The 71753-nt window shown below is 39.9% G+C and overlaps 3 protein-coding genes and 1 pseudogene across 4 annotated transcripts; 1 reads left to right on the forward strand and 3 right to left on the reverse strand.

Annotated features, from left to right (window-relative positions):
* Positions 1–453: 453 nt before the first annotated feature.
* On the reverse strand, positions 454–11905 carry LOC142855959 (C-type lectin domain family 2 member D11-like). Of its 2 annotated transcripts, XM_075982643.1 has the most exons (6): positions 11767–11905; positions 8297–8428; positions 6639–6817; positions 5964–6070; positions 4952–5058; positions 454–795 (listed from the first exon to the last, which is right to left on the reverse strand). In XM_075982643.1, coding segments are annotated over exons 1-6 (603 nt in total). In that variant the 5' UTR covers positions 11843–11905; the 3' UTR covers positions 454–793. The 2 variants fall into 2 exon arrangements, with proteins under 2 accessions (XP_075838758.1, XP_075838757.1); XM_075982642.1 differs by lacking the exon at positions 454–795 and having other exon boundaries at positions 4627–5058; positions 11767–11904.
* A 6135-nt stretch (positions 11906–18040) lies between these two features.
* LOC142855965 (ATP synthase F(0) complex subunit k, mitochondrial pseudogene) lies at positions 18041–18404 on the forward strand (annotated as a pseudogene).
* A 9787-nt stretch (positions 18405–28191) lies between these two features.
* Positions 28192–34033, reverse strand: LOC142855692 (C-type lectin domain family 2 member D11-like). Its single transcript, XM_075982139.1, has 5 exons — positions 34030–34033; positions 32005–32136; positions 29914–30092; positions 29243–29349; positions 28192–28377 (listed from the first exon to the last, which is right to left on the reverse strand). Exons 1-5 carry the CDS (start codon positions 34031–34033, stop codon positions 28254–28256), a joined length of 546 nt encoding a protein of 181 aa, XP_075838254.1. The 3' UTR covers positions 28192–28253.
* A 19096-nt stretch (positions 34034–53129) lies between these two features.
* LOC142855958 (C-type lectin domain family 2 member D11-like) lies at positions 53130–60622 on the reverse strand. Its single transcript, XM_075982641.1, has 5 exons — positions 60489–60622; positions 57776–57907; positions 55757–55935; positions 55079–55185; positions 53130–54023 (listed from the first exon to the last, which is right to left on the reverse strand). The coding sequence occupies exons 1-5, from the start codon at positions 60562–60564 to the stop codon at positions 53879–53881; spliced, it is 639 nt and encodes a 212-aa protein (XP_075838756.1). The 5' UTR covers positions 60565–60622; the 3' UTR covers positions 53130–53878.
* Between the last annotated feature and the right edge of the window lie 11131 nt (positions 60623–71753).

The following is a 71753-nucleotide window of genomic DNA, read 5'->3' on the forward strand; positions in this document are numbered from 1 at the left end:
TTCATTTTTTTTCATGTTTTCCACAATTGTAACTTTTATTTTTCTATAGTTCCAGATGCACATGGGCCACAGTTCAGAAAAATTAAGAGCAGGGAAGCATTTTGAAGTTTCTGTAGTGGACAACAGATGTTGTCCTGAAACATTCGATATCATTGATTTTCCCCTGGACTCAAGGTGGTCAAGTTCCATAAAGAGGATTAATTTGCGGAAATATGAAGCTAAAACTCTTGCCTCAGTTACCTCTGTCTCCCTTCTCCTTACAGGGCCACACTGAGATTACAGATGTTGTCTTGCTGTCATTATCCAAATATCCATACCACTTCCACAAAAAAAAAATCTTGACCTGTCCAGCAGGTCCAGTTATTCAGGGTCTGAAGAGGTTCTACCTGAATGAATCATGAGCAAGAGAAAAGAAGGAGACAAAGCAAGATTTAGTTGTCAAGGTCTCCGTTTATTAGGGTAATGGTTGTGGCTTATATAGCCCTTGAATGAGGAACTTGGCTTGGGGTAGGGGGTAGGGGTAAGAAGGAACTTTGCTGAGGTAGCAAAGGTCACCAGTTAGCACACCCAGTGTTCTCTGTTCAAGCGGAAACATTCCTTTTGTGATTCCATCAACAAACAGTTCTCAAGATAGTTGGAATGTGGGGCAGGTTCCATTAACAAACAGTTCTCAAGACAGTTGGGATGTGGGCTCTCTGCAAACATCCTTAGGACAATGGTCCCTGCTATCATCTTTAGGACAATGGTCCCTGACAAAATCCAATGGGTCAGTAAAGAGACCAGAAATGAACGCCTCTGGAGACAGTTTCAGGAAACAGCCTTTGCTTTATTGTAGCTGAACAACAACTTATAGACTGGAAGCCTATGGGCTGTGATTTATTAAATCATTACTTTGGATTGCATCGTGAGTGATCATATCACTTAGGCCCTTATATGGGAGAAACACATAAATGAGACAACAGTGCAGACTCTTCAACAAGTCAGTTACAGGCTACTAGTGTTCCGACTTCTGAAAATACCCAGGAGCGTGGTGTGCCATGCTTCTTATTTAGAAGTGCAATGTTCCAGGTAGGCTGACCCTTCAGTCAAGACTGTATGTTCTCCTACAGCCTCCCCCCCTTCATAAGATTTTGCATTCCTGAGAGCAGAGCATCTAGAACAAAGAGCTGAATATGTCAACTAATACGTAACAAGAAAAGAGATAATAACATAAGTAAATAAGTTAGAAGCATTATGAAAACAAAGAGTGTCTCTGGGAATGGGAACTATGTCATCTCAAATTTTAGAATCTTCTCTTATAGGATCTCTATCAGGAAATAGGTAGGAAACATTAACAAATAACTAAGTACAAGGTCCTCTGACCTTCACTTAACAAGGGAAGTTTAGATACCAATGTCCAATAAATAGGTAGGTAAGAAAGCAAACTGTAGACAAGCAATACTTATCTGAGTTTATTTTGACCTGAGATGATGTTGGTAGATCTAAATTGACCTCTTGCAGCTTATAAGAACCTTTCTTAAGAGGCAAAAATGACAGATATTTCAGGTTATTATTATTTGGAATTAGGTAGAAAGGCAAATTATTTTTTTTGATGTGGCATCAACCTAAGGAAGTGAGGCCTGTGACTTGACTTTTACCTAATGATAAAAACGGAAAAGGCTCAAGATATGCTCAGTGTCTCAATTTACATTTGGTGTCCTGTTGTTCAAGATGTAGGGCTCTCAGCTCCAGCACAATGTCTGCCTGTATACCTACGTACCCCACCATGATGATAATGAACTAAACTCTGAAACAGTAAGCCACCACCTCAATTAAATGGTTTCCTTTATAGGAGTTGTCAGAGTCATGGTATATCTTCACAGCAGTAGAAACCCTTATTAAGATAATCAATACAATGACAGTTTCCAAGATCAATACAGTTGTAGTTGCCAGGATACAGTGAAGTTTGCAAATTATACAGGTTACTCAAGATTAATGTCAAATACCAATTGTCCTGTAAAGCCTCCATATTTTCTTGACTAGTAAGGGAACAAACAGAGAAACACAAAGCTGCCTGAACACTTCACTGCCTGAGGGAGCACATTGGTCTCTTTGGAATTAGAAGGCACATTGTGTTCCAGTGGCCAAGTACTCAGACTTGAAAAATCTATCACACATCCCTCTCAAGTCAGCTGGACCAAGCCAGCTCCATGATTCCCCCCATTTTGTTTACCATTGGTAAACAATTAGGTGTCAGGAAAGGGAAAATATTAATTGAATACTTCATGCTGATTGGGGGGCATCAAAGTTCTTGGGAAAAACTTGACCTTGACTATTAGGTATAGTCAGGATTCATAGCCAGGGGCTTATAATCCTGTAATAACAGCTGATTAAAAATCTGGTTAGAAATCTTTTGAATTTGCTATTGAAGAATCTCAACAAGAAGTTTATAAGTCAAGGTGAAATTAGGATTAAAAAAAAAAGAAGATAAGGGAGGTTAGGAAAGGCAGTGTCCAAATTTCATATTGGATTGTCAACCATTCATTTACCAGAAGCATTAGTCTTGTTCTTATATTTTTGGAGATCTGTCTGGAGTTGTTGGATCTTATCATAGGATCCACAAGGTTACTCAATATATGGTGTACCCTGTTATCTGGGTATCCTGTCTCTTTAAGAGACAAGCCCTGCTCTCCCACCCCACCTTCTGCCAGGGCAAGTAGATCTTCTACTTCCTCCAGCTTGTATGCTTTCTCTCTCTCTCTCTCTCTCTCTCTCTCTCTCTCTCTCTCTCTCTCTCTCTCTCTCTCCTTGTCCCTCTTCTGAAGAGATGGCTGCTGTCTTTCTCTCTCTGTCTATCTCTCTTCCTCCTATCTGTTTCTCTCTCCCCTGCCTCTCTCTCTCTGTCTCTGTCTCTCTCTGTCTCTCTCTCTCTCTCTCTCTCTCTCTCTCTCTCTCTCTCTTTCTCTCTCTCTCCTTGTCCCTCTTCTGAAGAGATGGCTGCTGTCTTTCTCTCTCTGTCTATCTCTCTTCCTCCTATCTATTTCTCTCTCCCCCTGCCTCTCTCTGTCTCTCTCTGTCTGTCTCTGTCTCTCTGTCTCTCTGTCTCTCTCTCTCTCTCTCTCTCTCTCTCTCTCTCTCTCTCTCTCTCTCTTTCTCTCTCTCTCTCCTTGTCCCTCTTCTGAAGAGATGGCTGCTGTCTTTCTCTCTCTGTCTATCTCTCTTCCTCTTATCTGTTTCTCTCTCCCCTGCCCCCCCCCTCTCTCTCTCCTTGTCCCTCTTCTGAAGAGATGGCTGCTGTCTTTCTCTCTCTGTCTATCTCTCTTCCTCCTATCTGTTTCTCTCTCCCCTGCCTCTCTCTGTCTCTCTCTTTCTCTATTTTTCTCTCTCTCTCCTTGTCCCTCTTCTGAAGAGATGGCTGCTGTCTTTCTCTCTCTGTCTATCTCTCTTCCTCCTATCTGTTTCTCTCTCCCCTGCCTCTCTCTGTCTCTCTCTCTGTCTCTGTCTCTCTCTCTCTCTCTCTCTCTTTCTCTCTCTCTCCTTGTCCCTCTTCTGAAGAGATGGCTGCTGTCTTTCTCTCTCTGTCTATCTCTCTTCCTCCTATCTATTTCTCTCTCCCCCTGCCTCTCTCTGTCTCTCTCTGTCTCTGTCTCTCTCTCTCTCTCTCTCTCTCTCTCTTTCTCTCTCTCTCTCCTTGTCCCTCTTCTGAAGAGATGGCTGCTGTCTTTCTCTCTCTGTCTATCTCTCTTCCTCCTATCTGTTTCTCTCTCCCCTGCCCCCCCCCTCTCTCTCTCCTTGTCCCTCTTCTGAAGAGATGGCTGCTGTCTTTCTCTCTCTGTCTATCTCTCTTCCTCCTATCTGTTTCTCTCTCCCCCTGCCTCTCTCTGTCTCTCTCTGTCTCTCTCTGTCTCTGTCTCTGTCTCTCTCTCTCTCTCTCTCTTTCTCTCTCTCTCTCCTTGTCCCTCTTCTGAAGAGATGGCTGCTGTCTTTCTCTCTCTGTCTATCTCTTCCTCCTATCTGTTTCTCTCTCCCCTGCCCCCCCCCTCTCTCTCCTTGTCCCTCTTCTGAAGAGATGGCTGCTGTCTTTCTCTCTCTGTCTATCTCTCTTCCTCCTATCTGTTTCTCTCTCCCCTGCCTCTCTCTGTCTCTCTCTTTCTCTATTTCTCTCTCTCTCTCCTTGTCCCTCTTCTGAAGAGATGGCTGCTGTCTTTCTCTCTCTGTCTATCTCTCTTCCTCCTATCTGTTTCTCTCTCCCCTGCCTCTCTCTCTCTCCCCCCTTCCCTTTTCCTTCCATAACTCACTAAATAAAGTCTATGCTCAAACTCTATCTGCATGACATATCTGTCTGTCACCTACAATGGTCTCCCACCAGCCGGGAACCCTCCTAGGCCTTGGGTGGTAAGACCCGCTACTCCTTGTGGCCAGCCCCTCAGGTAATCATACCAATGCTTTTAAGAACCATAACACACAGTATCTGGCACCAAAAAGTGAGAAAAGAAATTCTAAAAGCCCCTGGGATTAAATGGCCTTGCAGCCACTTCCACCACTGCCTGCCTCTTTTCATTATTAAAGTGCAAGGGTAAGTGAACATTGGAGAACTCATGTTCATGATCCAATATTCTCATAAGGAAGACGGTCTGCACCAAAACGTCATATCATAAAATTATATAAAAATTAAATAAAATAAATTACATAAACATAAAAATTTCATAAAAAATAAATACAAGTACATTAATTATACTGACGCTTGAGTCATGAGTGCCAGCACCCATTTTAGAAGCGTCAATGCTGTTCTAATCCCCTGTATGTGCCATTTTCCAAGATGATTTTCAGTTGTGATGCCAACAAATATTCAGTTTCTTTTGATAACAGTGTTGGAAGATAGCAGATAGAGCAGTAACTGTTGATACAGGTTACAAAACATCTCCTAAAAAAAACTAGAAAGAAGCAGAAGGAATTTGGCATTGGAGGATACAGTTGTTGGGCTTGCTACAGATCCATCTCTTCTCTGCATAGATCCTGGCGCTGCTGATCTTGTTGTTTTTCAGGTAGGCATGTTTTTCTGCTCCTCGAATGGGAACCCTGAAAATAAACCATAAACAGTAAATCTGTGGAGTCCAGAACTGCATTTGCTCCTCAGTAAAATCTTGTCAGACTCTAGTGCTTGTTTGTAGTATGAATCAAAAAAAAAAAAAAAAAAAAAGCAGAGTCCATGAAAATCATTAGCACTAGTTTTGTAACTATGGTCTTTTACATTCACGGGGCTTGACTTCAACACAGAACTTTGACATTCATCCATGTTCAGCCCTTTAATATATGCACAAAGCATTTGACTGGTGCTTGCTACTCTGTTCAGATGAACTACAGCCATGGGTGGCCTCACTGAGGTGATTTTCAATTCTGTTTTGAAGCATTTCACATATGGGGAAAGCCACTTCTTGGTAAACTGCTGAGTGGACTTTAATGATGGACAAGCCTAGGTCTGCTATCTACCATTCCATTATAAAGGCTCCATTCAAAACAGCTTTGCTCACCTACAAGTACTGTTTTAGGTGCACTCTGATTACAAGACTTTAGAGAAGGTTTCCAATGCCCTTGGAGTCTCTGCTTCTGTGAATGGGTGCAGTCACCCACACAGTGGACTGCTGGGTCTCAGGTTTGCTTTTCTACAGTGACTTCCTGAAATTTCAGATTCCTCATTGCCCGTCTGAGGTTCTGTCTACATTCTACACAGGGCATTTATCAACAACAACAACAACAACAACAAAACTTTAAATTGATGAAGAAGCAGACAATAGTAAACCCAGATGCCATCAGCATGCTAAGAATTTTGAGGAAAATCACACTAAAGGTTTGAAAATGATGGCCAATATACCTCCAAAGCAGTACAGCTGGATTCAAATGACACATCCATTCCTCTCTAATAGACACAACTCACACACTTAAAAAATGATCACAGTAGAAGGGAAAGTGGTTTGAAAACATACGAGCTGTTATATTCAGTGTCGTCCATCCACCTCCAAGGGTGCTCTGGTGACTCTCTGTGCAGGCCGATCCAGTAATCAAAGATCCCTGTGTATCTCCTCAGGAAATTCTGTCATAAAACACAGAAAGCAAATATATGTGTCTCTCTATTTCAAATGACCCTCGAGTGTTTCCAACCCACAGCTTCCTCTTTAGAAGATAAGAGGGTGTACCTGAGGGACACAGACTTTGGAGCCACAGACATCAGTTCTCAGTGGATCCAGTTGACAGACATAATTCTTAAGTACCTCATTTGAATTAAATTGCCAAGTTTTATGACATCTCTCTGTGGTTTGGATAGTTCCTGGTTAAGCCTCCCTTTGCAGTTATTAACAATTATAGCCCTTAGGAGGCATTTGCTCGCTTGGAGAAAAATGCTCAACACCAGTAGATATCTCAGTAAAACGGCATATCCAAACTTCCAGATTGACTGTGAGCACTACCTGAGAAAGTGTTGCTTGAATGTCTCTGGACTCCAAACAGAAGTTTTGCCATTAGCAAATGGACAAACTCATGTGTTCCCCATGTCTCCATCTGCAAGTTGTGGGATCTTTCCTTATGCTTCATCTTTCACCAGTATATCTCAAGGCAATACATATTCAACAGAAAAAACAAACCATTTCCTGATCCTTTCTTACCAGCTCCTCCATGTTGTCAAATCGAGCTAACTGGGCATTTTGTTCCAGGCAGAATTTCTGGCTTAATATCCAAGTACTTGAGTCTTCAGAAAAATAAAAACATTTATTCTGAACACCAATCCAGTTTTTTGGGCAAGCAGCAAATGTTTTTTTGATTGAGGCCTGTTGTTGGTTTCTTCCTAAAATTTGCACAATAAAATGAACAATTACAAATTATAAGAAAAATTACAAGAAAATTACAAGAATTGGCATACCCTACTCAGTTTAGGTATGAGGTGTGAATTTGACTATAATTAACCTAACTGATCTGTAGGAGTCATCTCCTTAGGATGATGGTCGTTTTATCTAAAGGCATCCCAACCCAGGCCTATGCCACAAACTCTCTCAGGTGTTCACTGACAATAGGGCGCCCAGGAAGTGAATTTATGTAATATAATCCTTTTCTGTGCTTTTGATTGTTCACTACAATAGGGGTCATTACACCAACAAGCACTCTGTATGGACACCTATTTTGACAGTCAGCCTGATAATTGAGATAACAGTGAGGACTATTGGGAAGGTAATATATACAGTGTGGACCTGTTGTACTACGGAATTGCTCATATGTAGGAATACATGCTGGCTCATTACAGGTCACAGCCTGCCATAGCCTAGCAGCTTTCTCTCTAAGATTAGCAATATGGAACTTCCTCCCTCCCCAACCAAGCTTCCTGCTCTCTGTATAACCATATATGAAGGATGTCCCTAGGCCTGGAGGACTAATCTTATCTAAAAGCTGTTTCTAAACCAGATGCCTGTCTTTAAAACCAGATGCTTGATTTATCTTTAGCTTGACACTTGATACAGAGCCCTGCTAAGAAGACTTATGCTAGGATCTCTGCTAAAGTACCCTACTGCTACATACCAGGTCTCGTGATAGGACCACACCATGGTTTGTCATTAGGCTCCTCAATCCTATCTATTCCTTATATTCTGGAATGAAGTTGAGCTGATTCAAATAAGTTTGTTTCATAGAAGCCCCTCTTCATCTGTGCTTATGTATGGTATATAAAACTTTCTGTCACCTCTTCTTTATTTTTCCCCTCTCAACTTGGTGGCCAACTAGCCAAAAGGGAAAGAGGACCACCCCCAACCCAGATGGCAACACTACAAGACTTTTATTATACTATTCTGAACAGTGTAGTTCTAAATTCTACAAATTGATCACCTCAAAAACCTTTCATTGAATACTTTTAAAAATACAGTTGAATATAGTAACTAACACGATGGGTAATGGGGGGTGCTGTGTTATCCTGGCCATATTCCTTTTCTCTGTCCTTGTATTTCCTTTAGCTTCCTCCTATGGGTATGTCTCCCCTTGTTCTCTACCTTGAGTAGTTTCCCAAGGTAGACATATATCTCCTGCATCTCTCTAGAGGTTACTATATGTCATTTTCCCAGAGATGCTAAGCCTGGTCTCCTGTGCATATTATAGCCCATGCTCTTCCTTCTCTGCATCTGTTGGCTAGACCCTAAGTTTCTAGAGAACAGGAATTTCTAGTGTGCTTTCACACAGTGCCTGACTCACACTGCTCAGTAATGTAATGTAATTGTAATGTAAGTGTAACTGACATTGTGGATGTGGACAGATGCTGCAAAGTCCGGAGAATGTCACTTACCTAAAACTGACAAAGCAACAGAAAGTACAATTATAGCTACAGTGAGGATGATGATCACTGCATAGGAGCAATAAATCTTAGCAGAACACATGGGAGAGATGATTCTGAGGTATTTTCTTTTGAACCTTTTACCTAAAAAATATAAATATAAGAATGTCAATCTCAAGAACCTTTTAGGGAAAAAGATAAATTTACTCAGAATAACCTGTTGATTTGGCTTGTACTCCTCCTTTGCAAACACCCTTCTCAGAAAGTCCTGGTCTGGAAATGATGTCTATGGCTCACAGAGAAGTAGAAGAAAGGGAAAGAGAAGTGTTTTCATGGAGTCTTCCAGTTTTTGCACTATGAACCAATAAAGGGGTATGAAACAGAAATAGTGAAAATCAGGAAAAAAAGAAATAATGGCAAAAAACCAACTGCGGAGTTAGTTCCTTAAGAATAGACTGATTAAGATTGAGGGAAACACCATGGGGGTTGGAGATCATAGGGATCAGCAAGATGCTGGAGATATAGGTAGCTGAGAGGTTAAAAAGAGTTGTTAATCTTCTAGAGGACTCAAGTTTGGCTCCCAGCTTCCACATGGTACAGCTCATGACTGTCTTTATAACTCCTGCTCCAGTGATTAAGGCAGATAAGTTAGTACACTTCTGCAGTTTAAGTGCTAGATAGGCAGAAGTTGGCAGGGGTGCAAGACCAGCCTTGGATACAATAGAGATTTGAGCCCAACGTGGCCTATAAGGATCAATTTCAAAGAACTTAGTAAGTAAACATTTAGTAAGCATACACAACACATAAATATAATAGACAGCATTGACTTAATTAATGGGTGAAATATGGGACCATTTCAACAAGTTTACAAAAATCATGCAAAAAATTAATATTACTCCAAAATAACAAAACTCTGAATAGGTTAGGAATTGAATGAACTCTTCCCAACACATTTATGGATATGGGGCATTTCAAAGAATCAATCAAGGTCTGTCAGTCTTCTTAACTTTAATTTTTATTTTTTGCATATAGTTAATTTGCCTCCATATATGTCTGTGTTGCAGAATATATGTACACTGTGAAAATGTGTCTCTGCCAAGGCCCTTTCTGATTGGCTTAATAAAGGCTGAATGGACAACTGCTATGTAGGAGGGATAAGTGGGATGACTACCAGATTGTAGGATCCATGGGAACAGCTTCTGGATAAACAAATGTCAGGTCACAGGAAAGAAGTCACTGGGAAGAATCTGCAATGTGCCTCAGAGGAATTTGAGTGGAGCTATAGGTCTATATTTCACTGTGATGGAGACGTGAGCATATGTCTGACATGAGTATATATCTCCAAGTCAGGAGAGAACTGAATCTTAAACTAACAAGAAAGACAATGCTTAGGATTAGAGGATTGTAAGCATTTTATACTGTCCTTTGGATTTTGACTACATACAAAACTCCCAAACTTCATTTCTATTTTTTCTTTCTACTAAGATGATACTCAAATTGTCCTTTAATCTCCCCAATAATGACCCCTTTGTTTCACTGGTCTCTGTTAAGTTGGGGGCATAGCCCCAGTCTTTGGTCTAGGAGTTGCTTTGCTCTGGACTCCAAATCCCAGCATGCAAATCCCAGTCCCATGGGGTATTTAAGGAGCCTCCTAGAGAAGGAACACTTGGTTTTGGGGTCTGCATTGCTCCTTGCTGACCTGTCTCCCTGTCATGCACTCAGCAACCCAAGAGCCCGTCATCCTTAATAAAACAATGGGGATTTTGATTTGGTTTGATTTGGCCTATTTGGATATCTTGCGCAGGTGGAGCTGCTCTTATTCTTATCAGGCTCCTGAAAGTTAGTCATCTTTAAGTCATCCCTCATGTTTTCTTCTCTTTTCTTCTATTTATCATTTTAAAACTAGTCACATACTTTTGGGAATTGCAAGCCTTTATAAAAATAAATAAAAATATGCTAAATTCTCATGTACTCACTACCCAGCTCCAACGCTGGTCTGCATGTGAGAAATCAATTTTCATCAATTTTCTATTCCTCTTGTCACCCCATCCCTAGATTTCTAAACACCTTCAAGATTGAAATGTCTATACTTACCGATGCATTCTGAGTTTAGCGTTGTGCTTAAGACCTCTGAATAGACAGTCCACAATATTAGGAATATTAGAAATGAGCCTCCAATAAACAAAGAAATGAAGCACTGCTCATCTGATCTTTAGCTTTTTTTTTTTTAAAGTGCCAGGTGATCCCAGCACTCAGGAGGCAGAGGTAGGCTGGCAGATCTCTGAGTCTGAGAGCTGCCTGGTCTACAAGAGTGAGATCAGTATAGCTAGGGCTACACAGGCAAACCCTGTCTAGAAAAACAAAAACAAAAACAAACAAACAAAAACCCTGCCTCATTTACAGAACCAACTATGGTTTCTAATGAGAGACAAATTACAAGTTACAGAATGCCTCCAATTACACAATATCTGCCCTTTGGACAGGAGCTCCACATTAGAAACAGCAAAGGGAGAAGAAGTTATCGGCCAGCTTGAAAAATACTATGAGACTGTCTCAAAGAATTAGTCAATCAGCAGCAGGCAGAAGTAGCAGCAACAACATCAATAAATAATAATGGTGATGATGATGATGATAATGTTTCAGTTAGGAGAATACTTGGTTTAAGTGATAAGCATTAATATATTGTCATGAATTTGGCATTTTGGTAAATATCAATCTAGTTTTCTCAAAATCCAGTATCTTTTCCTAATGAAAACAATTAAGGTGGAGGGACTGGGAAGAAGGAAAAAGGAAGATAAAACAGTGAAATATAATGATGCATAGACATGTTCAAAATGCAAGAAACACAATTTTACTTCCTTCCTGAAGACTAAAGTAGTTGTTTTTTCTATAAGTTACTAGGAGCTCAAAATACAGAGGATTTGGTTCTGGATGGGGTCAACCTGTACCCCAGGCCTCCTGCTTCCTCCTTACATCCTTTTCCATCTCAGTGGATCTGCAAAGCAAAAGCCCCAGCTTTTCCCAGGCACCTCCTGTCATTGTGCACTGCAGAGCTGTTATTGTTTGAATTTGCCTTTGCTGTTGGTCTTGTAGAGCAAGCCTGTTCCACAGGGACTTGGTGTGATTCACCGTTGTGTCATTTACCAGATCCCTTCGAAAAGCATAAACTAGCACACAAAAAAAGAAAAAGGGAAAAAAAGAAAGAAAAAAAAAAAGCTTTTGTATTGCAGTTCACTCTTCCTTTATCTTGCGTGAGAACTATTTAAATATTATATGCTGCAATAGAATAGCAATATAAAAATATAAAAACCTATTAGCTAACTAAACTCCTGTCTGCATTCTTTGGTTCTGCAGAAACCCACTGTGACAGGCCCACAAGTGTGAGTTTCAGCTCCTCTGCCCTCTGCTTCTATCCCCTTCCCTGGCAAGCACCTCTCTGCTCTTGTAGTTCATTCCAATTCGAATATGTATTAAATACATACCCAGCTTGCCTCTCTTCAGACTGTCTGTGGTATTGAGCATGCCCACAAAGGACTCTGCAGATCCTGCAGCTCTCATCTCAAAGCCGACAAGTTGAGTTTCAGTGACAACAAAAAAGAAACCTTAAACACTGAGAAGATGAAACACTGCTTTTGCTTCAGGGGCGGTTCTCTGCAGGCTACTTGTGTTTTATATCAGCAAACTCCTCCTCCCCTATTGCCAACCCTTTCTAATTTGAATAAAAAAAGCCAGTGAACCTCTGGAGGATGAATCCCAGGCTGCAACTCTGAGTTTTGAGGACATCACTGAAGAAAGGGGCACCAGAGCCAGGTCTCAGGATTCTGTGTGCTAAGGATCCAGAGACTGTCTAGGAGACAAGAGTGTCAGAATGGAGAGAGCTGGAGGCACATTGTCCACAGTCAGTGAACACATTTCTCTCCTCTCTGGGAATAAGAGATTGTTTATTCTGAAGACAATTATGACTGATTCAGGCTCTCTCATAACAACAGGTTCCAATATGAAAATGTTTGGTTAGTAGTATGGGGACAGAAAAACACATCCCATGGCCATCATCACTAGTCCAAGAAATGCCTCTAGATCAGTGGTTCTCAACTTTCTTGATGCTATGCACTTTTAAGACAGCTCGTTATGCTGTGGTGACCCAAACCATAAAATTATTGCATTGCTACTGTAGTTTGTTATTGTTCTGAATCAAAATGTAACTTGATATGCAGGATATCTGATATATGATCCCTGTAACATGGTCATTCAACTCCTATACCCGCAAAGAAGTCACAACCCACAGGTTAAGAATTATTTCTCTAGATTTCCAGGGTCCTTTGACTCAGGCCAAACCAAGGTTCACATAACCACAATATAAAATCAATATAGCAATATATCATATTAAATACAAATATATTATACATATTATAAAAATATGAGTTAATAGATATGGAGTTAGAGGGGTTTTGATTTCAGGTATTTGGGGTACTCAACTGTCATTGTAGTTGGAGACAAGTATCACCCAGATTTTTTGATGTCCAAGTATGTTATAGAATATTTTTTACACTACATGAAAATATGTTTATGTTTTGTCTCACCTCCTAAAGCACCTGATGGGTTTAATAAAAAGCTAAACAGCCAATAGCTAGGCAAGGCAGTATAGAAAGGATTTCTGGAGAAGGAGAGGAACTCTGGAATTAAGAAAAAAGGAGGTACAAGTGAGACAAAGAGGGAGTTGGACATACGGAATAGAGAAGAGGTAAAAGTTGCATAACAGAATGCAGTTTAATAAAAATAGATTAAGTTATAAGAGCTAGTATGGAATAAGTCTAAGCTAAAGGTCAAAGTTTGATAATTAATAATAAGTCTCCATATCATTATTGGGAACTGGCATCCCCCACCCCCCAAAAAGGCTGACAAACAAGTCTTGTTACAAAAATAGTTATTTCCTCGGATGTCAGCACAAGTTTGAGGTACAAAAGAAAAATATAAAAGTATATCTCCTGAGGTTTTACAGTGCAGGAGGTAGCTAAAGGTAACCCAACACCATCTTTTCTGCCCAAGCTGAAGGTAATCTTTCATCAGTGTCTTTCTTAACTAGTGATGTCACCTGGTTTTGGTCCTCATACATTTCTTCCTCATCATCTTGACCTAAGACAAAGCCTGGCAGCTTAAAACAAAGTCATGGAAGGCTTTTAATCCATCCAGTAGCATACCCTGTCTTCCATAAAATCACATAAAAACTTCAAATCCTGGTCGAGGAGTGGTGGCTCAGACCTTTAATCCCAGCACCCAGGAGGCAGAGGCAGGTGGATCTCTGTGAGTTTGAGCCCAGCCTGGTCTACAAGAGCTAGTTCCTGGACAGGCTTCATAGCTACAGAGGAGCCCTGTCTCAGAAAAAAGAAGAAAAAAACCCTTCAAATTCTGATCCCTCTCGCTGTCCCACTCTTTATCCTCTTCTGCCTCTCTCCCCTTCCAATCTATCTCCATTCTGTTTCTCCCCATCCCTCTCTCTTCCCCTCCTTATGCCTCTTTCTCTCCCTTTCACCCCTAGCCCCTGCTCTTAGGTCCCACTCTCAATATCCTTCATAAAATCTTGCTGGATCACTACAAGTGTCCATGTCAGCAATTGTGGTGGCACCTGGAGAGTGACTTCTCATTTACTGATTAACTTTGTATTTTCTTTCTCTTTACAGATGGACTTGAGGTGGAATTATTAACACAAGAGCTCTTACTAAGCCTCAAGGACTCTCAACCCTCCCCTAGCTGGAGTCCTTTTCCTTTAACCCCAGAACTCTGAGTCAGAGAGATAATAGACCTCTTCCAACAGCAGGGTGTAGCCTGGCCCAGTGATAAAGACAGTGAAACCTGGCACAGGTATGAAGACAGAGTGAACTCTGCCCAGTGATAAGGAACTGCAATCCTCTTCTTATCCCAGGCCTGTAGCAGTTCTTGGAGTGGCGGAGCCCAAGAGAGGCATAGGCAGAGCCAGACTACTAGTCTGAGTTGGGGAGTCATATTGGAAGCTCAGGAACTGTTGGACAGTGAGGCCACAGCGTGTAACAAAGTAGGGGTGAACACAAGTAAATGTCCATGATTCCAGACCCACAGAAGGCATGCTCCCAAGAACAGACTGACTCAGGGTCATAACAGAGTCAGTATTTATTCATACCCTGGGCATGTGCGCTTCTCACATTCTCATTGTAGGATGTTTACCTTAGGCAAATGGATCCAGGATCCAGGAAGGACAGCAAAAACAAAAATCTCCACACTTTCCACTCAGTTATCCTGTGATGTTGGAACTACTCTTAAAGTCTACTTTTTTCCCCCATGAAGGAAGACAGAGAGTTTTGTGTGACATTGTAATTTTTGGAATTGTAGATCTCCAGGCAGGTCAGAAGTTCTATTCTTGTCCAGGAGTTTTCCCTTAAAGGACCTTTACTACCGCTGTAACCATTTCAGAAGTAACTGCAGTTCATCTTCCCTGACTCTCAGGAACTATAGAAAAAGTAGTAATGGGCCAAGCCAACTTTCTTCCTTGAAAAACGTATTATACTGAACGATTATATCCACTAGCCATATTCACCTATTTGAAACATGGGAGTGTTACTCATTGATGACCACAAATTAGTTTACTTACTACTGAAGGCGGGCACACCCATTACACAGCATGTGTGAGAGGTCATGTGGTCACAGGAGCCAGTTCTCTTCTGCTTTCTGTTTTGCTCACAGATTTAGAAGAAAGCTGCCTACTCTTTATTTAATATATCCAAATATAGTAGTGAGTGCTTATTTATGACTTATTAGGAGTTTTTCAACTTCTGAGTCCAAATTACTTCTTCAGAACTAGGACTTCCTGGGTGGGAGAGATGATGAATAAGCAGTTAGGAGATTTTTGAGTTCTGTTCTGAGAACCCACACTGGACAGCTCATACTTCAAATAACATCAGTCCCAGAGAATCTTTTACCATACATACATATATATAATTCTTTAAGAAATAAAGGAGGAAGGAATGAAGGAAGGAACGAAGAAAGGAACGAAGGAACGAAGGAAGAAGGAAGAAGTTCCTTGAATATTCTTGGTTATTGCCCTCCCGGTTTACCACATTGCTGCCCAACTCCCCCAAACTTCCCATTCAGCCAGAGTCCTGGAATTTTGAGAGTTGAGGGTTGTTGGTTGGTTTTTTTTTTTTTTGAGGCTGACTTGGGATTTGAAGCAGACCAGTTGCTTCATCCACCCAAGTTCGTTTTGGGCTCTTTGAGTTTCATTTCTCCACTGAGCTTGTGGCAAAAGAGAAATGAAAGTATAAGCAATGCATTTCTTTCTGAAAGTAAGAGATCTGGATCTCTCACCAGCTCCAAATACCCTTTCAAAGAAGAGAAGGAATGATTCAGCCTGGGTGCAACACCAAGGGATCTTTTTCTGTTTTTTTTTTCTTCCTCTTTGAAATTCCAAAGGACAATAGTCAGCAGTTAGACTTCACAGCTTTATACTTTGACCTGCACTGAATGGCAATGAGGAAGACCCAGCCAGGCCCTGCCTATTATCTGTAATTAGGGAAGAAAAAAGGAAAGAAAGAAAAAGAAAAAGAGAAATCATAAAGTACCTAGCACAGGTTCACCCATCCTGGAACCGGGTTCAATATGTCCTCAGATGAAAGGCATCTTTGTCCTCTGTAGGTAAGGGTATAGACATTAACTTTCTTAATTACTATTTTGTTTTTGAAGACAGGTTCTCTCACTGAATCTGGATCTCACAGATTAAGCTAAGCTAACTGACCAGCAAGTCTGAAGGATCTGTCAGTCTCTACCCTCCTGGAACGGAGTTATGAGCTCATGTCACCAGACCCAACTGTCTTATGTCAGTTCTGAAGGATGGAATTCAGGTCCTCACACTTATGTGGCAAATACTTTAATGACTGGACCACCTGCCTAGGTCTTGTGGATGATCTGTAGGAAATCATATAGAATATATTCATTGCCTTCAGAATGAAATAGTTGTATGCAAAAGCTGTTTCAAGAACTGGGCCCATTCTTCATTCCTGATTGCCAACTTAGTGAACAGATCATAAAATTTATGTGAAAAGTGACACTTATGTGACGTGCTAGGTGGTAATGGGGTTGTGGTGATACAGGTCATTCAAGAATAAAAAGCCAGTAGGACACAGAAATACCACATCAATAATTCCAGCTCTGGAGAGGTAGAGGATGACTGAGGCTTTGTAAGACATTTTCTCAAAAGCCCAGGAAAACAAAATAATAAAAACCTCATTGGATTTTATTGATCTGTTTATAGCAACACATACAGTTGTTGTGGACACAGAGGTTCATGGTCTCACAGATTAGCACCAGAGAACCATAAATGTTAAACATACAAGTATAACTTACTCTCTACCCAGAAATCTGGAAATGGATGTGACCAATAACCTGGTGATCTCTGTGCTGTCTGTAGTGCCAGGCCACATCTGGTTTCCACAAATCCTTTCTCCTGAGACCCCCATCTTGAGCATGGCTTCTCAATCAAAAGAGCTCATCCTTATTGGAGATATCACATAGACTTTACAAAGGGGAGCAGATGTGGTTAATAGCCTAGGGACCCTCTAGGCCATCTGTAAGACCATGACCACACAAAATCCTCCCCACACCCTTAAGGTGTCATATGCAGTCAACATAGAACCCATCTTTAAGAAAGAAGTCACAGGTATTTACAGTTCAATGCAGTGATGCCTTAAGCTTTATTGTGCACATAGGACTGAGTACATTGTCACCAGGAAACTCAATTCTAAAATTTTGCTGTATTTAAATTCTATCAAACAATCTTCCTGGTGCTGCAGTCCAGACATCTGAACCCACACTGGCTGCTGAGGCGTGGTGAACTAGATCTTCTTGCCTCACATGGGTGGTTATTCTCACAGAGCCAACACTTAGTTTCCCTAGTAACCATGACCACAGCAATTACAATTTATTCACCTTCCTTAAAGTCCTCTTACCTGAGGTATACTTTTTGAACAATAGACCCAGAGATTATAAAGCTGATAAAACATTGAAAGCAAATATTTACATTTATATATTAAATGGCAAGCTGATATTTCTCTGAAAAACAAATCAGCATCCACATCACTGAACAGAAAACAGACCAGTAAATCAACAGCAGACTTAATGTTGTATCAACACAGGTTTGGCAGGGTGTGAGCCATGGGAAACGGGACACACCAAATTCTGTGACAAAATAAGGATATTTTCTCAGTGTCAGTCCATATATAAAAAGCTGAAATCCATTTGCATGATTTGTTTCAATTTAGTGAAAGTGAATCACATAAAATCATGACATTACCTGTTAGAAATGGGTATCAGTGAGAATTTTGAACATACAATTGAGCATGTCATCTTTTGTACCAATTTAATAACATTTAAAATAAAAACCTAACCTTGCTGAGAAATCTCACAATGTCTTTATTCGTTCTCTAGAGTGTTTGTCACTGAAACCAGCTGCTCTTATGAAAAACATTGAAATGAAGTGTAAGCTGGAGAGATGCCCTGCAGCTAAAGGCTAAGGTTCATAAGCAGAAGGACTGGGATTCAGTTCTCAGCAACCATGCTTGCCTCCTTAGCTTCTTTTATGGCAGGAATGATAGTAGATATCAAATAAACAATGATACTAATAAACAAAGAAATGAATCAGTAATTATTATGTAATGACACATATATGTAATTACATATATTATATTAGCATGTATATTAAAATGTATATTTAAGGTTATCATGGTCGCCGGTCGGTCCGTGCTGGTGGCTGGATTTGTTGAAGGACATCAGCTGCGGAATTTGTGATTTGGGCGAAGATTGAAGTCATGGCTGGTCCTGAAAGTGATGCCCAGTTCCAGTTCACTGGTATTAAAAAATATTTCAACTCTTATACTCTCACAGGTAGAATGAATTGTGTTCTGGCCACATATGGAGGCATTGCTTTGTTGGTCCTATACTTCAAGTTAAGGCCTAAAAAAACTCCAGCTGTGAAAGCATTATAACTGGTTCTTTCGATGTCTGACCTCATCTGTTAAGTTCCATGCCTGAAGAAGCTGATGTCAACTCATCATGTGATACTCAATTTGTACAATAAATTATGAACCTGGAAAAAAAAGATTATCATAGTCATATACATGTTAGATCAGGACTGAAACAGGTTATTCTTTAATCAGAAAAATGAGGGACACGATTTCTCTGTGGAGGTGGAGACCACGTACCCAGGAACTTCTGGAGAGGGAAGTTTTATCATAAGATGTATTCTTTACAGGCAAGGTTGAAAGATGCCAGCAAGCATTCTGTTAATGTTTTCTTATTAGGCAGGTATTCTTCCTTCCTTCCTTCCTTCCTTCCTTCCTTCCTTCCTTCCTTCCTTCCTTCCTTCCTTCCTTCCTTCTTCCCTCCCTCCCTCCCTCCCTCCCTCCCTCCCTCCCTCCCTCCCTCCCTTCCTTCCTTCCTTCCTTCCTTCCTTTATTTCTTTGATGTGGGAGGTCCTTCCGTCTATATATTGCTGTTATTTCTTCATGAATAAAGAAACTGGCTTGGCCTATAGCAAGGTAGAACTTAGTTGTGTGGGAGAAAACTAAGTTGAATGATGGAAGAAAGAAGGAAAAATTTGGAAGAAGGCATGTAGCCCCACCAGACACAGATGTCAAAATTTTGCTGGTAAGCCATGGCCGTAGAGAGATTAATGGAGATGGGTTAAATTAAGATGTCAGAGTTGGCAATTAAGAATCTAGAGCTAATGGGCCAAGCATTGTTTTAAATAATATAGTTTCTGTGTAATTATTTCTGGTTTGAGCTGCCAGGCAGCCGAGAAACAAACAAGCAGTCTCCTTTCTTTCTTTCTTTCTTTCTTTCTTTCTTTCTTTCTTTCTTTCTTTCTTTCTTTCTCTTTCTTTCTTTTGTAAGACCCTCATCCCTTATTCTCAAAGGAATGAGAAGGAATTTCCTAGCAGAGTGTTTTAAAATAAAAAAAAGCAACAACAACAGACTAGCTTCATGTTCCCAGAGAAGATAGTGCTCTCCCCGCCACCCCTGTTCTCGGGAAATTCCAAAACACAAGGATGCCTGACTACCTGGTCGAGACTGATAAAGATGTCCTGACTCAGGGACAGGGTGACCATGCTCTGAAAACAAAACAAAACAAACAAACAAACAAACAAAAACAAGCTGACAAAACAGGATGGGAAAGAGCAAAGAACTTGCACCTGTGCCAACCCCCCTTGAAGGCCCTGAAGAGCTTGTAGTTTTTACCTTTAAAAAATCTAACCCCACAGAGGGGCTCTAACTCCTCCCTACCTTGCTATAAGTAGTGTGAGTGCTGGCGACAAATTTTACACTTAAAATAACAATAAACTGTGTTTGTTGCAGTGTGGACTTCTGTGGTTTCTAGTGGTCTCTCTGGGGGTCATAATCTGGGCACAACACCTTCTTTCTTTCTTTCTTTCTTTCTTTCTTTCTTTCTTTCTTTCTTTCTTTCTTTCTTTCTTTCTTTTTCTTCCTTCCTTCCTTCCTTCCTTCCTTCCTTCCTTCCTTCCTTCCTTCCTTCCTTCCTTCCTACCTCCCTTCTTCCCTCTCTTCCTTCCTTCCCTTCGTTCTAAGAAATTTATTTACTTAATATCCCAATCACAGTTTCTCCACTTTCCTCTCCTTCCATTTGCTCCCCTCTGCTCTCCCTGTAAATCCAGTCCTCCCTTTTCTATTTGGAAAAGTGCAGACTTCCCACTAATATGAACAATACCTGACACATCAAGTTGGAATTATGACTAAGCACCTGGCCTTGTATTAAGGCTGGGTAAGGTGATCCAGTATAAGGACTAGCTAAGGACAAAAGCTAGTCAAAGAGTTAGAAACAGCCCCTGCTCCCACTGTTAGGAGTCCCTCAGGAAGGCCAAGGTACACATAGATTGGTGGTTATCTAAATAGTCATCAGGAGGCTGCATCCAGTTACTGATGGAAGCAGATGCAGACCCAGAGTCAAGCATAAGGCTGAGCTCAGGAAATCCTGCTGAAGAGAGGGAGGAAGGATTATTTGAGACAGAAGGGTCAAGGACATTATAAAAAAACCACAGAATCAAGTAAGCTCGGCTCATGAGAGCTCAAAATCTGGACCAACAATCAGGGAGCCTACATGGGACTGATCTAGACCCTCAACATGTATTTGACAGTTGTGTAGCTTGGCCTTCTTGAGAGATTTTTTATCCTTATTCTGTTTCAGGAGTTTTTTTGTTTTCTTTGGTTTGGTTTGGTTTGATTTTTTTGTGGTTTTTTTCTTTAGGACATCTGAGACTTCTTGTTTTAGGTTGACTCTCTTCTTAGGATTTTATATATATATATATGTGTGTGTGTGTGTGTGTGTGTGTGTGTGTGTGTGTGTGTGTGTATTACTAGCTGTGTGGGTCCTTGGCTGCTGTCTTGTGCTGCTAGAGAAATCTTGTAAACAACTAATTAGATGGGGGCTGTAGTTTATAAGATGAAACCAAAGGTTAGATGGCACAGTTGGACACTAGTTAGGTTAGCCAGTGTCCTAAGGTGTATGTGTACAGATGCTTTGCCAAAGGTAAATATATATAAAATTGTGTCAAAATATTTAATTTTATCTTTTTAGAAGAGCCAACTATCAGCCATGATCAGACAAGTCATTTTTAGAAATGGATATTGGGAAAAGTGCGGACAGATAGGCTCAAATACTGAGAAAATGTAACTGCTCAGCCTCAAAAAAGACATCTATGTCACCTCCTTCAATACCCAGAGAATAGTGTGAAATAGGGAGGGAGGGACTGACTTTAGGAGCTGAAGATGAGGAGGAGTGAGGTGGGATGCTGTTTTCTGGACATGGCAGGGCCATTGTGAACACTCAAGCTTTCAAGGGAACCAGAGGGCAGGGGAGAAGAAAGGAAACATGGAAAAGAAGGAAGGAAGGGAAGGGGAGATAAGGAAGAAGAGAAGGATGTAAGTTAATTCTGGTAGATAGAGGACAGGCTGAGAAGAGCAAGGGGTCAGAGGAAGTAGAATGGTATGAGAAAAGGGAGTAGAATGTGAATGTGACCACAGAACCTTTTATGCAGGCACACAGATATTTGGGTTGTCTAGTTTTATGTAGACCTGACACAGGCTAACTTCATCAGAGAAGAGGGAATCTCAATTAGGAAAATGCATCTATAAGATTGGCTGTAGGCTAGCCCGTAGGGTATTTTCTTAATTAGTGATTGATGGAAGAGGGTTCAGACCATTGTAGGTGTTTCCATGCTTAAACTTGTTCCTGGGTTCTACAAGAAAACAAGCCAATCAAACCACAAGGAACAAGTGGATAACTAGCACTCATCTGTGGCTTCTGTAACTTCTTCTGCCTCCAGGTTCCTGCCCTGTTTGACAATTACCCTTTTCATTGCTGTAACTTGGCTGACAGGAAAATCTTCATATTCAACATTTCAAATAGAGTCCTTTCTTTAGTCTTTCTTGTCTTTCAGTTCTCTGCTGACCACTAAGGATCATTTATTCCCTCCACCATTGTGTTTAGTATCTTAATTCAAGCTGCTATGTGTTTTCTTTTATTGATGTTGTCTCTAAGTTATGAGAGTATGAAGAGCTTTCCATATGAGTATATTTTATTTATTCTAAAATGTTTATTCTAATGTAAATTCCTCATCAACTTTCAGATTTGTTTTCCCCAGATTCTGATGTGGCTTATAAAATTTAAAGGAATGTCAGAATCATGTCTATGTAAAATCCCCAAGTAAGTTATTCTTGTAATTATGTTGTGTACATCATGTTTGGGAATGTCAGAGTCCAGCTGGTTGAGGGTTTTTTCCTCCATCTCTATATACATATTGCTGGCCTGGATGAGTCAGGATAGGTCATAAAGTTTAATATCATATATTTTCATAACTGTTCTAGTGAAGAACGATTTTAATCTTAAGTGTTTAAAGAATATTTATTAAATGTATTTGTTAAACAGATGGAATCAAGAGTTAATGGAAACATCCTAGGAAAAGTTATGAAGCAGAATCATAGAAACCCACAGTGCCCTCACTTCTTTTCTTATTTCCAGGGTGTGTTAGTTGGACTTTGTCATCGCCTATAAGGTCATCTCTTGTGACATGGAAAGATGTATTAATAACAGGTCAAATTTTTTATTACTTTATAAATAATTCCAATAAAATTTTTTCCCTTCCTCCCTTCCTCCCACTTTCCTCATGCTTCCCCACTCACCCTCTCCCCTTCCGTGTCCAGTACTAAGAGAGGGCAGGGTACCTTGCCCTGTGAGAATTCCAAGGCTCTCCCCTCTCTACCCAGGTTTAGGAAGGTATGCACCCAAATAGACTAGGATCCCAAAAAGCCAGTACATGCAGTAGAGACAAATCCCAGTGCCATTATCATTGGCTTCTCAGTCTGCCCCAATTGTCAGCCACATTCAGAGGGTCCAGTTTGATCCCATGCTTGTTCAGTCCCAGTTCAGCTGGATTTGGTGAGCTCCCATTTTCTCAGGCACACTGTCTCAGTGGGTAGACCATCCCCTCATGGTCCTAACTACCTTGCTCATATTTTCCTTCCTGTTATTCATCTGGACCTTGGGAGCCTAGTCCAGTGCTCTGATGTGGGTCTCTATCTCCATTCATGGGAGTGCAAACTTGTTAATGTTTCCAACCTATTTCCTGATATAAGTACTATAAGAGAAGATTCTTAAATAAGAAATTTCACAATTGCCATGCCCAGACACCTCTTTGCTTTCATAACCCTTCTAAGCTATTTACCTATGCTAGTATCTCTTTTCTTGTTAGGATAAGAGTTTTTTTTAGATTTAAATGAAAACTAGAGTTCAAACTTAAAAATCCAGAAGCAGCACCAGCAGTAGCAGCAGTAGCGGGACTGCTCAGGCTGGCTGGCCACCTGGAAAAGGAGAAAGGAGGGCAGGGGAAGTGCTGGAGAGGGGCAGGATGCCTAGATCAGAGTATGCTGGGACAGACAAGGAAGGAGCAAGGAGCAGGGGTTGGGTCAGAGACAAGGACAGTGGACTTTGGAGAGAGAAGATAGTTAGATGCAGAGAACAGGAATGCAAGGAGTATGAGCTTTGTAGAGCAGGGTTTCTGCAGTCTTCCCAGAACCTAGAAACCCAGTAGTATTTTTACAAACCCCAGTATGTTCATCCAGTCTCCAGGATTTGGTATGAGATGGGCTACCCTAAAGTTACTGTATGTGGCTATGTATTTTCAGTAAACAAACCAGGAGCAAGGTAGCCTCATCCATTTAGAGAGAAAGACTGCCAACATTAGGCTGATGTATAGGGTGGGAGGTTGGGGGAAATTTTGTAGGCTCAGTGATATCTTTGAAAAAAGAGGGGGGATGGATGGGATAATAGATTAGTTTGAGGAAGCTAATAGTGTGAGTAATAATAGTGATTAATAGAGTGAATACTTGTGAGCTATTATTTATAGGCAATTTACATTGGTATAGATTCTTGTATATTGATACAAAATTAAATATATCAAACATGTTCCTATTTTGTACACAATATTTGTATCTATAGGCAAAGGTATTTTTTCATATTGTATGCATGCATGCTTCTACCTCTGTTCAAAACATTTTTGTATATAGATACAATTTTAGGATATGTTTATCATATTGTAATGTACATTTCTGCCTCTGATCAAGATACTTATACTTTGTTTACATTTTGTGATAATTGTCCTCATTTATTGCACAGCTCTTTATTGTATAATATTCTAATATGAAGTCTTAGTCTTTAAGTTATACAGATATTAAGAATTATAGATCAATAATCTTCTATGTTTTCCATGCTTATAGTTAGACTAATCAGGTTCTTTAGATACAATCTATGTCAATTGTATTCTGCATAGATATGTAACCTTCAACCCCTTCAAAGAGCTGTATTGTATGACATTTAAATAACTTAGTGTTCTATTGAAGTGAAACGTGATTGCTCCTGGCAGCACTGATTTATTGTTGAGAGAATGTTGGGCACTAAAGACACTCCACTTGGAACTTGGTTTTTTTTTTTTTTTTCTTGGCAAAACTGGCCTTTGGGCAAGGAACTGCCCATACCTCAACCACTGACAAGGTACATGGTAACTAAAAATGGATAAGGAGAACTGTAATATATTGCTAAGACAGGGTAAGATGATTTTGAAAAATTTCCTGTCTCTGAGCATGGCCTTAGTCAATTACGGTAGGCCTTAGTCAAAGTTGGTTGCTTCAACTTTGCAAATGAGATTTCTGGTGATTTCTCAGGTAGACAGTTGCCTCTGTCATTTGTTGCACTTTTTGGAAGTTGCTTGATTGCACTTTCTGCTTACTCAAGTAATTTTATTGCCCTTCTTGGATCTTCGATGGGGTTGAAGACTAGATAGTTGTAGTTACTTTTCTCTCATGACTTGTCCAAGTTATTTATTATACAAGATTTAAACTCATTAGGATAGGAAAATTATTGAGTATATTTGTTCTTATTGTAAATAATTTTGTATTAGGCTTAGTACTTTCTTATTTAAACAAAAAGGAGAGGTGCTGTAGGAAATCATGCAGGCAATAGCCTTTAAGTTAACCGCCCACCAGGGCGTGGCCTATTATACTGTTTATGCTGAAGTAAAGCATGTGTCCAACCTCTTTTTTTTGGCTGCGGGACTCAGTTTCTGTTCTCCTTTCCAGCAGAGGATTCTGATTTGTGGATCTACCCCTAAATAAATAGCCATCTATTACTCTCAATTCTGAGATAGTGTGGGACTTCTTTTAAGTGTCCTTCTTCATGTAAAAATTTTTTTAAAAAAGTACGAAATGTCCTGCTAAATGCTTGGATTTAACACATTTATTAAAATTTATAATTTTTAAATTTTGATGTGGGAGAGTCTTCTGTTTTACGTTGATTGCATTGGTTAAATAAAGAAACTGCCTTGGCCCTTTGATAGGACAGAAAATTAGGTAGGCGGAGTAAGCAGAACAGAATGCTGGGAGACAGAAGCCGAGTCGGGCAGTCGCCATGATTCTCATCTCCAAGACAGACGCAGGTTAACATCCTTCCTGGTAAGCCACACCTCGTGGTGCTACACATATTACTAAATATGGGTTAAAGCAAGATGTGAGAGTTAGCCAATAAGAGAACAGAACTAATGGACCAGGCAGTGTTTAAAATAATACAGTTTCCGTGTAATTATTTCGGGGCAAAAGCTAGCCATGCGGGAGCCGGGCGGGAGGAAAAGCAGGCCTGCCCTCTGCTCCTTCTACAAAATTTAAAGTTGTTAATAATTTTATAAATTGTTAAGCGGTGCTCTAGACAAACTTAAAAAAATTCCCTACCCAGGTGATCCTCCTCTTCTATAATTAGGAGACTTTAGCCTTTAGGTTACTCATAGAACATTATAAACTCACTTGACAAAATGTTTATCTCCAAGACACAGGGAGATCTTTGAGTTTAGGGCCAACCTGCTCTGCATAGTGAGACTCTGTTTCACAAAAGCAAAATAAGAAAGAAAAAGATTGCTTTTCTATATGCTGTTTAAATGATTCATTTAAGTAGTGATACATTCCCTTGTCTATAAGAAACTGGTTTGAGCTGCTCCCTGGCAGCTTGTGGGGGAATTTCTTAGAAAGGCCAAAGCTCAGGAAAACCTACTATTTCTTTTAGAACTACTTCCACAGAGCAATGGAAGAAAACTTACCCTGCATTTATGTAAGTCAGATGGAGACATGAGTAAGATATTTCCCTGGGTTATCTCACCTGAATGTGAAGAGTTGGTATGAGTAGCCTATTTTTCAAGTCTACTGTCAACAAGATTCTTAGGTCAGATAAGGTCATTAACCTATCAAGTTTTTTTTTGTGGATAAAGTTCACACAGTTTAATGATATAAAATGAACTTATTGTAGAATTATAACCTTTTTTGGTAGGAACTTAGTTGAAAATAAATAGTTTCACAGTCATAATTATGACAACATGGCTCATTCCATGGGTCTGCTTTGAAAATTCCTGTATTGGACACCTTCTAGTCCCTGAGGATGTTTTCTGTTTTCCTATTAAGATAAAGAAAGTTAAAAAGATTGCAAGGAGTAATTTTTATTAGGGTTAAATGAAATGTATGTGTATGTGGGGGGGAACGTAATTTATCAGAATAAAATATACTTTCATTCATCAAATAAAATAATAAAATACAGCCATAAAAAAGCCTAATACATTACTCAAATCTACTTGCATTTTTTCTTAATAAAATTTATTGTTTTATATAATTTTCCCTCCCTTCCCTCCTCCCATTCCCACTCCTGCTCTTATTCTGTTCAGAAAGGGACAGGTACAAAGCATGGCATTTGTACTTTACAAAAACTTATCTTCTGCTAAGTTTTTCAAGAAGTGTCAATAAAAGAAACATCGAGGAAGGAGAGAAGGCTGGAGAGATAGTTCAGCAGTTAAGAGCACTTGTTCTTTCAAAAGACCTGGATTCCATTCCCAGTGCCAGCATGTGTTTATATGACCAGTTCCAGGGAACTGAGCCTTCTGATCTCTTACAGCTCAGGTGATATATATCAAAGAAATAGAAAAGTATTTTTTGAACACAGCAAGAGGGAGAGAAGGTAATGAAGAAATCATGCAATGGTTCGCAACCTGGTATTTCGTCCTCTTTGGGACTCATCAGTACAATGTAGCTGTTCTATAAAGATTTTAAATACTTTGATTTTAGGGCTCAATAGTATACACACTACTGAGAGATCAAGTATTGAATGCTTGAGAAGTTTAACTAACTGCCATTTGATGTGAAATAAACCCAAACCAATCATTAAACAAAATGGCATTTGTTTATAAGACGTACTTAGAATAGAATAATTGAAAAAAGGAACATTGAAAACTAAAGTAGAGAAGCATTTTGACAATGTCCCTAATGTTTTTAAACTGGAAAGTATAAAAGAAATCTTATTGGTAAATACTTTCTAAATTCTTCTGTATGTTGGAATGACTTTTGAAAAGAATATCTAGTGTGAGTCCCCAAATTACAGAATGGTACAAATGGAATCTCATCTTCTGTATCATTAGCATTCCAATACTTTCAGACCCCACGTGAGAATCTGTGATCCTCCTGCTTCAACCTTTAAGTACCTGGAATTATAGGTGTAATTACAGGTCTCAATCAAAAGTACCCATGCTGCTTTTCCATATAACTGGATTGAATTTGGGAGTAAATGTTTGTATTTTTCTGAAAAGAGAACCAATTTCCTGAAAACACCAGCACTTATGTCTTCTTTTCCTCTTTTGCTTTTTTCCCTTTTTTCATTGAAACAGGAAGTCTTGTATTGTTTTGGCTGCCCTAGAACTGACTTTGTAGACAAAGCTGTCCTCAAACTCACAGAGATCCTCTGGCTTCTGACTCCTGAGTTTTGTAATTAAAGGCTTTCGCTACCACCGCTGTCTGCTTTTCTTTGCTTCTTCTTTTTTTCAGTTTTTAGTTTTTAGATTTTCTGCTTTAGTTTTGGCACAGAATTTCTCTTGGTACCAGCCATATCTGTCCTGGAATTTAGCTTTGTAGACCAGGCTGGCCTCAAACTCATAGAGATCCACCTGCCTCTGACTCCTGAGTGCTCAGATTAATGGTATGCACCACCACTGCAGAAATCTTTTTAATTATTAAATTCCAACCACAATTGCACTTTGAAAAACTCATTCTGGTGATCTTATATATTCAAAAGGAGAACTGTGAGCCCAAAAACTTCATTTCATAAAAGTAGGGTTCATTAATAATAATTGTACTTTAGGTTTAAGGTATGAGTGCCAACACTTATTTTAGGCTAATCTATGTACTTCTAAACCTCTGTATGTGCAGTTCTCCAAGACAGTTTTCATTTGGATTTAAAAAAAATGTTCTCAATTCTTTTGGATAACAATGTTGGCAAATAGAGGATAGAATAACAACTGTAGATACCAGGTTGTAAAGCATCTCTAGACAGACACTAGAAAGAAGCAAAAGGAACTTAGCATTGGAGGATATAGCTGTTGGGTTTGCTACAGATCCATCTTTTGTCTGTATAGACCCTGGCACTGCTGATCCAGTTGTTGTTCAGGTAGGCATAGTCTTCCTCTCCTCGGATGGGAACTCTGAAAATAAACATAATAGATCTGCAGAGGCCATAACTGTATTTGCTCCTCAGTAAATTATTTCTTATCTCCATTGTTTATTTGTTATATGAATCAAAGGCAGAATCCAATACAATCATCTGCACTAGTTTTGTACCTACTGTCTTTTACATTCTCAGGGTTTGGTTTGAACACAGTAATTTAGACATTCATCCAAGTTGAACCAACCCTTCAATGTGTGTACAAAGGATTTAACTAGTGGTTGCTACTCAGTTCAAATTGACTACAGTCATAGGTAGCCTCACTGAGGGTTATTTACAATTCTGTTTTGAAGCATTTCACATATGGAAAAAAATCACTTCTTAGTAAATTGCTGAATGGACTTTAATGATGGACAAGACTGGATCCAATATAATGGCTCCATTCAAAACAACTATGCTCATAGTCAGAAATTGTCTTGGGTGCTCTCTAGTTAGATTTTAGAGGAAGTTTCCAAGGCCTTGAAGCCTCTGCTTCTGTGAACAGATGCAGCCATACATACACTGGACTGATGGGTCTCAGGCTGGCCCTTCTGCAGTGACTTCTTGAAGTCTCAGGGCTCTCATTTCCCATCTAATGTTATTTCCACATTCCACACAGAACATTTCTCAACAACAACGAAATTTAAATTAGTGATGGAGCAGACAATAGCTACCCCAGATGCCATCATCATGCTAAAGATTTTGAGGAAAATCACACTAAGTAAAGGTTTTGAAAATGATGACCAATATACCTCTGAGGCAGTACAGCTGGCTTCACATGACACAGCCATTCCTCTCTAATAGGCACAACTCACACACTTCACAACAAATGATCACAGTAGAAGGAAAGTGGTTTGAAAACATACGAGCTGTTATATTCCGTGTTGTCCATCCACCTCAAAGGGTGCTCTGGTGACTCTCTGTGCAGGCCGATCCAGTAGTGAAAGGTCCCTTTGTATCTGTTTATGAAATTCTGTAATAAAATATGGGAAGCATATATATGTGTCTCTTTGTTTCAGATGACCGTTCAGTGTCCCCATGAGACAGCTTCCTCATTAGATGACAAGAGGGTGTGCCTGAGAGTCACCAACTTTCGAGCCATAGTTCTCAGTGGATACAGTTGACAGTCATAATTAAGTACCTAATTTGAATTAAATTACCGAGTTTAATGATATATTCCTCTGTGGCTGGGATAGTTCCCGGTTAAGCCTCTCCTTGCAGTTATTAACAGTTGTCACCTTAGGATGTAGCATTTGCTAGCTTAGAGAAAATGCTCATCAACAGCAGGTATCTCAATAAAATGGCATATCCAAACTTCGGGATTGACTATGAGCACTACATGAGAAAATGATTCTTGAATGTCTCAGGGCTCCAATCAGAAGTGCTACCACAAGCAAATGGCACACACTCACAAGTTTTCCATGTCTCCATCTGCAAGGGGTGGGTTCCTTCCTCATATTTCAACTTTAACCAGCCTATCTCCAGGCAATACATGTTCAACTGAACAAAAACAAAACAATTCCTGATCCTTTCTTACCAGCTCCTCCATGTTGTCAAATCGAGCTAGCTGGGCCTCCAGTGCCATGCAGAAGTTCTGACTGAATGTCCAGTTACTTGTGTCTTCAGAAAAATAAAAACATCTACTTCCAAATTCAATCCAGCCTCTTGGGCAAGGAGCATGGGTATTTTTGATTGAGTCCTCTTCTCGCCTCCTTACTAAAATTTGGACAATAAAATGAATTATAACAAGAATTGGCATAGCCTACTAAGCTCAGATGTGAGGTGTGATTTTGACTGTAGTTTTCCTAACTGATCTGTAGGAGTCTTCTCCTTAGGATGATGGACCTTGCGCTAATGGTGTCCCAGCTCGGGCCTGTACCCCAATCTCTCTCAAGTGCTCACTGACAATAAGGCACACAGGAAATGAGTTTCTATAATACCATCACTTTTTGTACTTTATTCACTGCAATAGGGGTTGCTAAAGCAACAATTACTTTGTACAGACACCTACTTTGACAGTCAGCCTGATAACTGAGATATCAGTGAGGACTATTGGGAAGGCAGTGTATACAGTGTAGACCTGTTGCAATAAGGGATTGCTCATATGTTGGAATACATGCTGGCTCATTAGCGATCACAGTCTGCCATAGCCTAGCAGCTTTCTCTCTAAGCTTGACAATATGGAGCTTCCTCCTTCCTCAACAAAGCTTCCTGCTTTCTATCTATCCTTATCTGGAGAATGTCCCTGGGCCTGGAGAACTGACCTTATCTGAAAATCTCTAAACCAGAGGCCTGTCTTTAAAACCAGATGCTTGATTCATCTTTAGCTTGACCCTTGATACAGAGCCTTGCTAAGAAGACTTATGTTAGAAACTCTATTTGAAAGGACCCTACTGCCACATACCAAATCTTGTGATAGGACCACACCACGGTTTGTCTCTAGGTTCCTTAATCCTATATATTCCTTAGACATTGAATAAAGTAGAGCTAATTCACTTAAGTCTATCTCCCAGAGGCCTCCTTTCATCTGTGCTCATGGGCTGTATACAAAACATTCTGTTACCCCTTCTTTATATTTTCCCTCTCAACTTGGTGGCCAACAGGCCAAGAGGACCCCCCCACACACACACACACAGATGGCAACAACATAAGACTTCTATTACACTATTCTGAACAGTGTAATTCTAAAATCCTATAAAAGGATTACCTCAAAAACCTTTCATTGAATACTTTCCAAAATACAGTTGACCATGGGAAATGGCATGATAGGTAACTGGAGGGGGGAGGTGCTGTATCATCTCTGTTCTCACATTTCCTTGAACTTTCTTCTTTGGGAATTGCTTCCCTTGTTCTCTACGTTCAATAGTTCCCCAAGATAGACATATGTCTCCTGCATCTCTCTAGATGTTACTAAATGCCATTTTCCCAGGGAATGAATCATTTTCTTATGCAGTGCCTGGTCTCCTGTGCATATTATAGCCCATGCTCTTCCTTCTCTGCATCTTCTGGCTAGACCCTAATATCCCAGAGAACAGGAACATCCAGTCTGTTTTCTCTTCTGCCCTTCACACAGTGCCTGGCTCACAGTGCTCAGTAAGTGCTGGAAGCAAAGGCCTGTATTTTGAGATCTGCATTTTGGTTACAGCCATCTTAAGCTCACAATTTAAGAAAAATATTTACCACTATCCCCTCTGCAGGGTCTAGGAAATCAACCTGGTGTCTTATCTCCTAGCAGAGACCTGCAGGAACCAGGCTCCAGAACTCATTAGCATTTTCCTTGGTTAGTCAACAATTACAGACCCTCAGTATTTACTTATCAGCTAGGGATGTTTCCAGACCTGAATTCCAGCAGACCTGAGTTCCTGACACCCTTCCCTTCCCTCTAACACCTTTCCCTTCCCACCCTTTGCCCATTTGCTATTTAACAGCTTCTGAGAAAATAATAAACGGAATGGCTTGATCAGAAATCCTGTCTTGCCGTCATTCCTCGTGTCTCTTGTCTCCTTTCATTCCTCTCCACTAGGTTTATCAGGGACCCCCGTTCATATCCCACAGGTCAGGATAAGTAAGTGCAACTGACAGTGTGGATGTGGACAGAATGCTGCAGGATCTGGAGAATGTCACTCACCTGACAATGACAGAGCCACAGAAAGTGCAATTACAGCTCCAGTGAGGACAATGATCACTGCATAGCAGCAGTGAAGCCTAGTAGGACACACAGAGGGGATGATTCTGACACATTTTCTTTCAAGCTTTGTACCTGGAAAATATAAATATAAGATCAATTTCAAGAATCTTTCAGGGAAAAGCTGTATTTACTCAGAATTATCTGTAGATTTGACTTACAGCCCTCCTCTGAAAATACCCTTCTCAGAATGTTCAGGTCTGGAAATGATGTCTTTGAAAAGTAGAAAAAAGGGAGTAGAAGTGTTGCCATGGAGTCTTCTAGTTATTGAACTAAGAAACAATAAAGAGCTAAGAAACAGAAAGTGTGAAGATCAGGATGAAAAAGAAATAACAACAATAAAACACCTGTGGAGCTAGTTCCTAAAGAATAGACTGGTTAGAAATGAGGGAAACACTGTGGGAGTTGGAGGTGGCAGGGATCAGCAAGATGTTGGAGATCCAGAGAGCTGAGAGGTTAAAAGCAGTTGTTGTTCTTCTAGAATTTGGCTCCCAGCTTCCACATGGGACAGCTTATGAAGATTTGTATAACTCCTGTTCCAGTCAACAAGACAAATATGTTGGTACAGTTTTGCAATTCTAGTGCAAGAGAGGCAGAAATTGGACAGTCAGGAGTACAAGACCAGCCTTGCCTACAAAGGAGGTTTGAGGCCAACCTGGACTACATAAGGATCAGTTTCAAAGAACCTAGTGAGAAAAACTTAGTAAGCACACACATAAATATAATAGAAGACATTGACATAATTAATGGGTGAAATATGGGAGCATTTTAACAAGTTTACCACTGTGAGAAAAAAATTAATAGTACTCAAAATTAACAAAACTCTCAACAGGATAGGAATTGAAGGAACTCTTCCCAACACATTTATGGATATAGGGCATTTAAAAGAAATAAGCAAGGTCTGTCATTCTTCTTTTTTTAAAGAGTTTCTGTTTTTATAGATTTATTTATTTATTATGTATACAGTGTTCTGTCTGTATGTATGTCTGCAGGTCAGAAGAGGGCACCAGATCTAATTACAGATGGTTGTGAGCCACTATGTGGTTACTGGGAATTGAACTATGGGAGAGCAGCCAGTGCTCTTAGTCTCTGAGCCATCTCTCCAGCCCTCTGTCATTCTTCTTAACTTTATTTTTTATTTTATGCATAAGGTTGATTTGCCTCCATACATATATGTGTTGAAGAATATTTGTACACTGTGAAGATGTGTCTCTGCCAAGGCCCTTTCTGATTGGTTTAATAAAGAGCTGAATGGCCAATAACTATGTAGAAGAGTTAAGTGCGAAGACTACCAGACTTTAGGATCCATGGGAACAGCTTGGGGAAAAACAAATGTCAAGTTAGAGAAAAGAATCTGCAATGTGCGTCAGAGGAATTTGAGTGAAGTTATAGGTCTATATTTCACGGTGATGGAGACATGAGATTATGTCTGACATGAGTATACATCTCCACGTCAGGAGAGAACTGGTGCTAAAACTAAGAAGAAAGGTGATACTTAGGATTAGAGGATTGCAAGCATTTTATAATGTCCTGTGGATTTGACTACATACAACACTCTCAACCTTCATTTTTTTGTTTATATTAGACAAAAATGTCTTTATAAACTCAATTATCATAATTTCTATTTTTTTTCTTCGTACTAAGGTGATAGTAAAAGTGTCCTTTAGTCTCCCCAATAATGACCCGTTTGTTTCACTGGTCTCCTTAACATCAGTTAATCTGTAAGACATTTCTCACATTTTCTTCTCTTCTATTTTTTTTTTAACATTTTAAAACAAGGCATTTAAGTGGTGGGAATTGTAAGCTTATACAAAAATAAAGAAAAATATGCTAAATTCTCATGCAGTCACTACCCAGATCCAACAATGGTCTGCATGTGAGAATTGATTTTCATCAGTTTTCTATTCCTCTTGTCACTTCCATCACCAGATTTCTAAACACATTCAAACTTGGAATATCTAGACTTACCCATGATCTTCCAGTTTTGCACTGTGCTTAAAACCTTTTCCAAACTCTGAATGGACAATTCATACTCCTAGTTATTCGTTCTTCTGTCAAGCAGCATCAGGCTTTTCATGTCTGACTAATTTTTCTCAACATGTCATCCAGGTCTATCCACACTGGCACAAAAGATGTCACCTCATCCTCTCTTTTATATGTATCACAGTTTTCCTCATTTATTCAGTGATGGATGTAAATGGATGCAGGTGGGTTCCATGTGTTGGATATTGTGAACAGTGATGTAATACACACTAAGTTATAAATATCTCTTACTGGGCTTGGGAGAATAGAGAAGATGGAGGCAATATTTGCTATAAAGAGTTATCAGCTCTGGTATCAAAGGCACAGTAGGATAGAGTTTACAACAATGTATAATGTTCCTGAAAATAGCTGAGGGAGTTTCTAATGTAGTCACCTTAATGAGCCAATAAATGTGTGTGGTAACTGTAAAATGTCAATTGAAAAGAAAGGAAGACAGAATAGAAAAAAAGAAGCAAACTTTAAAATTTGGGATTGTGTTAAAGAACAATACCTTATATGTCTTCTAAAGGAGAATTTAGGCATGTAATCACCTGGGTTCCAGCAGGATTCCACACCAGACATTTCATATACATTATATGTATATCTATCTATCTCTATCTATCTATCTATCTATCTATCTATCTATCTATCTATCTATCTATCTATCTATCTATCTCTATCTATCATCTATCTATCTATCATCTATCTATCTATCTATCTATCTATCTATCTATCTATCTATCATCTATCTATATATATATTCATATACAGCAAGGTTTATTGATAGTCCTTCATATTTACAGTGTTATAAAATCTGATACTACCTTTTTATTTTTGATTCATAAATGGTGTAATTTTTTTCCTTCCACCAGGATACAGCAGGAGTCCACACCAGACAGTTCATTCATGTTATCAAAAGCAAGATTTACTGGTCACCCACTGTGGTATAAAATCTGATACTGTCTGCTTGATTTTGATACAAAACTGTAATTTTTGTCTACCTTTCTCATATTATATATACATGCATCTCCTTCTAAAGTCTAATGCCTTCCACAACACAGTGGGAAATAGCTTTGGTGTCCTTATTAGGAAACAATATTAGAAATGATCTCTCCATAAACAAAGAAAGGAAGCATTGCTGATTTTTAGCTTTATTTTTTTAAAAAATGTACCAGATGATCCCAGCACTCAGGAGGCAGGCAGGCAAGCAGATTTCTGGTTTTGAGGACAGCCTGGTCTATAAGAGTGAGTCCAGTACAGGCAGGGATACACAGGGAAACCCTGTCTTGAAAACAAACAAACAAAAACCTGCTTTAGGCACAGCTATGGTTTCAAATGAGAGACAAGTTACAAGTTGCACAATGCCTCCAGTTATACAACATCTGCCCTTTGGACAGGAGCTCCATATTTGTCAGGAGCTGTTTCCTCCTAAAATAATTACAGGAACCATCACCCTGGGGATTCTGCAGATCTGTCAGGAGCCATTTCCTCCTAGGATTATTGCAGGAACCATCGCCCTGGGGAGTCTGCAGAGAACTTCCCTAACTGTGTCCACACCCCTAATTGTGTTAGGAATTGTTCTATTGACAGAGCCTACCCCACACCCAAATTGGCTGTTAAGGGAGAGCTATCTGTTAGTGGAACCTGCCCCACATTCCAAACTATCTAGAGAACTAGGTGTGTCAACCTGTGAACTTCTGGCCTATGTGACTGACCGAAGGTAACCTCCTGGACCACATGACCAACGTGAACCATGCAGCAAGAGCCCAGGTGTCCACCCCCAACTCCTTACCCTATATAAGCTGTACCCCATCTCTAATAAACAGAGGCTCTGACAAACCTAACATGGCCTTCTTCTTCCCTCTCAGCCCATATCTTACAGATAGTGCCTCTCCGGGACCCTGGAATAACTGAACTGCCAGGCAGGTTACAAACCCTAGACTAAGTAACCCGCCAAGGCAATCAACACACATTCACAACCGATATGTTCCCATATAAGTATTTGGTTACAAAAGTAAACTCTTTTGGGGCAAAAAGATCAGGAGTTACCAGTCAGCTTGAAAAATAGTATGAGACTGCCTCAAAGTCAATCAGTAGCAGGCAGAAGCATCATCATCATCATCTATAGTTAATAATAATAATAATAACAGTGATAATGATAATAATAATGTTTCAGTTAGGAGAATACTTCGATTAAGTAATGAGCATTAATATGTTGTCATGAATTTGGTATTTTGGTAAATACCAGTCTTATATTCTCAAAATTTAGTATCTTTTCCTAAATGAAAACAATTAAGGTGGAGGGACAGGGAAGAAGAAAAAAATGATAAAAGAGTGGAATATGATGAAGCACAGACATTTTCAAAATGCAAAAAACATAATTACCCTTCCTTTTTGAGGACTATAGTAGAAAATCTATTATATTCTTTTTTCATAAATAACTAGGAGCTCAAAATGTAGATTATTTGGTCCTGGATGGAATTAGTGAGGACCCAGGCTAATTAGGAGTGATTCAGGCTGTCTCATACATCAGGTTCCAACATGGAAATGTTTGGTTAGTGGTGTGGGGACAGAAAGACACATACCACTGCCACCCTCAGTAGTCCTAGAAATGACTCTAGATCAGTAGTTCCCAACCTTCTTAGTGCTGTGTCCCTTTAAAACAGTTCGTTGTGCTATGGTGACCCCAACCATAATTTATTTCATTGCTGCTGTAGTTTTGCTATTCCTCTGAATCAGAATGTAAATATTGATAAGCTAGACATCTGATATGTGATATCTATGACATGGTCATTCAACTCCCCTTCCCCCAAAGAAGTCACAACCCACAGGTTGAGAAATGCTCAGATTTCCAGGGTTCTTTAACTCAGACCAAACCAAGGTTCATAGCTTTGATACAAAAAAGACTTTCAGGACTAGACAGTTTATAAAGCAGAGTTGGAATTTTTCTAAGATTATTTGCATTGGATTTAATTCTATGTATGTGGAGAGAGGAACACTAGGAAGAAAAAATGATGAAATGCCAGTGAGACACAAAAAAAGTTGGACATACAGAATGTAGAAGAGGTAAAAAGTCACATAGCAGAATGAAGTTTAATAGAAATGGGTTAAGTTATAATAGCTAGTTTGGAATAAGCCTAAGCTAAAGGCCAACATCTGATAATTAATAATAAGTCTCAGTGTCATTTTTGGAAGCTGGCAGTCTTTCAACAAAAAGACTGACAAAAATGTCTTGGTGCACAAATAGTTATTCCTCAGATGTCAGCACAGGTTTGAGGTTCAAAAGAATAATATAAGAGTGTATCTTCTGAGGTTTTATAGTGCAGGAGGTAGCTGAAAGTAACTCAACACCATCTTTTCTGTCTAAGCTGAAGGTAATCTGAAGGTCAGTGTCTTTCTTAACTAATGAAGTCTCCTGGTTTTGGTCCACATTCATTTCTTCCTCATCTTCTTGACCTAAGTAAGGCAAAGCCTGGCAGCTTAAAACAAATCTGTGTAAGGTTTTAATCTGACCAGTAGCATACCCCGTCTTCCATAAACCTGCAAAACAACTTCAATCCTGATCTCTCTCCCTGCCCTACTCACTATCCTCTTCTGCCTTTCTTTTCATTCTCCCTTTCCATTCTATTTCCATTCTGTTTCTCCCACTCTCTCTGTCTGACCCTCTCTATGTCTGTTTCTATTTCTCCTGCTGAAGAGAGGGAAGAAGAATTTTAGGAGCCAGAGAGATCAAGGACATTATAAGAAAATCTACAGAATCAACTAACCTGGGCTCATAGATGCTCAAAATCTGGGTCAACAAACAGGGAGCCTACATGGAACTAATCTAGGCCCTCTACATGTATTTAACAGTTGTCTAGCTTGGCCTTCTTGCAATATTTCTGAACCTTATTTTGTATCAGGTGTTTTATAGGTCATCTGAGATTTCATGTTTTAGGTTAGCTCTGTCCTCAGGATCTAAGTGTGTATATATATGATTGACTTCTTGTAGAAGGAAGAGAGTTTTAACCTGAATAGCTGTGTGGGTCCTATGACTGCTATCATGTGTTGCTAGAGAAATATTTGTAAATAACTAATTAGACAGGGCGCTGTATGATATGGGAGTGCCATATATCAATCTGTTGCTTTCATTGGTCAATTAATAAAGAAACTGCTTGGCCTGATAGGTTAGAACATAGGTGGGTGGAGTAAACAGAACAGAATGCTGGGAATAAGGGAAGTTAGGCAGACGCCATGCCTCTCCTCTCTGGTCGCAGACACGATGAAGCTTTGACCCAAGATGGACATAGACTAGAATCTTCCTGGTAAGCTACTGCCTCATGGCGCTACACAGATTATTAGAAATGGGTTAGTTGAGGTATGAGAGTTAGCCAAGAAGAGGCTAGATATAATGGGCCAAGCAGTATTTATATGAATACAGTTTGTGTGTTGTTATTTCAGGGCATAAGCTAGCCAGGGGCCCAGAAGCTGGGAGGTGGTAGGAATGCAGCCTGCAGCTCATACTACAGCTGTAGTTCATAAGATGAAACCAAAGACTAGAGGGTACAGTGGAACACTAGTCAGGGTAGTTAAGTGTCCTAAGGTGGACCTATTGATGGTAGTGACTTGATCCAGAAGGAACTTTATTTAAAAGTTAATAGACAGGATGAAAGCGTAAGTGTGAGGATAACTGGAAGAAAAGGAGAGATGAAGGGAAAGAGCCTGAGTAGGAGGGAACCCAAAACACTTCCATAAAAGAGGCTTGTCATTAATTTTTCCTCTGGTCCTTAAGTCTCAAACCAGTTTGTATTTATTGGTGCAGAAGCAGCACTCTTCATAGAGGAGGCACAAATCCCACCTTTAGCAGCAGTCAGGAGACCTAGTCCTCTTTAAGTTTCGATTATGACATCAACCAAAGAATAGACCTGGAATTTCTTTAAGGTTTTCTGAAAGCTGGTGAGACAGAGAAGCTAACTTATTCAAAGAAGCCCTCAATTCAGCTGGTTCAGTTCTGTACTGCAGATGAAAGCATAACACACACACAGCACACATTATATACAGTACACACACTTTATAATTTGGTGAGGGATGTCCTTCTGTCTATGTGTTGCTTTTATTGGCTAATCAATAAAGAATTGCTTTGAGCCTATGGTAGGAAAGAACAGAAGTAGGGAAAGCTAGGCTGTATGCTGGGAGAAAGAAGGGTGGAGTAAGAGAGAAACCACGGAGCTGTCACCAGAATCAGGCATGCCTAAATTTTACTGGTAACCCACAGCCACATGGTGATATAAAGATTAATAGTAATGGGTTAAATTAATTATGTAAGAGTTAGCCAATAAGAAGCTTGAGCTAATGGGCCAAGTAGTGATTTAAATAAAATGATATCTGTGTGATTATTTCTGGTCTAAGCTAGCCGGGTGGCTGGGAACCAACAAGCCACCTTCCTCAATAACTATTCCCATATTCCCAAATATTGTTTATAAATGTTCTTTTACATTTAAAAAGGGATATGCTATAGAGATTTGCATTGGTATGGACCTTGGTTTTTTGATACAAATTAAAGATCAATTTTGCTATATGTATTTCTGAACTTGATTAAGGTATTGTGTTTGTCCAGCTCATTAATAAATGTATGTATAATTAAGAAATATATTTTAGTTAGGTTTTCTACATGTACAGAGATATATTTCAGATGGGTAGATAATCTTTAGTCTTTCAGATACTTTCAGAATATGGCATTTAAAATGTTTAGGAAGTTATGACTTTCATTACAGTGAGACACATCTGCTCCTGGCAGCACCAACCTTCTTCAAGAGGAAGATGGACACAGAAGAGGCTCCTCATGGAGTCTTTTAGCCATTTGGACAAGAAACTGCTCTTTCCTGGACTGCTTTATGAACTAAACATGCAGGGCCTGCAGATAATCAGAGAAATGGCTGCTGAACTTGCTTAAAGGTGATATGATCCTTCGGGGTTCCTGCTTCATAAAAGAGTTCCTGCAGGATACAGAAGAAAGTGAACAAATTGTCTTTGAAATTTCCTGTTTCATGTCATAGTCTGCTTGATACTACGGGCCTTTAGCTGAAGATGGATGCCCCAATGTTACAGAAGAACTTTGCGTGACTTTCCCAGTAGCAAGATGTCTCTGTCAGTTCTAGAATTTTGAAAGTTGATTACAATATACTTCCTGTTTATTTAGGTAATATCATATCCTTCTGGAGTCTTTGAGGGAGTTGAAGAATTTATATTTATAGTTATAGTTTTCCTTAGTTATGATGAAAGATAAAGTAGATATAAATATTGTAACTGTAATTCTTGCTTGATAACTGTTTTGTTATATGTAATTTTACTATGTTAAAATTAAAGCCCTCCTTTTTGTTTAAACATAAGACGGGAAATGGTGTGGGAGGTTCTGTAGTAATATGGAGCAGCGGCAGGGTTGCGTCCCCAAAACCCCAGCTGCCCCCACGGCTAGCTTATGCACCGAAATAATTACACAGACACTGTATTCATTTAAACACTGCTTTGGCCCTTAGCTCTAGCCCTTACTGGCTAATTCTCACATATTAATTTAGCCCATTTCTAATCATCTGTGTAGCACCCCTAGGTGCGCTTACCGGGAAGATTCTAGCCTAAATCCATCCTGGGTCGGAGCTTCATAGCGTGCGTCTTCCCTGGAGCAGGTAGCATGGCGTCTCTCCTGCGTCTGCTCCGGAGAGCGGAGCTGTGGAGTCTGACCTCACTTCCTCTTCCTCCCGGAATTCTGTTCTGTTTACTCCACCCACCTAAGGGTGGGCCTATCCAATGGGCCTAGCAGTTTCTTTATTGCTTAACCAAGGAAATCAACAGATTGATATATGACACTCCCACATCACTTCCCCTTTTTCTGTTTAAACAAAAAAAGGAAGGCTTTAACCTTAACATAGCAAAATTACATATAACAAAACAGTTATCAAGTAAAAGTTACATCAGAAACATTTATACATATAATAAAATTGACCGTAAATCTCTATCAATAAAGCAAAATCTATACTAATGCAAATTATTCATATCTATATCATTTCCCCCTTTAAATGTAAAAGAACATTTATAAACAATATTTTGGGAACATGGGCGCAGTTTTTTCTCTCCAAACTGCTTCCTGCTGAATGGGGGCGTCGTTAATGATTTTAGGGTGTAACCTGTGTGCCAGGTTTATCTCAGTTGGCAGTTGAGCAAGGCAATTTTCTGAAGATGTTCACAGCAACCCTTCAGGAGGACGTGGTCCATCATACCAAATCGGAATAGAAGAAATCCATAGAGTCTCATCCTCTGTGAAAACAAAAGAAGACTCTCTCCAAAGCATCATATCCTTAGACCCAAATTCTGAAATCGTAATACCCTTATATCCAGTCTGGTTTAGCTTGGCAGCCCATGTAATGAAATGTCTGTCTGTACTTAGCTCCTTCACAGTCAAAAATTTTAAAGAAAACACAATAATACAAAGAATCCAGACTCTCTGTGAATTTTTCATCTTTACGCGGCTTATTTTTACTCTATCACTTTACTTTATTCTGTCTCTTTAAAGACTTTACCTTTACTTTTTTTTTTAAATCATCAACTTTATTCTCTATATTCTTTTTCTTCTCTCTCTCTCAAGCCTACGTACATTCATCCAACAGTGTGACTCATTTAGTGGTCTGAATCTGTCCTATTGTGAATCTGCAATTTTTTACTATCCAGGAGCACTTTTGATTTGCGCCTTTAAATCACTAGGCGCTTAAGAATCTAAGATGTGACATTCCTATGTTAACTTTTTGCTTTTTGAGCGCATATCTTTGACCTGGAATAACCCTGTAGACCAGGCTGTCTTTGAACTCTCAGAGATCCGCCTGTCTCTGCCTCCCAGGCATTGGGATTAAAGGCGTGTGCTACCACACCTTGAACTCACAGAGATCTGTTAGTCTCTGCCTTCTAGGCACTGGGATTAAAGGCGTGTGCTACCACACCTTGAAGTCACAGAGGTTTACTTTAAGAATTTTAACTTTTAGTCTGCATATATTTTTAACACTGTAAATCATTTAAAATTTTTCTTTGTCTTTGAATCTCTCTTTACTGTGTATCTCTCTTTTTCTGACCACAAGAGCCTTTAATTTGCCAAGCAATATCAGTAGGACTAAAGGCGTGGCTTTGCCAGCTAGATCCAGTCCATTCCTTAGCTTTCCAGCCTCATGGCGGAAATACAGGCTGCAGCCATGTTTATAGCATTTCAAGGTCCCTGCCAGCCAGCAAGGTACAACAGACGACACTCAAGTCCTCTCTCGGTAACCGGCCCTCCTGCCTCAAACAGTCAGAGTTTGCCCTGGCAGGATGGCTCAGAAAGCTGGCATTTTTAAACGGCACAGCTTTTTTCCTGCTACAGCTGAAAACCGAAAAGCATGTGTTCAGCTTTTCGTCAACACTGTTTAAGTGTTTCGTGGCAGGACCTCTTAATGAGCTGCAGGCTTTGCAGCTGAAGCTGAGTCAGGAAGCCTCTCTTAGATGAGGCGCTTGCTTGCCTCTAGCAAGCAAAGTAGACCAGAGAAATTGTCACAATCAAGAAAACATGCTTTACTCTATTCTTTTCCAAGCTTTCTCAGGCTTTCTGTGGACTCAGTTAGCCACACGTTTGGGCGTCATTTGTAGTAATAGGGGCGGCGGCAGGGCTGCGTCCCCAAACACCCCAGCCGCCTGCCCTGCCCGGCTAGCTCAGTCGGTAGAGCATGAGACTCTTAATCTCAGGGTCGTGGGTTCGAGCCCCACGTTGGGCGCCATTTGTAGTAATATGGAGCGGCGGCAGGGTTGCGTCCCCAAAACCCCAGCTGCCTCCACGGCTAGCTTATGCACCGAAATAATTACACAGACACTGTATTCATTTAAACACTGCTTTGGCCCTTAGCTCTAGCCCTTACTGGCTAATTCTCACATATTAATTTAGCCCATTTCTAATCATCTGTGTAGCACCCCTAGGTGCGCTTACCGGGAAGATTCTAGCCTAAATCCATCCTGGGTCGGAGCTTCATAGCGTGCGTCTTCCCTGGAGCAGGTAGCATGGCGTCTCTCCTGCGTCTGCTCCGGAGAGCGGAGCTGTGGAGTCTGACCTCACTTCCTCTTCCTCCCGGAATTCTGTTCTGTTTACTCCACCCACCTAAGGGTGGGCCTATCCAATGGGCCTAGCAGTTTCTTTATTGCTTAACCAAGGAAATCAACAGATTGATATATGACACTCCCACATCACTTCCCCTTTTTCTGTTTAAACAAAAAAAAGGAAGGCTTTAACCTTAACATAGCAAAATTACATATAACAAAACAGTTATCAAGTAAAAGTTACATCAGAAACATTTATACATATAATAAAATTGACCATAAATCTCTATCAATAAAGCAAAATCTATACTAATGCAAATTATTCATATCTATATCAAGGTTCTTCTGTCTATATGTTGCATTTATTGGTTAATGACTAAAGAATTGCTTTGAGCCTTTGGCAGAGAAGAACAGAACTAGGCTGGGAAAGCTAGACTCTATTCTGGGAGAAAGAAGGGCAGAGTCAGAGAGATGCCATGGAGCCACTGCCAAAGTCAGAGATGCTGTAACTTTGCCAATAAACCACAGTCAAGTGATGATACACATATTAATAGTAATGGGTTAAATTAATATGTAGGAGTTAGCCAATAAGAAGCTAGAGTTAATGGACGAAGCAGTGATTGAAATAATAGAGTTTCTGTGTGATTATTTCAGGTTTAAGCTAGCTGGGTGGCTGGAAAGAACAAGCAGTCTCCTCCTATGGTAATTCTCATAAACAAATCATTGCCTTATATATTTACTATGCTGTTGTTTAATATGTCTCATACCCAGTGTACCTCATTTGCAACAAGTGACCAGTGTAAATGACACACCTATGGCATAAGACATTCTGCCCTTCCATGGTGGTCTAAAACCCTATTAAATCTTTTCTTTCTGGATTGTTTCTGTCAGGCATATTGTCTCAGCAATGAGACTAGTAACTTATACACTATCCTGCTGCTTGTTTCAGTCATAAAGTTGCTGAAATCTCTTTCTAGTTCCTGATCTTAATTGGAAAGATTTGTATTTCTCACCATGGGAGATGGTGCTATTGTTGGTGTTTCATGTATGTTTTTTTATCAAGTTGAAGTCATTTCCTTCTGTTCTTAGTCTGTATCTATTAATGTGATCATGTTATTTAGGTTTTTAGACAATTAGTGTGTTAAACTGCATTAATTGATTTCATTTTCTGGAGTAGGTAGAAGTGTGCCAAAATATCTATCAGATATTTTAGGAAAACACAAAAAATTCAGATATAAGATTTATCTTAGAATATATGATTGTGTGATTTTTTCCTTATTTTTATTTCAAATCATTCAGAATAAAAGGAGTGTTGGAGGGAGTGACCTGGTTTTAAATTTAAGTGAGACTAGAACTGCAATTCAATATTCAGTACATTCAAGCACCCCAACATTTCCACTTTGGTCATCGCTGTCTCTAAAACACATTTTCAACCTTTTTCCTCATTAAGACTAAGGTACATTCCCTCGAAAAAATATTTTCAAAATAAGTGACATATATTTTATTGACTGACTTTCCTTTCCTATTTGTGTGTGTGTGTGTGCCTGCATGCACACATTTACACACATGCAAACATATGAATGCACATGTCTGGGAAACCACAAAGGGATGTCAGATGTTCATTTTTTTATTGCCTCTCTATTTTATTTCTTTGAAACAGGGTTTATTATTGATCCTGGAAGTTGGCTGGCAGTATAATAACAAATAATAAATATAACAAACAATATTGAGAACAAAAGTTTTGCTAAACATTCTATCTCAAGGAGTCTAAATAATGTAGAGAGTAACTACAATTATATAATCTTCAACTCTGTCAAAGACCCAAGAAGGCAATAAATATTACTTAACAAACGAGATATACCCAAAATGTGCAACAAATGACAGAGACAACTGAATACCTGGGCAATCACCCAAAGTCTCGTTTGCAATGTTGAGTCAACCAACTTTGGCTAAGGCCTAACATAACTGACATACCATTATTAAAGGTAAAGAACTTTTCAAAACTATCTTACCCTGTCTTGGCAGGATATGACAGTCCTGTTTTATCCATTGATGCATGCTCTGTATCTCTGTCAGTGGTTGAGGTATGGGCATTTCTTTGCCCAAAGGCCAGTTCTGCCAAATAGAAAGGTTCCAGGTTGAGTGTCTTTGGTGCTCAACATTCTCTCGGGAATAAATTGGTGTTGCCAGGAGCAATTGTGTCTCACTATCACAAAACTCTGTGTTAGATTAAAGGCCATTTTCTACAGCTCTTTGAAGAGGTTGAAGATTATTTATCTATACTGAGTATAATCTCTATATATCTAAAGAACCTGATTAGTCCAATTATAAATGACAAACTTAGATGACTATTAATCTATAGAATTCTCAATACCTATCTAACTTAAAGACTAAGACAATAAACAACTTTGAAACAAATGAGGACAAGGACCTCCAAATATAAACAATGTACAAATATACATTGCAGTATGGTAAATATATATCAAAACGCAAACAATATATAAGTATCTTAATCAGAGGTAGAAATGTACACTGCAATATGGTAAATATATATAATATATATATCAATAAAATATATGTCAATATATAAAAATGTTTTAAACAGAGGTAGAAACATGCATGCATACAATAGTCAATATAAATTAACTTTGTATCAATATACAAGAATCATACCAATATATTTGTCTAAAAACAGTAACTCACAATTATAAATCTATTATCCCACCATTCCCTCTTTTTTTTCAAAATGATCCCTGAGCTTATAAAATTCCTCCCCCAACCTCAGAACCCCTAAATGATGTCTCTAAACCCAGGGGAAAACTTTACTGGGAGAGGGGACAACGTCCTCTAGAATTACTTCCAGCTGTCATGGGGGCGACATTCTTTCTGGGGGATCCTGTGAAAGTAAAATGATGGTTAAATTTCAAGATCAATGTCTTTTAAAATTGCAAATGGTCTCTGAGTATTTTGTGCAGGTCTGGCCAGAATATTGTACAATATGTGCACCATTTCAGCTAACCAAGTTGGGATTGTCTTGTGCAGCTAGTACCCAAAACAGGTCTTGTAGAAGCACTATCAGTATCACGACATCATATCAACCAGGTAGAGTTGTTGTTGTGGGGCCCCATCTTCTTCCTGGAAACTTCAAATGTCACTTCAGGAAAAACTCATTGTTCATTGTGAAAAACTTAAACATTAATCATATAGACATATATATATATATATATATTCAATGAAAGGCATGATAGATATACTCAGTAAAAAGTATGATAGATATGAAGAAAAGCAAAGATGTTTTCTAAACTCAGTTCTTTCTGTCCCATATCATGGCTCTTGACATGAGACAGAAACTCTGGGTTTTTCTCTTACTAACAGGCTTGGAATTGGAGAGGGACTGGGCCAGAGTCCAACTTCAAAACCAGCACTACATATTTATAATGAAATGTTTAATAAGACATTTATATATATATATATATATATATATATATATATATATATATATATATATACTTACAAAATGTGTCCAACCATCAGTAATTAAATATTCAGGGTCCCTTAATTTCTTTGAAGATGAGTATTTTCCTGTGGAGATAAGAAAAGAACCCTGCCTCCAACCTATTTGTATTTCTTAATATCAGTATGCTCGCCATTCTTGTGAATGAATTGTTATTTATCTTTTCCAAGTGGCTTCTCTTCTTCAAACCGAACCTTTATTAATTTTGATGGTATCCACAATTTTTCCTCACCTGTGGAGATAAGAGCAAAACCTCTTCGGCAATGCAGCACATCTCCTGGCTTCCATTGTGAGGTCAGCACATTCTTGAAATAAACTGGTTGATTTACTTCACTAGACTTTTCCATTATCCAATGTCTTTCTGTAGCCGTTGTTACCTTCTTATTAGCGTTGAGAAAATTCAAGGTGAACAAAGCATTATGTAACCTATTTCTGGGGGTGTTTTCCACCCTTTTCTGTTTGTTCAACATATCCGTTATAGTTTGATTTGATCTTTCTATGACTGCTTGACCTGTAGGATTGTATGGTATACCTGTAACATGCTTGATATTGTAATAATCAAAAAACCATTTCATTTTCCTAGAGACATAAGCAGGACCATTATCTGTCTTTATTTATGTAGGTATACCCATGATAGCCATGACTTTTATAAATGAGTGATTACTGAATCAGCTTTTTCTGAACTTAAAGCAAGGTATCCGTGTTTGAATCGGATAACAAAATGTTGTCCATGTAATAGTATACTATAGATTTGGGAAATTTCTTGCGTTCTATTTGCAATGGTTGGTTCACAAAATATTGGCACAGGGAGGGGCTATTTTACATACCCTGGGGGAGGACGGCCCAGTGGTACCTCCTCGAAGTTTGAGATTTGTTATAAGTAGGCACTGTGAAGGCAAATTTTTCTCTATCTTCTTTTTGTAAAGGTATAGTGAAAAAACAATCCTTTAAATCAATAACTATGAGAGGCCATCCTTTTGGTAATAAAGCGGGCAAAGGAATTCCAGATTGCAGAGGGCCCATAGGTTGAATAACCTTGTTGATGGCCCTGAGATCTGTCACCATTCTCCATTTACCTGATTTTTTCTTAACCACAAATACAGGAGAATTCCAAGGGCTGGTAGATTCTTCTATATGTCCAGCATCTAATTGTTCTTGTACCAGCTGTTCTAAAGCCCATAAGTTTTCCTCAGCTAAAGGACATTGCTTTGTCCATATTGGTTTCTCAGTCAACCATTTTAGAGGCAAGGCTTTTGGTATCTCTGAAGGGACATCAATTGCTTGTTCTTGTACAGCTCGAATGTCCGGTTTTCTCTGTTTGTAATAACTTTTAATATTATTTTCAGAAATATGGGCTCTAGAAGTAGCAGGAATGTTAATTTGGGTATTCCATTGTTGTAATAGGTCATGACCCCATAAATTCATTGCAATATTGGCTACATATGGCCTTAATTTCCCTATTTGTACCTCACGCCCTATACATTCAACCCATCTCATGCTCTGCCTTATTCGAGATAGGGTTCCAATTCCCAGGAGCTGAACATTTATATTCTGAATAGGCCAATAAGGATGCCAAGATTCTGGGGTAATGATACTTACCATCAGCACCTGTGTCCAGCAGGCCAGTAATAAAAATGCCATTTACACACACTGTCAGTTTAGGTCTTTGATCATTTATAGAAGTTTGCCAAAACACACGTAACTTACCTTTCTGATCATTATTGCTTGTAACAGTAGGCATGGGGCTTCCTAATTGTCCTGAAGTGGCACGTTCTCTGCAGAAACTGGAAATGACTGAACCATGTTTGCCATGGGAGCCTGTGAGGCCCCCCCTCTCATGTTTCCCGTCTGTATCAGGTTGCCTTGTCTATCTCTTGTAGACCTGCATTAATTTGTCCTATGTCTGCCTTTTCCACATCTTCTACATAAACCTGAAGGCTGAGTCCTCCTATTTCTGTTATTTCTAGAAGATGCATTATTATTATTTCTGAAAATCCATTGTCTACAATTCCTTTTCATATGACCCATTTTGCCACAATTAAAACACTTGGTATTCTGGTGTCTCCTTTACCATTGGAAATTGCTTCTTCTACCCATGCTTCAGTGCCATACTAAAATATATCAACATTCAGTGTATGCAAGACCCATTCTTCCAAGGTCACTGATCTGAGCTTTAAAGGCCCCCAAATCCTTTTGCATTCCACATTTGCAATTTCATAAGCCAAAGACTCAATCATTATATGTCTTGCTTCTGAGTCAGATATCCCTATTTGTACAGCCTTAGTTAGTCTTTGTAAAAAGTCACTAAAGGGTGACTCTGACCCTGTTTAAAAGAGCAATCATGGTTCCCTGCCATGTGGGACGTCCAAGATGCTCCCGCCTCCATCCACGTCTAGGAAGGTAAGCATCCAAACAGACTAGGTTCCCGCATAGCCAGTACATACAGTAGAATCAAAACCCAGTGCCATTGTCCTTGGATTCTCAGTCAGCCTTCCTTGTCAACCACATTCAGAAAGTCCGGTTTGATCACGTGCTCCATCAGTCCCAGTCCCAGCTGGCCTTGGTGAGTTCCCATTAGATCAGCCCCACCATCACAGTTGGTGGGCACACCCCTCGCAGTCCTGACTTCCTTGCTCAGGTTCTCTCTCCTTCTGCTCCTTATTTGGACCTTGGGAGCTCAGTCCAGTGCTCCAATGTGGGTCTCTGTCTCTATCTCCATCCAAACACTATCCTGAGTGAGGTAACCCAGACCCCAAAAGATGAATATGGTATGTACTTACTCATTAGTGGATTCTAGCCATAAATAAAAGACATTGAGCTTATAATTCATGATCCTAGAGAAGCTAAATACGAAGGTGAACTCAAAGAAAAACATGTAGTTATCCTCCTGGATATTGGAAGTAGACAAGATTGTCAGGCAAAAATTGAGAGCTTGGGGATGAGGGTAGGGTGGTGGTAAGGGGAGATGGGGAGAGAGAAGTGAGAAGGGGAGGATGGGGAGAGGTTGGAGGAATGGGATGGTTTGGTTGGAGGAAGAGTGGATCTGGGAGAAGAGAAGTATATATCTTAATTAAGTAAGAGAGCCATTTTAGGGTTGGCAAGAGACTGGATTCTAGAGGGGTTCCCAGGTGTCCAAGGAGATGTCCCCAGCTTGTTCCTTGAGCAGCTGAGGAGAGGGCACCTGATCTGGCCCTATACTATAGCCATATTGATGAATATCTTGTATATCACCATAGAACCTTCATCTAGATTAAATTCCTTATACTAGATCTAAAAATCATTTACCTTGTTACCAAATTCCAAATAGAGAAGAGCTCACCAAACAGGTTTCAAAGTTACTTTTTACTATTCCTTTGATTAAAGATACTCACTCTACATCGACTGCTCTCAATAATTTATGGCCCATGTCTGTTGATTAATTAAATAAAAATATATTAGGATGTATAGTTTTTCAAACATATAAAGGTTTAATCAAATGATTTTTGGGGAGATTGAAAATAAGGTCTAAATATATAAACAATAATAATGCAGATTTCCTTCCCCTTCTATGATATTGTTATATTAAGATTTCAAAAGTTTAAAGTTTAACATTAATAAAATTCTAAATAAACTGATATAACAATGGCGCTTGTTATTCAGCCATAAGCTCAGGATCCTATATTCCCTGGTCATTTCTTAAATAGAGTAAAAAATACTTCTGATTTTAATGGAGGAATTTTCCTGGTTTACATACATCCAATCTCCTAAACAAATAATTTGGTAATTGCTTTTAACCAAAATTATTTTTAGGTTTCCAAACTTCTATTATGACTTAAGAAAAATGAGGCTCTTGCCTTTTCTATCACATGGGTTTCATACAGACTACATATATTAATAATAATACTGAATTATCTGACATTTTTGCCTCATGAAAAAGTTTTTATAAGCTTCAAGAGATCAACTTGGGTCAACCATCATCACAGTCAAAATAAACTCAGATAAGTATTATTTGTCAACAGTTTATTTTCAAGCCTGACTATTTGAATTGGGGGGGGGGGGCTTTTCCTCTCTCTTTGACCTGGACTACCCTCTCTCATCTGCTAAAACTATACACATAAAATTCCAAATGTGCACCTGAGAGAAAAAGTTTCCTCTTTAAAATGTCTTAATTTCATGTTCTACGGTTAATGCATATTTACTCCACTAGATTCACAATCATTGAAAGGGTTACAAATTGTTCTGTCATCCTCTTGGGCATCAGCATCGTCTCTCGGCAGCCCTGTGCCCAGCCTTCCAGCTCACACTCCAGGAGATTCTGCTGTGCTCTCCTGGCCTTATCTCAGCACAGGGATCTGTTGCTTATTTTTGTTTTAAAGACACAAAATTGGGTGAGTAAGGATGGATCAGGTGATTCTTGGAATCAGGAAGAGTGTAAATGGGATCAAAATAATTTGAAGAAATTTCTCAAAGAACAAAAAACCTTTTTGAGGAATCTGAATTAGGAGAAGGTATGAATCCCAAATTATTTGGATGCTTTCTATAATGTGCCTGAACGATTTGCTTTTATAGTCATAATTTACTTTTTCTTTATTTGTTGTGTGAAACACTGTCTCTCCCTGAACAAGACTGATGTCCAATAAACTCTAGGGATCCTCCTGGCTTGTCTTCTGTAGACCTGAAATAACAGAAGTGTGAGAAGAACCCTGCTTGGATATTTATGTGAGTGATGAGAATTTGAATTCAGGTCCTTCTGTTTCTACAATAAAATTCTTACCCACTCACCTTTTTCTCCAGCCCATATAAACCTAAGCCAGGCATGGTGGCACACTCCTTTAAACACACAACTAAGGAGGAAGAGGCAGGGAGATCTCTGAGTTCAGGGCCAGTCTGCTCTACATAGTGAGACTCTGTCTCAAAAAAGAAAAAGAAGAAAGAAAAAGATTTTTTTTCCTATATGCTGTTAAAATTATTAATTTATCAGTATGGTTATAGGATAGGGCCATTTCAGGTTCCCTCTCCTCGGATGCCCAAGGAACTAGCTAGAGACATCTCCCTGGACACCTGGGAGCCCCTCTAGAGTCAAGTCTCTTCTTGCCAACCCTAAGATGGCTCCCTTTATTAAGATATATACTTCCCTGCTCCCATATCCACCCTTCCTTTATCCCAACCATCCCATTCCCCCACGCTCTCCCCATCCTCCCCTTCTCACTTTTCTCTCCCCATTTCCCCTTACCCCATCCTACCCCACCCCCAAGTTCCCAATTTTTGCCTGGCAATCTTGTCTATTTCCAATATCCAGGAGGATAACCATACTGATGAATATCTTGCATATCACCATAGAAACTTCATCTGGCGATGAATGGAGATAGAGACAGAGACTCACACTGGAGCACAGGACTGAGCTCCCGAGGTCCAAATGAAGAGCAGAAGGAGGGAGAACATGAGCAAAGAAGTCAGGATCACAAGGGGTGCACCCACCCACTGAGACAGTGGAGCTGATATATTGGGAGCTCACCAAGGCCAGCTGGACAGGGAATGAAAAAGCATGGGATAAAAGCGGACTCTCTGAACATGGCAGACAACGAGGGCTGCTGAGAAGCCAAGGACAATGGCACTGGGTTTTGATCCTACTGCATGTACTGGCTGTGTGGAAGCCTAGCCTATTTGGATGCTCACCTTCCTAGACCTGGATGGAAAGGGTAGGACCTTGGACTTTCCACGTGGCAGGGAACCGTGATGCTCTTTGGACTGGAGAGTGAGGGTGAGAAAAGAGGGGGGAGAGGGAGAGGAGAGAGGAGTGGGGGGACGGGGAGGGAAATGGGAGGCGGGGAGGAGGAGGAAATTTTTTTCAATGAAAAAAATTATTCATTTAACTAATGGTAAATTTCCTTGTCTATAAGGAACAAGTTTGCACAGCTCACTGGCAGCTTTTGGGGGGAATCCTTTGAAAGGCCAATGCTCATGAGAACTTACTGTTCCTTTCAGATTATTTACACAGAGCAATGGAAGGAAACTTACCCTGTGTTTACTATAAGTCACATGAAGATACTGGCAAGTCATTTCCCTGAGTTATCTCATCTGAATCTGAGGAGTTGGTGTGAGTAGACTTATTTTTTCAAGTCTATTGTGAACAAGATTATTGGGGCAGATAAGGTCATAAACCTACCCAGTTTCTTTTGTGAATAAAGTTCACCCAGTTTAATGATATAAAATGAACTTCATGTAGAAATATATCTCCGTTTTAGACACATAGTTCCTTTGTCAGGAACTTAGTTGAAACTAACCAGTCTTACAAGCCTAATTCTGACAACATGGTCCATTCCATGGGTCTGTTTTGAAGACTCCTGTGTTGGGCAAACTGTTAGTCCCTGAGAATGTTTTCTACTTTCCTATGAGGATCCAGGAAGGAAAATGGATCACAAAGAAAACTTTTTATTAGGGCTAAATGAAGAAGTAACTTAGAAAGTGATATTTTACAGTAAAATATTCTTTATTCATCTAATAAAAAAATAAAGTATAGACATAACAAAAATACAATGTATTATTTAACAGATATTTGCAGTTTAACACTGAACTGCAGAATGTATGGTGTGGTGAGCACACCCATGATCACCGCTTCTTGCAAAGGGTCACAGGTTCAGGTTAAGTGGAAAGACCATATTAAAAATAAAATATATGACTGACGGTCTTGGTGTACTCCTTTGATTCCAGTACTTGGGATTCAGAGGCAAGCAAATCTCTGTAAGTTTAAGGCCAGCCTGGTCTACAGACTGAGTTCCAGTATAGCCAAGCTACACAGAGAGACCCTGTCTTGAAAACAAACAAACGACAAACAAACAAAAAATTCACAAGTCCCTGGAATCAAAGGGTCATGTCACCACTCCCACCTGATGCTTTTCATTATTAAATCCAAGGGCAAGTGCACTTAGAGAACTCATTTTGGTGGTCCCATATTCTCATAAGTATGACAGTCTGCACAAAAATCCTTATATCATAAAAATGGGGTTCACTAACACTGATGAGGCTTAAGTCATGAGTGCCAACACCCATTTTAGATGCATTAGTGTTGTTCTAAACCCCTGTATGTGCCATTCTCCAAGATGATTTTCATTTGTGATGCCAGCAAATATTCAGGCTTTTTTTTTATAACGATGTTGGAAGATGGGAAAAAGAGCAGCATCTGTTGATATCAGGGTACAAAACATCTTTTGACAAAGACTAGGAAGAAGCAAAAGGAATTTGGCAATGGAGGATATAGTTGTTGGGATTGCTACAGATCCATCTCCGGTCTGCATAGATCCTGGCACTGCTGATCCCGTTGTTGTTCAGGTAGGCATAGTCTTCCACTCCTCGGATGGGAACCCTGAAAATAAACCAAAAACAGTAAATCTGCAGAGTCCAGAACTACATTCTCTCCTCAGTGTGATCTTGCCTGTCTGCCCTGCTTATTTGTAATATGAATCAAAGGAAGACTGCGTCCATGAGAATCATCTGCACTAGTTGTGCTTCTATTGTCTTTTATATTTTTAGGGTTTGATTTGAACACAGAAACTTTGGCATTCATGCATGTTGAACCAACTTTTCAATGTGTTTCCAAAGTTTTGTCTTATGCTTGCTGCCCTGTTCAAATGAAATACAGCCATGGTTGGCATCATTGAGGTTGATTTTCAATTCTGTTTTGAAGCATTTCACATATGAGGAAACTCACTTCTCTGAAGAGGGTATTCAAGACAGGGTTTTTCTGTAGCGTTGAGGTCTGGCCTGAAAGTATCTCTTGTAGACCAGGCAGTCCTTGAACTTACAGAGACTTGACTGCTGCTGCCTCCCTAGTGCTGGGATTAAAGGCATGTTTCAGCATTGCCCAGTTGAAACTCACTTCTTAGTAAATTTCTGAAAAGGCTTAAATGATGGACAAGACTGAGTCTGTGATACTATTCCTGTATAATGGCTCCATTCAAAACAACTGTTCTCTCACCCAAGAATGGTCTTGGTGCTCTCTAGTTACAAGACTTTAGAGGAGGTTTCCAATGCCCTTGGAGCCTCTGCTTCAGTGAGTAGGTACAACTGTGCACACAATGGACTGCTGGGTCTCAGGCTTGCCCTTCTGCAGTGGCTCCCTGAAGTGTCAGGGTCCTCATTGCCCTTTTGACATTGTGTGCACATTCCACACAGGGCATTTATCAACAACAAAAATATTTAAATTGGTGAAGAAACAGACAATAGCTACCCCAGATGCCATCATCATGCTAAAGAATTTGAGGAAAATCACACTAAGTAAGGTTTTGAAAAAGAAGGCCAATATACCTCCGAGGCAGAAAAGTGAGGTTCACGTGACACAGCCTTTCCTCTCTAATAGACACAACAAACACACTTCACAACAAATCATCATAGTAGAAGAAAAATGGTTTGAAAACATACGAGCTGTTATATTCTGTATTGTCCATCCACCTCCAAGGGTGCTCTGGTGACTCTCTGTACAGGCCAATCCAGTAGTCAAAGGTCCCTTTGTATCTCCTCAGGAAGTTCTGTCATAAAACATGGAAAGTAAATATATGTATCTCTTTCTTTCATATGACCCTTAATCCCCACCACACAACTTCCTCTTTAGATGACAAGAGGGTGTATATGAGGGACACAGACTTTGGAGCCATAATAGCCCTCAGTTCTCAGTGTATTCAGTTGACAGTCATAATTATTAAGTACCTCATTTGAATTAAAGTTAAGTTTTATGACATATTCCTCATGGCTGCATTAGTTTCTGGTTAAGCTTCCCCTTGCAGTTATTAACAGTTGTCAACTTCAGGATGCAGCATTTGCTAACTTGGAGAAAATTACCCATCACCATCAGGTATCACAGTAAAGTGGTATATCCTACCTTCCAGATTGACTATGAGCACTTTCTGAGAAAATGTTGCTTGAATGTCTCAGGGTTTCACTCAGGAGTGCTACCATCAAATGGCACACACTCACTTATTACCCATGTCTCCACCTGCAAGGGTGGGATCCTTCCTCAGGTTTTATCTTTAATCAACCTATCTCAAGGCAACACATACTCAGCAGAACAAACCAACAAACCAATTCCTGATCCTTTCTTACCAGCTCCTCCATGTTGTCAAATCGAGCTAGCTGTGCCTTTAATTCCATGCAGAAGTTCTGACTGAATGTCCAGTTACTTGTGTCTTCCGAAAAATAAAAACATTTACTCCCAAATCCAATCCAGTTTCTTGGGCAAGAACCATGAGTATTTTTGATTGAGATATCTTCTGACTTTCTTACTAAAATTTAGACAATAAAATAATTTTTAAAAGGCATTGGCATACCCTACTGAGCTCAGCCATGAGGTGTGAATTTGATTGGCAGTTTCCTAACCCATCTGTAGAAGTACTCTGTTTAGGAAGATGGTCCTTTATCTAAAGGCATTCCAGCTCAAGCCTGTGCCCCAATCTCTCTGTTTCTCACTGACAATGGGGTGACTAGCAAATGAATTTTTACAATATCATCACTATTTGTGCTTTATCATTGTTCACTACAATATGTGTTGCTAGATTAACAAGCACTCTGTATGGACACTTACTTTGACAGTCAGCCTAATAATTGAGATAACGGTGAGAACTATTGGGAAGGTAGTGTTACAGTGTGGACCTGCTGCACTAAGGGCTTGCTCAAAGGTTGGAAAACATTGCTGGCTGGTTAGAAGTCAGTCTGCCATAGCCAATCAGCTAAGTTTGACAATATGGAACTCCCTACTTCCCAAACAAAACTTCTTGCTCTCTACCTAGCCTTATCTGGATGATATCCCTGGGCCTGGATGCCTGACCTTATCTGAAAGCTATCTCTAAACCAGATGCCCGTCTTTAAAGCCAGATGCTTGATCCGTCATTAACTTGACCCTTGATATAGATCCCTGCTAAGAATAGCGCTAGGAACTCTGCTAAAGGACCCTACTGACACATACCAAGCCTTGTGACAGGAGCATGTCACTTAATACAAATTTGGGTTTTCCCAGTATTCCCCATATTATTTATTCTTTATACTCTGGAATAAAGTTGAGCTGATTCACCTAAGTCTGTATTTCAGATGCCTCTGTTCATCTGTGTTCATGGGTATTGACCGAGGTTTCTGTCCTGCCTGGTTCCACAGCCATTCAGTCTCAAACACACAGAGCTCCACCTTCATTATAAACTGGTTGGCCTATTAGCTCAGACATCTTATTAACTAGTTATTACATGTTATAGTAACCCATAATTCTTGTCTGTGTAGTTAAGTGGCTTGGTACCTTTTATCAGTGAGGCATTCTCATCTTATTCCTCTGTGTCTGGCTTCTTCTGTGATGACTGTAGACTGACTCTTTCCTCTTCCCTGAATTCTCCTGTTCTGGTTGTCCCACCTCTACTTCCTGCCTGGTTGCCCTGCCTCCACTTCCTGCCTGGCTAATGGCCAATCACTGTTTTATTAAAACAATACAATATAAGTGACAGGGTACAAGACCATTGTCCAACAGCACATGGGCTGTATAAAAAACTTACTATGACCCCTTTTATTCTTTACCCTCTCAACCTGGTGGCCAACAGACTGAGAGGGAAATAGGTCTCCTGCATAGAAGGCAATAGTACAAGACTTTTATTACACTGTTAGAACAGTGTGGTTCTAAAATCCTATAAATTGGTCACCTCAAAAACCTTTTAATGATTGCATTCAGAATACAGTTGAACATTTTAACTAACACCATGGGCAATGGGAGGGAGGTGCTGTATCTTCCTGGACATATTACTCTTCTCTGTACTAACACTTCCTCGAAGTTTCTCCTTTGGATAATGTTCTTCTTGTGCTCTATCTTGAATAGTTCCCCAAGGTAGACATATATCTCCTGCATCTCTTTAGAGATTGCTGAATGTCCTCTTGCCAGGGATGTAGAGTCTGGCCTCCTGAGCACATCACAGCCTGTGATGTTTCTTTGCTGCGTCTTTCTGCTAGCCCCTAAGTTCCCAGAGAACAGGAATTTCCAGTGTGTTTTCTCTCTGCCTTCACACAGTGCCTGGCTCACGGTGCTCAGTAAGTGCAACTGACAGTGTGGATGTGGACAGAATGCTGCAGGATCTGGAGAATGTCACTCACCTGACAATGACAGAGCCACAGAAAGTACGATCACAGCTACAGTGAGGACCATGATCACTGCATAGCAGCAGTGAAGCCTAGCAGGAGACACGGGGGAGACGATTCTGAGACATTTTCCTTGGAGCTTTTTACCTGAAAAATATAAATATGAGAAAATCAATCTCAAGAACCTTTCAGGGGAGAGGATAAATTTACTCAGATAGAACACTTCTGCACTTCCAGTGCTAGAGAGGTAGAAGCTGGAGAGTCCGGGGTACAAGACCAGCCTTGGATACAAAGGAGGTCTGAGTCAAACCTGTACTACATAATGATCATTTTTTAAAAAACAAAGTAAGTAAATAAATTAGTGAACACATATATAAATGTATATAATAAAACATACTGACATAATTAATGGGTGAAATATGGGAGCATTTTAACCAGTTTTCAAAATCATATGAAGTAAATTAATATTAGTCCAAAATAGCAAAAACTCTCTGCAAGTGAGGAGTTGAAGGCATTCCTTAGGTGTTAGAATCATGATTATGCTGGCCTTCCCTGTCACCTGGTAGGATGAATCCAGACAGTACCCTGTCCCTTTAAGAGACAAGTTCTGCCCACTCCCTGTCTCTTTCTGCCCACTGAGACAAACTGAGTTTGGCCTCTTTCCTTTCTCTCTACCTGCTGTTCTTCTGAAGAGGGTGCTCTTTCTCTCCTTCTCCCTCTTTCCTTTTGCTCCTCTTTCCCCCTACCCCAGGACTCTGTGTGTGTGTCTCTCTCTCTCTTCCTCTCTATCTCCCTCCATACCCTCCCAACACCTTCTAAATAAAGTCTCCATACCCCAGCTCTCTCTGTAAGACATATTCTGTCTCTTGCTGACATTCCACTCCCTCCATGATACTTGTGCTGTCTTTCTTTAGGCTTAGATCTTCCACAGCTCTAGAGCAGGGAGCTACAAAACAAGCTGTCTGTCACGCAACTTATCTTGAGAATCTGATCACAGAGATGTGTGTGGTTTTGTTTTGTTTTTGTTTTTTTTTTGGTCACTCCAACCATTACTAAATTGTTTCTGCTTGTGTTAATTTAATCCATCTGTTTTCCTGTTGGCTTTTTTTTTTAACCTTCTGTAAAACAAATGTTGTACTTTGAGCTGCTTTCATATTTCTGAATCCAGAACTGTTTGTAGTTCAGTGGTGCCTGGAACATAAATCTAAGGTCAACTGTTTATACTTGAACAGCTTCTGAAAAGGAAATTTCAGGTCATAGGTGGCCATGGTTTGGGAACAGAGGAAGGAAGTGTCTGGAAAAAATCTGCAATGGGCCTCAGAGGAATTTGGGTGGAGTTATAGATTTATCTTTCTCTGCGAGAGAGACATTATTGGTATATGTTTTCAAAACTCAGAAATATATACCTAGTGATGGTGGCTCAAGCCTTCAATTCCAGTACTTGGGAGGCAGAGGCAGAGAGGAGGATCTCTGAGCTTGAGGCCAACCTGGTCTACAGAGTGAGTTTAAGGGCAGCCAGAGCTACACCGAGAAACCTTCTCTTGAAAAAAACAAACAGAGCAAAACAAAACAAAATATTAAAGCAAAAAACAAAACACAAAAACCAGTTCACTCACAGACCCAGATATGGTTTCAGAAGACTGAAGCTGCAGAATGCCTCCAGTTACACAACATCCACCCTTTGGACAGGGGCTCTGCTTTCACAAGAGATATGTTCTCTTTGGGTAAGTATTTGGTTTCAAAAGTCGATGCTGCTGGGAAAAGAAGCAGGAACTATTGTCCAGCTTGGAATATAGTATGAAACTTTCTCAAAGAATCAATCGATAAGCAGCAATTAGAAGCAGCAACAACAGCAGTATCAATAGTTAATAATTATTTTTATAATAGGAAATTTCAGTTAGGATAATACTTGGTTTAAGTGATAAGCAATAACATTTGCCATGAATTTTTTTTATTTTGGTAAATATTAGTCTTATTTTCTCAAAATCTAATATTCTTTCCATAAATTAAAAAAAAATAAGGTGGAAGGACAAGGAAGAAGGAAAAAAGGAAGATAAAACAGCAGAGTATAAGGAAGCATGGCCATTTTCAAAATGCAAGAAACACAGTTGTGCTTTCTTCCTGAAGACTGAAATAGAAAACCCTTTATATTCTTTTTCCATAATTTACTAGCAGCTCAAAATGCAGAGGATTTGGTCCTGGGTGGGGTCAGCCTGGACACTAGACCTCCTGCCTCCTCCTTACATCCTTTTCCATTGCAGTGCCTCGTAAAGCAAAAGCCACAGCTTTCCAGGCACCTCCTGCCACTACACACTGCAAAAAAACCTGTTGTTTGAATTTGCCTTTGCTGTGGAACTTGTAGCGCAAGCCTGTTCCACGGGGACTTGGTGTGATTCACCAGAGTAATTTACCAGATCCCTAGGAAAAGAGTGGACTAGCAAGCCAAGAACAAAGAAAAAAAATCATAATTCAGGCTTTTGTATGGCAATTCACTGTTCATTTCTCTTGCACAAGAACTATTTAAGTATTATATGTCCCAATAGAATAACTAATATAACAGCCTCTCAGGTAACTAAACTTCTATCTGAATTCTCTGCTTCTGCAGAATCTTACCATGACAGACTTAAAGACATGAGGTTCAGCTCTTCTGCCTTCCCTGTCCTTTGCTGTCCCTTGCAAATACCTCTCTGATCTTGTAGTTCTGTTCGCTTATGCATTAAATACATACCCATCTTGACCTCATGCAGGCTGTCTGTGGTACTGAGCATGCTCACAAAAGCGTCTGCAGGTTCTGCAGCACTCATCTCTGATAGAAACTAAAACCGTTGAGAGGGAAGAAATACCGTTTGTGTGTGTGGGCGGTTGCTCTGTGCACTCAGCCTTTGTATCATAACAGCACACTTCCCTTTCGTAATTATTAACTCTTTCCTGCCTTGACTACCAACCAAAAAGCAGCGGTCCTCTGGAGAGTTTAGCCCATGTTGCTACAACTCTGAGTTTTGAGGACATCACTTAAGAAGGGGGCACCAGAGCCAGATCAGAGGATTTGTGTGCTAAAGATCCAGAGATTGAATCTCTGGGAGACAGAGTCAGAATGGAGAGAGCTGGAGACCACAGTGTCCACAGTCAGTGAACATATTTCTCACCTCTCCGGAAAAAAGATAATTTATTCTGGAGCCAATTATGGGTGATTCAGGCTGTGTCATATGACAGGTTCAAATATAGAAGTGTTTGGTGGTTGGTGTGGGGTTAGAAAGGACATATCGCACTGCCACCATCACCAGTCCAAGAAATGCCTCTAGATGAGTGGTTCTCAATGTTCTTAATGCTGGTCCCCTTTAATAAGTTCCTTATGATGTGGTGACACCAATTATAAATTTATTTCATTGTATGCTATTGGTATAAATCAGAATATCAATATTAATATGCAGGATATCTGATATTTGACCCCTGTGAAATAGTTGTTGGATTCTCCCCAAAGAGGTCACAACCCACAGGTTGAGTACTGCACAGATTTTTAGGGAACTTTTACTTAGGCCAAAGCAAGTTTTATTACTTTGATGCTAAAAAGAATTTCAGAACTAGACAGTTTATGAAGCAGAGTTGAAGTTTTTCTAAAATTTACTGTATTATATTGATATATATATTAATATATATATATATATATATATATATATATATATATATATATATATATATATATATATATATGGCTGTGCCTGTCTGTGGGACTGTGCCTGTGAGTGCATGTGCCTGCAGAGGTCAGAAGAGGGTGTCAGATTGCTCCAGAGCTGGAACTGCAGGCTTGAAGAGTTTGGATTTAGAAAGCAGGTGCTTCAAAATTGTAGCAGCAGAATGTCATCATCCTCAAGAAAAACAAATTTAACATTGCTTTTATCACTTAGGAACATATGTCAAGGAAAATTGTAAACATCTGTGAAACTTTTTAAAATACTGGAATAAAATATTTGGGTGATGGATACAGTAGTGTATGACTCTGATTCCAGAACTGGGGAGGCTGTGACAGGTAGCTCTCTATGAGTCCAAGGCTAACTTGGTCTACAGAGGGAGCTCCAGGCCAGCCAAGGTTAAGTCAAGAAAATACTATAAACGTAGGGGCTGGAGAGAAAGCTCATTTGTTAAGATCCTTGGCTGCTTTTCCAGAAGACCCATGTTCATATCCCAGCACCTACCTGGAGGCTCACACTTGTCTGCAACTCCAGAGGATCTGACACCCTCACACCAATGAAAACAGTAAAAATAAATGTTTAAAAACACTACAAACTTAATATATTAATTATAAAATATATATAACAATAGCACATAATTAGTATAGTAATATAACATATAAATAAGTATACTATAAAATATGAGTTAATATAAATGCAGTCAAAGGGCTTCTGAATTCAGGTATTTGGGGCTACAACAGTCAATGTAGCTGGAGATGAGTGTTGCCCAGATTTTCTGATGTCCAAGTATAATGCAGGATATTTGTTTATACTACATGAAAATATGTCTATGTTTTACCTCACCTGCCTAAGACACCTGATTGATTTAATAAAAATCTGAATGGCCATTAGGAGAGGATAGGTAGAATTTCTGGGGAGAGAGGAACTCCGGGAGTAAGAAAGGAGGGGATGTCACTGAGATGCAGAGGGGGTTGGACATAAAGAATGGACAGGAGTTAAAAAGCCACATGGCAGGATGAAGATTAACAGAAATGGGTTCTGAGGGTCATGCTTCAGCTTGGGGGACATACAGATCTGAGTATGATACCTAGTGCCATGATGGCATCCAAGCCCAGGCTATAGTTGAGGACCATGTCTAGGTCCATGACTCTACTGCAGGCAGGATAATGTTGTGAGAGTAGAAGTTAGACATATGTCTAGTAGGCAGACAGGAAATGGAACAATAACTAGATAATAAGAAGGCCAACTTTTCAAGATGGCAGCTTCTTTCTCACACTCTTGACCTAAGACAAAGCCTGGCAGCTTAAAACAAAGCTGTAGAAGGCTTTTAATCTGGCCAATAGCATACACTCTCCTCCATAAACACGGATAAAAGCTTCAAGTCCTGATCCCTCCCCTGCTCTACTCTCTATAGCCTCTTCTGTCTCTCTTCTCTCTCTCCCCTTCTATTTTCTATTGTTTCCCCTTCCCTCTTTCTCCCTCTCACCCCCTCTCTACCTCTCTCTCTCTCCCTTCTCTTTTCTCCCTGATCCCCCTGCCCTCAGCTTGCCTCTCGCAACATCCAGATCACAAAATCCTGCTGGAACAGAACAAGAGTCCATGGCAGCCATGGTGGAGCCATCTGGAGAGTGACTTTTCATTTACTGCTTTACTTTGTGTTTTGTTTGTTTTCAGAGCTCTAACTTAGAAGTGAAACCGTTAATACAAGCTGACTTTACTATGTCCCAAGAACTTTCAGTGCTCCCCTAGCTGGAGGCCTCTCCCTTTAACCCCAGAATTCTGAGCCTGAGCCAGAGATAACAGATGGCTTCCTGCAACAGAGTGTAGCCTGACACAGTGATAAGGACAGTCTGGCACAGCGATGGGAACAGAGTGAACTCTAAGTCAGTGATAAGGACTTCTGGTCCTTCTCAGGCCCACAGCAGTTCTGGGAGTCTGGGAGCCCAGAGAGGGCCTAGGCAGAAATAGACTCCTGGCCTAGGTTGGGGAGACATATCCCTAGAAACCCAGGGACAGTTAGGCAGTGGGGTGATGTTGTATGATGGAGTAAGAATGGACACAAGTACCTGTCTATTTCTTCAGGCCCACAGAAGGCACAATGTCAAAAGCAAGTTTTCATAACAGTCAATATTTATTCTTACACTGGGCGTGTGCTTTTTACTCTAGACTGTTGACCTTAGAGAAATGGATCAGGGGAGGACAGACAATGAAAAACGTTTCAGTACTTTCCACTTCCTGTGATGTTTGTTTGTTTGTTTGTTTGTTTTTGTTTTTTAGACATGAGCAAAGACACAGAGTTTTGTGTGACCTTGTAATTGCTGGAACATTAGATCTCCAGGCAGGTCAGAGGTTCTGTTCTTGGCCAGCAGTTTTCCCTTAAAGGGCCTTTACTACCCCTGTAACCATTTCAGAGGTAACTGCAGTTCATCTGCCCTATAGCTCTCAGGAGCTATAGGAAAGTGGAGATGGGAAGAGTCAACTTTCTTTCTTGAAAAACATGCTTTATTGTACAATAAACAATTATATTCACTGGCCACATTCACCTGTTTGAAACATGGGAGAGCTACACATTGGCCATTAAAAATTAGTTTACTTACTACTGAAGGGGGCACATCCATGCCACAGCATATGTGAGATGTCATGTGGTCACAGGAGCCAGTTCTCTCTGCTTCCTTGGGCTATACTTTCTGTCTTGCTTACAGATTTGGAAGAAATCTGCCTACTTTTTATTTAACATATAAAAATACAGCAGTGAGCACTTCTTTAGAATTTATTAAGAAATCTTCAACTTCTGAGTACAAATTACTTTTTCAGAACTAGGACTTCCTGGACTGGAGAGATGATGACTGAGCAGTTAGGAGATTTATCTGAGCTCTGTCCCCAGGACCCACACTGGGTAGCTCATAACTGCCAGTACCAGTCCCAGAGGACCTGTTACCATGCACACATGCACATAAATCTTTAAGAAAGAAAGGGGGAAGAAAGAAAGAAGAGGGAGGGAGGAAGAGAGAAAGGAAGAAGCTCCTTGAATATTTTCAGTTATTGCCCTCCCACCTTACACTATTGCTGCCCAGCTCCCCCCTCAAATTCCCCATTCATCCAGAGTCCTGGAGTTCGGAGGGTGTAAGGTGTTGTTGGTTGGTTTTATTTTGAGGCTGCCTCAGGATTTGAAATAAACCAGTTACTTCATCCACCCGAACATTTTTTTTGGGCTCTTTGGGTTTCATTTCTCTGCAAAGCTTGTGGCAAAAGAGAAAAGAAAGTACAAGTAATGCATTTCTTTTAAAAAGTAAAAATTCTGGATCTCTAACCACTCTTAATGATTCAGCCTGCGTGCAACATTAAAGGATTGTTTTCTTCCTTTGGAAATTCCAAAAGATAAGAGTCAGCTGTTAGACTGCAGTGCCCTGCTTTGAATGGTCATTAGGATGGCCCAGCCAGGTCCTGCCTATTTTCTGTAATCAGAGGGGAAAAAAGGAAAGAAATAAAAAGAAAATGAAATTACGAAGTACCTAGCACAGATTGCCCCATCCTGGAATAATGTTTGATATTTCATCAGAAGAAAGGCTTCATTGTCCTCTGTAGGTAAGGGTAGAGACATTTACTTTCTTAATCACTATATTTTGTTTTTTTTTATAATTTTTTAAAATTTTTTTTATTGAAAAAAAATTTCCGACTCCTCCCAGCCTCCCATTTCCTTCCCTCTCCTTCCACTCCTTTCCCCCTCCTCCCACTTCTCTCCCCCTCCCTCTCCAGTCCAAAGAGCAGTCAGGGTTCCCTGCCCTGTGGAAAGTCCAAAGTCCTCCCCCTTTCATCCTGGTCTAGGAAGGTGAACATCCAAACTGGCTAGGCTCCCACAAAGCCAGAACATGAAGTAGGATCAAAACCCAGTGCCATTGTCCTTGGCTTCTCAGCAGCCCTCATTGTCCGCCATATTCAGAGAGTCCGGTTTTATCCCATGCTTTTTCAGTCACAGTCCATCTGGCCTTAGTGAGCTCCCAATAGATCAGCCCCACTGTCTCCATGGGTGGGTGCACCCCTTGTGATCCTGACTTCTTTGCTCATGTTCTCCCTCCTTCTGCTCCTCATTGGGACATTGGGAGCTCAGTTCGGTGCTCCAGTGTGGGTCTCTGTTTCTATCTCCATCCATCACCAAATGAAGGTTCTATGGTGATATGCAAGATATTCATCAGTATGGCTATAGGATAGGATCATTTCAGGTTCCCTATCCTCAGCTGCCCCAGGAACTAACTGGGGACATCGCACTGGGCACCTGGGAGCCTCTCTAGGTCCAAGTCTCTTGCCAACCCTAACATGGCTCTTTTAATTAAGATGTGTGCTTCCCTGCTCCCCTATCCAACATTCCTTAAGACAAGTTCTCTCACTGAACCTAGAACTCACAGATTAAGCTAAGCTAAGTGACCAACAACTCCCAAGGATCTGCCAGTCTCTACTGTCCTGGAACTGAATTTATGAGCTCATTCCACCAGGTCCAAATTTCTTATGTCAGTTCTGAAGGTTGAAATTAATGTTCTTACACTTATGTGGCAATCACTTTAATGACTGCCTATAACCTGAAGACGATCTTTAGGAAAAAAATATAAAATATTTTCATTGCCTTCAGAATGAAATAGTTGTGCACAAAAGCTGTTAGAAACTGTTTCAAGAACTGGCTCGATTCTCCATTCTTGATTGTTACCTTAATGAACAGATCATAAAATTTATGTGAAAAGTGACATCTTATGTGACCTGCTAAGTGGTAGTAGGGTTGTGGTAACAGAGCTTATTAAAGAATAAAAAGCTGGTAGGTCACAGAGCTACCACACCTATAATCCCCACTGAGGAGGTAAAGGCCAAAAGATAAGGATGACTCAGGCTATGTAAGACACTTTCTCAACCCCCCTCCCCCCAAAAAAAAGAAAAACAAAATAAGAAAAAAAATCTCATTGGATATTATTGATTTGCTTATAGTAACACACAGCTGTTGGGGACACAGAGATTCTTGTTTCATAAATAAGCACTAAAGGAACCTGGAATGTAAAACACGTATAACCTGTTTTCTACCCAGAAGACAGGGAATGGATATGACCAATAACCTGGTGACCTCTGTGCTATCTGTAGGGTTGGGCCACAACTGGCTTCTCCAAACTCTTCCAACTGAGACCCTCATTGTGAGCACTGATTCTCAGTCAAAGATGCTCATCCTTATGGTAGATGTCACATGGACTTCACAAAGGGGATCAGAGGTGGTTAATAGCCTAGGGGGCCTCTATGCTACCTGTAAGACCATGACCACACCAAATCCTCCCCAGACCCATAAGTTGTCACATGCAGTCAACATAGAACCGATCTTTACAGAAGAAGTCATAGGTACTTTACAGTTCAATGTAGTGATGCCTTAAGCTTTCTTGTGCACATAGGATTGAGTTCATTGTCACCAGAAAACTCAATTCTAAAATTGCGCTGTGTTTAAATGTGTTCAAAACAAGCCGGGCGGTGGTGGCACATGCCTTTAATCCCAGCACTCGGGAGACAGAGGCAGGCGGATCTCTGTGAGTTCGAGGCCAGACTGATCTACAAGAGCTAGTTCCAGGACAGGAACCAAAGGCTATGGAGAAATCCTGTCTAGAAAATAAAAAAAAAGTGTTCAAAACAATCTTTTGGTGCTGCAGTTCATATGTCTGAACCCACATTGGCTACTGAGGTATGCTGAACTAGATCTTACCTCACATGGATGGTTATTCTGCTGTGGTGCTCACAGAGAACCCATACTAGTTTCCCTAGTAACCATGACCACAGCAGTTACAATTTTCCTTAAAGTCACCTTACCCGAGGCATAGTCCTCGAACAATGGACCCAAAAGATTATGAAGCTGACCAAACATTGAAAGCAAATATTTACATTTTAAATGGAAAGCTAATATTTCTCTGACAACCAAACCAGGGTCCACATCACTGAAAAGAAAACAGATCAGTAAATCAACAGCAGACTTAATGTTGAATCAACAGAGGTACAGACTATGTGAGCCATGGGAAATGGTACCAGGGGCCTTGAGTACGAGCCTCAGTACCCCATCAGGGCTTAGAATTGGATGTCTATGGCAGGAGAGGATCTGAGGATAAAAAATGAACTCAAAAACATCACCTCTGGATCTTCTTTAGTTTTTGTGTAAAGGAAAAATGAAGTGAAGGAGGCATGAAGGAGAGGAAGAGTAAGAAGAAGAGTAAAAGGAAGATAAGGAGAAAAAGGAAGGAGAGTAAGAGGAAGAAGTAGAAGTAGTGAGGAGAAGAAAAAGTAAGAGTAAGGGCTGATCTCCATGAGGTTTCTAGTTTTTACAAGAGTTGTTGGAAAAGTCCGTGAGCAAGGATATTGTAATATGCATATCAAAATCACAAAAAAGGAAAGCAGAATCTGACAAAACAGTACTCTGAAATATGCATAATTAAGATCACAAAAAGAGGCAGGTAGAACCTGAGAAAGTAGTACACTGGAACAGATGGCCCCACTCAGGAAAGAGCCAACATTCAAGGGAAAGTATCTGACATTCCAAACCGTTAGATAAAGTTACTAAACATCCCTAAATCATGAATTCATCCATTCTTCTCATGTAATCTCAAGCAATAACCAGCTTTGGCGATGCCCATATTGGTTTGTTAGCAAAAGTGGGACATACTGCCTTCCTGCTCGATGCCTGTCTTCTATAGACATTTCTATGTGGTCTGTTAGTGGACAATTTTGTGGGATTGACTCTAGTAAATTTGACTGTTAGAACAAAGAATGAATGTTATCTCTCTAAGGCCTCTTGGTGTAGGGAAATGGAACAAGATCAGTTCATTGCCATGCAGAAGTCAAACTACTGGGGTGTTTTGGAAACAAATCCCATTTTAAAGGGAAGAATCATGGCTTCACAATGTTTCTGCAAACATGACAGTGACTTTTCCAAAAAACAAGTGTTACTGCAGCTCTGCAAAATGATTTTTGTTCCATGTGGATGTGGATGTACACACTTCTCATGGATCTGTCTATTGGTCTGTCAGGTGTGAACTCATTGTACAGTCTTGTGGGCTCCAACAAAATGGGACACACCAATGTTTTTAATGCTGTGAAAATAAGGTTCTTTGCTCAGCGTCAGTCCATGTATAAAAAAGCTGAAATTCATTTACATAATTTGTTTCAAGGCAGTGAAAATGAATCACACAAAACCATGACATAATCTTTTAGAAATGGAAATTGATTAGTTTTTTTGAACATACAATTTAGCATGTCATCTTTTGTATCTCTTTAATAACATTGAAAAACAAAAACCTAACGGTGCTGAGAAATCTCACAATGTCTTTGTTTGTTCTCTAGAGTGTATGTCCTGAAACCAACTGCTCTTATGAAAAACACTGAAATGAAGTGCAATCTGGAGAGATGCCCTGCAGATAAAGGCTAAGGTTCACAGCCAGAAGGATAGGATTCAGTTCTCATCATCCATGCTTGCCTCTCCAGCTTCCTCTTTGCCAGGCATGACGGTAGATATCAAATAAACAAATAAACAATAAATAAATCAACAATTAATATGTAATTACCTATATGTGTACTTATATATTATACATTATCATATATATTAAAAATATATATTTAAAGATGAGCATAGAGACATACATGTTAGAGAAGGATTGAAGCAGACTATATTAACTTTTTCAGCTAACTTTTAATTTTTGATGGCATTAATCCTGTCAGATAGCTGTTTATTATTAGTCTGAAAAGATGTATCATTTTTAAAAGTGCCTCATTCTTCGCTCTCTTTATCAGGCCATTTTCTGAAGGATATGATATGACTAAGTCAAAAGTCCAAATAAATGGATGTATCAGAAAAATCACATAAGCCTTGCACAATAGAATTCATAGTATAAGAAAAAGGTTATGAAATTCCTTGGTGGTGATATTGTCTGTCATTATATAACTTTCAAATTTACCGATTTATTTATATAAATGAACATACATTTATGGGGCTGCAGTAAATTGCTGTAGGTGTAATAATCTTTATTGACCAGTAGGTGTCACTGTTGCACATGTACATGATTGGAAACAGCAAGACAAGTTCCAGAATTACCTGAACTTACTAATTAATTAAGAGCAGTGCATTCATGTACATAGGATTGAGTTAGCCAGACTATCAAGGAACGAAAAGCATACTGGCAGTCGCAAGCCAAGAACAGGGCCTGGGCACATCTGTTGGATGGGACGTGGCAGGGATCGTGGTGGGAGAAAAGCGTGGCCTGGGTGCCAGCTGGAGATACTGCAGCTGCGGGCAAAAAGCCTGACTGGGCTGGTGGGTCTGGGAGTGTATGTGTGTGTGTGTGTGGGGGGGGGGGTAGGGGAAGCATGCGTGGACGTTTTGGCCACCCAATGTAGGTGAAGGTTAATAAAGTAGTCCCACACTAGCTGAGAATTGAGTATACTAAAGGGTTCTTTACTTAGGGGGCAGACTCACAGATCGCAGGAGCTGGAAACAGGAAACAAATTTAGCAGCCAGAGAGAGAGAGAAAGGGAGCAAGCACGCACATTTTTGGTAGCTAAGGCCATGCCCAAGCTGGTCCAGCATCTCAAAGGCCATTGACTGAAGGAGTATCCCCCGCACCAGCTTCTCTTTAGAATACTGGGCTGTTGGTATCACTACTTTTTCAATTGAGGACCATCACCAAGTGAGTGAGTGATACCGGAACAGAGCAATGGTGACTAGTGATTCATTTCTTGACTTCCGTGCTGTGAGATCTCATCATTGTGGCTCAGGGCAGTATGCATTTAAAACACCGAGTTACTCATTTCTAGAACTTTATAGTTAATGGTTTGAGACCACCGTTGAATGCCAGTAACAGAAATGACCGACTCTAAAATGGCAAATAATGGGGTAGATGACATACACTATGTACTATGTATATAACAGGTAATGGGGTACTGTGTTGTAATATGATATATACCGTGTCTATAGCAGATAATGAATACTGTGCTGTAACATGACACACACTACATCTTTAGCAGGTAAGGCGTACTGTGATAAAGCATTTCTGGAGTTTCTGTGACAACCAGAGCTAGCAGTGTAATGATCTACAGGAGGTGAGGAGGCAGTTTGGATCAACAGGATCAAGTATTAACATTTAAGGACAGCATAGTTTGTCGAAAACTCTGGTGATAACTAACTAAATCATGTGTGCGCAATAATTCTTAGGATGTGCATGATGTGAAGGATGTACTACACAGACACTCTTTGTAAATTACAAGTGACATCTTCCATAAAGATGGGCTCTATAGTTTGGATGACTATGTCACCCTTGAAAAATGTATGTTATATAGATTGACAAGCTTTTCATAATGGTCTGGGAGACGACTCTGTGTGGTCTAGGCCACACACATAACAGAAAGTCATTATTAACCATTTCTAAATTTAACTTTCTGATGAATAACAGGTTATGATTCCCTTCTTTTGATGGAAATACCCATTGTGTTTAATATTCCTGGTTCCCTTAGTGTTTATCTGTGACCAGAGGAACCCCAAATACCTCCTAAATAATAATAGGACAACACTATGTCTATCATACTGTACTGCTTAGACACCATGTTTGATACCTCTGTTTTCCTTGGGAACTATCAACAATGGATGTCTACTGTTTATTAGACAGTGAAATGCATTAACTTTTGAGCTGTGGAAATCAAGTATCACAACGTTGCTAACTTAACTTTCTTCTTGAAAATTCAATAAATGTGGGTTTCAAATGGAAAATAATGGGAGTGTTCATTATAAAAATAATGAGGAGAAACTTTAGCTGACTCTTGCATCTCCATTTTAATCATAATCTTCTTTTCCTCAAATTTAGTTTCTAACAGTTCTATGTATTACCATTTTATGAATGACTTCCCAATTTTAATTATTAGAAACAAGTATGGTACCATTCTGAGGACAGCTTTCCTTGTTGATTTTTGTTCTGCTGTGTTCTGTTTCTGAGATTGTGTTTTCTATACCACAGGAAACACTCTAATTCCCTCTCCAGTTAAAGATGACCTTGAACTTCTGATACCCCTGATGTGGGAGTGATTTCTTATTAATAAGGAAACTGCCTAGACCCATTTGATAGGCCAACCCTTAGGTAGGCGGAGTAAACGGAATGGAATGCTGGGAGAAAGAAGCTGAGTCAAGGAGTTGCCATGGTTCTCCCACTCCAGACAGACGCAGGTTAAGCTCATTCCTGGTAAGCCAGCTTGTGGGCTACACAGATTAATAGAAATGGGTTAGATCAATATGTAAAAGCTAGCCAATAAGA

This window comes from Microtus pennsylvanicus, chromosome 8 (genome assembly GCF_037038515.1).
Source record: "Microtus pennsylvanicus isolate mMicPen1 chromosome 8, mMicPen1.hap1, whole genome shotgun sequence".
NCBI lineage: Eukaryota > Metazoa > Chordata > Mammalia > Rodentia > Cricetidae > Microtus > Microtus pennsylvanicus.

What these genes read in the sequence shown, in the direction of transcription:
- LOC142855959 (XM_075982642.1), bottom strand. Translation starts at nt 11,842, where the DNA reads ATGAGAGCTGCAGGATCTGCAGAGTCCTTTGTGGGCATGCTCAATACC. An exon ending in TTGACAACATGGAGGAGCTG is followed by an intron (nt 6,071 to 6,638) that starts GTAAGAAAGGAT and finishes GTTTTATGACAG; the next exon opens with AATTTCCTGAGGAGATACAC. An exon ending in GACACTGAATATAACAGCTC is followed by an intron (nt 5,059 to 5,963) that starts GTATGTTTTCAA and finishes GTTTATTTTCAG; the next exon opens with GGTTCCCATTCGAGGAGCAG.
- LOC142855692 (XM_075982139.1), bottom strand. An exon ending in TGTGGCTCTGTCATTGTCAG is followed by an intron (nt 30,093 to 32,004) that starts GTGAGTGACATT and finishes TCCAAATTTTAG; the next exon opens with TAAGGAGGCGAGAAGAGGAC. An exon ending in TTGACAACATGGAGGAGCTG is followed by an intron (nt 29,350 to 29,913) that starts GTAAGAAAGGAT and finishes ATTTTATTACAG; the next exon opens with AATTTCATAAACAGATACAA.
- LOC142855958 (XM_075982641.1), bottom strand. Translation starts at nt 60,564, where the DNA reads ATGAGTGCTGCAGAACCTGCAGACGCTTTTGTGAGCATGCTCAGTACC. An exon ending in TGTGGCTCTGTCATTGTCAG is followed by an intron (nt 55,936 to 57,775) that starts GTGAGTGACATT and finishes TCTAAATTTTAG; the next exon opens with TAAGAAAGTCAGAAGATATC. An exon ending in TTGACAACATGGAGGAGCTG is followed by an intron (nt 55,186 to 55,756) that starts GTAAGAAAGGAT and finishes GTTTTATGACAG; the next exon opens with AACTTCCTGAGGAGATACAA.